This window comes from Haematobia irritans, chromosome 4, assembly GCF_050003625.1.
Source record: "Haematobia irritans isolate KBUSLIRL chromosome 4, ASM5000362v1, whole genome shotgun sequence".
NCBI classification, from domain to species: domain Eukaryota; kingdom Metazoa; phylum Arthropoda; class Insecta; order Diptera; family Muscidae; genus Haematobia; species Haematobia irritans.
Genome location: NC_134400.1, coordinates 195,971,497 through 196,043,585, shown reverse-complemented (window position 1 = coordinate 196,043,585; position 72,089 = coordinate 195,971,497). Strand labels below are relative to the sequence as shown.

The 72,089-nt window shown below is 31.5% G+C and overlaps 2 protein-coding genes and 2 long non-coding RNA genes across 5 annotated transcripts in view; 2 read left to right on the top strand and 2 right to left on the bottom strand.

Moving 5' to 3' along the window:
* Positions 1-9,997, top strand: part of LOC142237012 (uncharacterized) — a 12,093-nt gene extending 2,096 nt beyond the window's left edge. For both annotated transcript variants that reach the window (XM_075308326.1, XM_075308325.1), the window contains exons 3-10: positions 993-4,253; positions 4,320-4,437; positions 6,596-6,708; positions 6,774-6,996; positions 7,068-7,260; positions 7,332-7,810; positions 7,872-8,629; positions 9,065-9,997. In XM_075308326.1, coding sequence (XP_075164441.1) covers positions 993-4,253; positions 4,320-4,437; positions 6,596-6,708; positions 6,774-6,996; positions 7,068-7,260; positions 7,332-7,810; positions 7,872-8,629; positions 9,065-9,376 — 5,457 coding nt within the window. In that variant the 3' untranslated portion in view covers positions 9,377-9,997. The remainder of the gene's footprint in view (positions 1-992; positions 4,254-4,319; positions 4,438-6,595; positions 6,709-6,773; positions 6,997-7,067; positions 7,261-7,331; positions 7,811-7,871; positions 8,630-9,064) is intronic.
* Positions 9,998-27,097: 17,100 nt separating this feature from the next.
* Positions 27,098-28,129, bottom strand: Sbds (SBDS ribosome maturation factor). Its single transcript, XM_075306244.1, has 2 exons — positions 27,911-28,129; positions 27,098-27,843 (listed from the first exon to the last, which is right to left on the bottom strand). The coding sequence occupies exons 1-2, from the start codon at positions 28,039-28,041 to the stop codon at positions 27,213-27,215; spliced, it is 762 nt and encodes a 253-aa protein (XP_075162359.1). The 5' UTR covers positions 28,042-28,129; the 3' UTR covers positions 27,098-27,212.
* Positions 28,130-29,737: 1,608 nt separating this feature from the next.
* Positions 29,738-30,088, top strand: LOC142237290 (uncharacterized). Its single transcript, XR_012722431.1, has 2 exons — positions 29,738-29,811; positions 29,879-30,088. It is a non-coding gene; the product is annotated as an uncharacterized LOC142237290 (long non-coding RNA).
* Positions 30,089-47,124: 17,036 nt separating this feature from the next.
* Positions 47,125-48,273, bottom strand: LOC142234904 (uncharacterized). Its single transcript, XR_012721743.1, has 3 exons — positions 48,054-48,273; positions 47,342-47,415; positions 47,125-47,274 (listed from the first exon to the last, which is right to left on the bottom strand). It is a non-coding gene; the product is annotated as an uncharacterized LOC142234904 (long non-coding RNA).
* Between the last annotated feature and the right edge of the window lie 23,816 nt (positions 48,274-72,089).

Here is a 72,089-nt window from a genome sequence, read left to right as displayed (position 1 = left end):
GAAGAAATAGTGTAACCGTAGAATGCCGAAACGAAATTCCCTTTAATTTCTCCCTATGCCAACCTAGTAATAAACCTCTGAAAGTGTGGGGTAGGTTAGGTCTATGTAAGAAACAAATTGATTTAATTCTAGTAGGGCTATTTGTTATGTCAAAGTAATGAATATAAAAAAGTTCATATTACTATTGAAATTTCAGCTTAAAACCATTTGTCGTATTAATGTATTTGGTGAATTTTGGATTATTAGTAAAATTTGTCCCACATCAGCCTGTACAAATTTTTCATTTTTTCCTTTGCCAAACCCAAATCACAAATTTGAATGCACTGGGTTTCTTTTTGTTATGAGAGACTAAATGAAAATTTTGTTCAAATAACTGAGTAGTCAAATTTATGTTCCCTTAGGTTTGGTTAGGTGGCAGCCCTATGTTTCAGGTCACTTAGCCTACTCAGTCCATAGTGATACCACAGTGGTGAACTTCTCTCTTATCACTGAGTGCTGCCCGATTCCATGTTAAGCTCAATGACAAGGGACCTCCTTTTTATAGCCTATTGGCAAATTCTCTCGAAGTTAGATTTCTCTCCAGATTTTCTCAAAAGTTTGTCAATTAATCCCAAAAAAATTGTAGCAGATTAATCAATCGCAGTATTGTCCATCTCTATCATCTACTTTTCCAATCTTTCCGGCAATATAGGGATACCACGACGAAAGCACAACTCGTTGTTTCACTCAATTCGCGAAAAGTCCCAATTATTAACTTCCGCATAGGAACGAAAATTGTGATCATCCTGGTCAAGTGCAATATTTGGGTCATATGGCGGGTGGGTTTAGGGCTTCCCATATATATTCTTGTTTACTGTTTAGATATCCAAATATGTATATATCTGTATTTTGTGATGTAGTTATTTTTTTGCTTTCTTAGTTACTTTCGGTCACAAACTAGCATTGATTTTAATATCCTATATATAATTTTGGGTTTCTTTAAAACTTTACAGCAAATCGTTATGGACGATAGCTCACAAATTCTATTACAAAACGAGGGTGGACCCCAACAAGTTGTCTATCAAAATCAAGCGACACCAACACAATATCAACCTCCGCAACCCGGTCAGACCTACACAATACTGGGTGATGATATCAATCAGACTCAGCAAGTTCATCAGCAACCTTCGCAGACCCAACAACAACAACAAGTTCATATGGGTCAACAACAACAACAGACCCAACAACAGGTTCACATGAGCCAACAACAACAGACTCAACAACAAGTCCATATGAACCAGCAGCAGCAACAGCAGCAACAACAGGTTATAGATCATCAACAACATCAAATGCAGACGACATATCAATTACAGTCGCAGGACCAGATGCAACAGCATGTCCAAACTACGGCACCGCAACAACAACCCCAGCAAATCTATTACACCACAGATCAATATCAACAACAACAAAAGAAGGTGTACATACAACAGACCCCACCACCACCTCCACCAACGATCCAACAACAATATGAACAGCAAATTATGCATCAACAGCCACCACCTCCACCGCCCCCACAGCAACAACAGCAGCAGCAGCACATATTACAAAGTACCCAACATCAACAGGTGCAAGTTCAACATCAAGTATCGCATGGACAACAACAGACGCAACAACCTCAAATCATTTACCGCATGCAACCACATCAATCGCAGCAATTGCCACAGCAAACACTGATTGTACAACAACAACCATCGGGTCAAGTATTGATACAACAGCCACAGCAGCCACGTGTTGTCTATGGCAATCGCATAGTGAATTTCAATCCTCAACAACCCCCACCAGGCCAACAACAACAGACTATAATGCAAACGCAAACCCATCAACAACAACCACACATACAATTGCAAACGAATGCAATGCATCATAATCCTGGTGCGCATATGGTCCAACAGACAGCGACTCGTGTGCAACAGCATCCAGCGACTCAGCAACATGCCCAGACGCAGCAAATGCAACAAAATGTTGTCTACCATCAAATACAATTGCAGAATAACCAGCAGATACCTAAACAGACCATACAAACTAATTCGCATCCTCAGCAGCAGCACATGCAGCTACAACAACAACATGTCCAGCAACAGCAGCCCCAGCAAACGCAAATGATTGGACAAATAACAAATCCCAATGGAACTACCATCATACGTGCCACTGGTGTCAGAGGTGGTAAAATTAATCGGGGAGGTCATACACTCATAACTCGCATGCCAGCCATGGCAACTGGTGGAGTAAGGCCAGTTTTTAACAGTGCTGGTGCTATTGGCGGAGGAGGCCAAATACTACGTACACCTCGACCACGGTGTAGCACTACGGCGGGTACTACGACCAGAGGTCGTGGCCGAGGGGCTCGAGGTGCAGCTGCTGCTCTAGCCGCTGGCCGAGGAGTTCAGATAGCTGGTATGGCAAATAGTCAACAAGTGCCGACATTACAACAGGGCAAACTGATCACACAAAATTCTGGTATGCGTCCCGTTTATAGAGCTCAACTGGGCGATGGCGGTGTTCCACAACAAGTGCATTTAGTTCAAGCTCAGCCTCGGACACCAGGAACTGTAGCTCGTTTCCGATCGCCTGGAGGTCAACAAGGCCAACAGCAGGCTGCACAGTCCCCACAATCACAACAAAATACCCCGCAATCATCTCCGCCACAATCGTCCACTTCGAATACGAGTGGTGCTACTGGGGGAGGAAACTTCGATTTGGACTTGGAGGATAGCATACAAGCTGTGTTCGTAAAGAAGGATGGTCAAAAGCAAGCAGTTCCTGTCGGTGTAGCCAATCAAAATCCAAATTCTGCTGCAGGTACACCTACAAATATTGGTGGAACCACTACCCTCACCACTTACTACACAGCCAAGGACGATGATGATAATCGTATCATTAGGACACAAAGTGGTGCCTGCATGACTCTAGCCGAATATAAGAAACGCAATGCTGCTGCCGGAAATCCTACGCAAATAGTGCAAAATACAAATTCATCGGCCACCACCCCTAAACCACCAGTCGGGGCTAAAATCACCCTACCTTCTGCTGGTCAGCCTTTGCATTCGGTCCCCGTTGCTCGGGTGGCTCCCCAAAAGCATGTTTTAGCAAAAGATCAAGCGGGTGTTGCTGCAGCAACGGCCAGTCCTACCCCGAACCGACCGCCGGCTGGATCGTCGGTATATCAGACGTCACACAACAACTACGAAATACAGACACAGCATGTCTTACAAAACAGACAAGGCCAGCAAATGGCCGAAAAAGATCGTAACAGTGCTAAAATGTTGGTCATATTGGTATCAGGAGAACAACGTCTGATTACATTCACCCTGCCGAGAGAATCTTGCACGGTGCAAGACTTGCTCGAACAAGTGGGCGTACCATTTGATGACAACACCACCATACAATGTGTGGAAAATCCAGGCGCCAACATTGATTTTGTAGTCACTGTTGGTTTCTCCGTACAGGAGTCTGCCAGTGAATTGATCTCTCGTGCTGAACAAAGCCTTCAGATAAGTCGTCAACAGGAAAGTTTGCAGCAAAACTCTTCCCAATCCAATACACATAGCTCGGAGAGTACTCCTACTCCGCAGAGCGCAGCACATGCTTCATCTGCAGCATCAGCAACAGGTGGTGTCGTTTCGGCTGCTCCATCGGCATCTTCAAGTCCGGCTCATTCGGAACATTCTAATAAGGAACAGGCTGCGGCGGCTGCGACCCCATCATCCGCTTCTAAAATGGTAGCAGCTTTAGGTTCTTCTAAATCTTCCGAAGAGGGAGGTCAACGTAAACTCATTCAAGGATTTTATGCAATTTGTCAAAGTTGCGGTTTCAGCGGCTATGATCATTCAAAATGTGAACGCTGTAAACGAGTTTTCCTCGAACCACCAAAGAAGATTCCGATTAAACAAGCCAATACAACGGCGGCATCAACAGGAAACTTTAGCAATTTGAGCACTTCGGGGCCAATGGACCAATCAACAACGCCCAATACAATTTCCATAGAAAAGAAGCGTCATCATAGCGAAGCCACGACACCGACTGCTGGTTCGCAAAGAGGCAATAAATCAGTTCCTTATAATCCCAATGGACCTCCTTCCCGGGGTCGTGGCGGATCTCAGGGCGGAAGAGGCCGTGGTACTCGTTCGCGACGAGCTGCTGAAATTGAACCTGTTATTTTGACACTCAGTAGTGACGAGGAAGATGATGAATCTTCAAATAAAGGAAGTTCAAGTGTAAGTATAAATAAACAACAAAAAAACGCATATAGGATGATGCTAAAACAATTTTTGCTTTTACAGTACGGTCACTTTGCCAAATCTCTGAGTAATTCTACACCTGCCTCTACAATACCCGTATATAAACCTCTGTCATTCGAGCCAACTATTCCTGAAAATGATGAAACTATAATATATAGCGGTAAGTTTTTAATCAATGTTATCATTATCACTAGAGTCTATTGCCCCCATATGCAAAACAATTTATTGACAGTTTATCGATTGAATTTATATAGTAAAAGTAGGCTTGACTTTTTCTTTAACTTGTGTTTTGTATATGGGGGTATATATTTTATAAGAGAATTTTCCGACGACCTGTAAGTAGTGATCAAAAAACAATATTTTTGAAAATCGGGGTTTAACTGATTAAATTGAATAAGTTGCCAAATAGGAAAGAGACCTCCCACGGCAGACTAGGGTAATTTTAGCCCAGTTAAGATCAGGCAAGTGCAGCCGCCTCAATTCCTATTTATCAGTAATTGATAGCAGCGTAGCTGACGTATGTACACTTTGCAACCAAGGGCCACACGACACGCGTCATCTTACCGCCAACCCGACTTACCGCCAGGTCACTCTGGACGCATCCCACCTTAGTCGCAGAGTTCCTCGATCTGGCCACAAGCTGAAGTACCAAAGCGTATAACATAAAAATGGATGAAATCACAATAAACTGTTACAACAACAACAAATAGCTTCCATGACGACATTTTTCGGATCTGAGGCAATTACCGACAGCAGGCGGTCTTTCGCTTAACAATCACGCTGCCCAATACTAATGAATCAAAATGTGGAGAAAATTGCAAACAAAAATCTTTTTTTGTCAAAATTTTATTTCTATAGAAAATTTTTGCAAAATTTTATTTCTATAGAAAATTATGTCGAAATTTTATTTCTATAGAAAATTTTGTTAAAGTTTTATTTCTATAGAAAATTTTGTCAAAATTTGGTTTCTGTAGAAAAATTTTATCAACAATTTATTTCCTAAGAAAATTTTATCAAAATTTTATTTTTATAGAAAATTTTGTCCACATTTTATTTCTAAGAAAATTTTTGCAAAATTTTATTTCTATAGAAAATTTTGTCAAAATTTTATTTCTATAGAAAATTTTGTCACAATTTTATTTCTATATAAAATTTTGTCAAAATTTTATTTCTATATAAAATTTTGTCAAAATTTTATTTCTATAACAAATTTTGTCAAAATTTTATTTCTATAGAAAATATGTCAAAATTTTATTTCTATAGAAAATTTTGTCAAAATTTTATTTCTATAGAAAATTTTGTCAAAATTTTATTTCTATAGAAAATTTTGTCAAAATTTTATTTCTGTAGAAAAATTTGTCAAAATTTTATTTCTATAGAAAAATTTTGTCCAAATTTTATTTCTATAAAAAATTTTGTCAAATTTTTTTTTTTATAGAAAATTTTGTCAAAATTTTATTTCTATAGAAAAATTTGTCAAAATTTTATTTCTATAACAAATTTTGTCAAAATTTTATTTCTATTGCAAATTTTATCAAAACTTTATTTCTATAGAAAATTTTGTCAAAATTTTATAACAAATTTTGTCAAAATTTTATTTCTATAAAAAATTTTGTCAAAATAATGTCAAAAAAATATAGAAAATTTTGTCAAAATGTGATTTCTATGGAAAATTTTATCAAAATTTTATTTCTATGGAAAACTTTGTCAAAATTTTATTTCTATGGCAAATTTTGTCAAAATTTTATTTCCAAAGAAAAATTTGTCAAAATTTTATTTCTATAGAAAAATTTGTCCAAATTTTATTTCTATAGAAAAATTTGTCAAAATTTTATTTCTATTGCAAATTTTGTCAAAATTTTATTTCTATAACAAATTGTGTCAAAATTTTATTTCTATAGAAAATTTTGTCAAAAAAAAAATTTTTATAGAAAATTTTGTCAAAATGTGATTTATATAGAAAATTTTTGCAAAATTTTATTTCTATGGAAAACTTTGTCAAAATTTTATTTCTATGGAAAACTTTGTCAAAATTTTATTTCTGTAGAAAAATTTTATCAAAAATTTATTTCCTAAGAAAATTTTGTCAAAATTTTATTTTTATAGAAAAATTGTTTAAGCTGTTTCCGTGGCTATTGCCTCTCTTAATCTTTGGTAGTTCCTATTAGGTCCTTATGAACTAGTATCTTTCGGAGTAAAATAGTTGTACAAGTAGAGCGATTTTCCCCGAACTTCTATATAGATCCCAATTTTTCCTTTTATGATTTATTTCCTTGTATTTTTTTTATTTATCACCAATTTTTTTTTTTTACTTTTAGATTTTAAACGTGGAGATGTTGCTGATCTCGCCAATATTGCAGAGAAGTTAAATTGCAGTTTATCTTGTAAATATATACGGATAGGCACATATTGTTTTGAACCTCCAGCACCGGTAAGTGTTAAATCATTGCTAAATCAAAAATGAAACTTACAACTAATGTTGGATTTTTTGTCTAGGTGCTTCTAACACCGAAGGGCATACGCATAGTGGCTCCATTGGAAACGGATACATCTGAAACATATACTTTACACATACACAAGCAAGAGGTTGTTAAGATGATTGCGCATTTTTCTGCAAAACAATCCGAGTCCCTATTGTGTTTCTATACACTTCGTAATTGTGCCCAATATATAAGAAACTCTTTGAAAATGCCTGAGATTACACAGCCCTTAGAAGGAGGTGAGTTTAAAGAGTTCATATACAATATGAACCATTTCATATAATTTTCTGTTGTTTTGTTTGTCTTGCAGTAACATATTTTACACCTAATGGTCCTTATCAAATGCGTAAAATAATTATTGAGTTCCAATCAACTGAGCACGTTAAAAGTATTATACGCTCCCTATGGGACCCTCTTGATGAGATCTCTGATACGCATGCCCAAGAGTTATTACAAAGTGCAGCAGAATCAGATCGAAAAGTGGCCAACACAAAAAATTCAAGGTTAGTAATTCGAGTTTATTTTTTTTTTACAATTTTCCATGATTTCAAATTCTTTTTTTTTTCATTTACAGTGAAACTGTTACCACCACTACGCAACTACAACCCAATGAAATTCGCCAACTTTTAATTTATCCACCTGGCAAAGGAGGCATTTCCATTAACACAGAAGATTATATGTGCTTGGCCACAGATCAATATTTGAATGACATTATTATTGATTTCTATTTAAAATGGGTCCATGATAATATCATACCAGAGGCACAAAAGGAACGAACTCATATTTTCAGTACATTCTTTTACAAACGTTTAACAACTTTAACACGTCATGTAAATCATGACAAAGATGTCAAACAGTCGGCAGCACAAAAACGTCATGCCCGAGTTCAGAACTGGACTAAGAATGTAAATCTGTTCGAAAAAGACTTTGTCATCATTCCCATAAATGAGCAATCTCATTGGTTTTTGGCCATCATATGTTTCCCACGTCTTAAGGGTCCTGTTACATTTGATACAAATCAACCGGTGGAATTGCAACCAATTAAGAAAACAAGTAAGTTGTTAAAACAATCCAATAATAGAGAAAACTAATTTCTATTTCGTTTTTTGTTTAGAAGGTAAAAAGGTATCTCTACAAATTGGTAATACCACCATTACCCCACTCTCCAAAAGGGATAGTGCAAATGTTCTTAGCGAAATCTGTGGTGTGGGAGATGATGACAGTGAGCGTGATGAAGCTGAGGGTGATGAAAGTGATTTAGCTTCTGAGGATAGTGATTTTGATAATTCCAATTCGAATACGCCCAGTAATTCTCAGTCAAGTGCTCCAGCCACAACGAGTTCTACAACCACCACCACCAGCAACACCACTACCAATTCTTCAGGACAGCAAGCCATTAAACAGCCACTTATCTTGATATTTGATTCATTGGCTGGGGCTTCAAGAAGTCGGGTGGTGGCAACACTTCGTGATTATTTGACTTGTGAATATAAAGCTAAAATGCCAGAAGCATCACTCCATACATTCAACAAAGACAATATGCCTGGTCATTGTGTTAAAGTTCCTCAACAAAATAATTTCACCGATTGTGGTTTATATTTGCTGCAATATGTGGAGCAGTTCTTCAAAGATCCCATACGTGATTATCGTGTTCCAATTAAACAGTTGGCCAATTGGTTTGATACCCTTACCGTAACGAAAAAACGTGAAGATATTTCCAATCTTTTGCAAGAATTAATGAATGAACGTAATGGACCCAATAATAAGGTGATTTTACCCGAGATACCATTCCCTACGCTAAATGGTCAGTTGGTCGAAACGGATGGCTATAATATTGAATTCGAAGAGGACGAAATGGATGACGACGATGATGTAAGTTAAATTGCATGGAATTGGGTCGTAGATATTAGGCCTGCTTGAGCATATGTATTTATTAATTTTTAAGTCAGATTTTTTTATATGCCATGAACAAAATTTAGAAAGTATAGAAATAAAATTTTGACAAAATTTTCTATAGAAATAAAAATTTGAAAAAAAAAATTTATAGAACTAAAAATGTGACTAAATTTTCTATGGAAATAAAATTTTGACAAAAAATTTTCTGTAGAACTAAAATTTAGACAAACTTTTCTAGAAGAAGATTCTTTTTTGTTTGGTAGAATTTTCTCAAAATTTTGGTAGATTATTTTTGGCCGTGTTAACTAAGCATTAATTATTTGTGGCAGCGCCTCTAGTGGGGAATAGTGACAAAATTCAACTCGAAAAGTGATTTAGCAATACTAAAAAATTTCTTTTTTTATTTTATAGGATGATAATCAAACTGGTGACATGGATGATATTTCTACAGATGATACCAGTAAAAGTAAAACACCTATAAAAATGAATTCATCAGCCGCCGGGGCAAATACGACAGGGTCTTCCACAACGACAATGCCATCATTGGTGCCAACTCAGGGCCGCAAAATCGTATTGAAACGACGAATGCAAGTTGCAGCGCCAGGTGAAACAAATGCATCAACACCCACAACCTTAAGTGGTACAACTAATCAGCCCACAGCCGTAATAGGCTCCCAACAGAGAGTGCCAAATATGACGAAAATACGTAAAATTGAACCATAATTTGTTTTTACATAAGCCCACCTCCCGCATTCATTACACTATGCTCAGCAAGTCCAATCGTTTATTACCTTTTTTACAGAATATAAAATAAGCTTGTTTGTTTTAATTTTACATATAATTCATAAATTATAAAAAGTCGTATAGATTTTTTGTTTTAAAATACTCTACGCCTATTCTTACATTTAAGGATGTGTTTTATATATCGAATTTTCAATCACTGAATATCTTCATTTCCAAACACACATACCACACGCATACACCTCAAATCTATAACCATATATTATATTATCGTATAATTAAAGGAAAACAGGAAATGTCAAGTTTTCGATATAACAAAAAGTTTCCTATATTCAGCTTATTTAAGAATATCATTAATGATAGATAATATGGATATTCAATTTGCTTGGTTTTTATTCCAGGCATACAATGTATATAGCTAAACATTAATACATTTATAATTTATATAAAAAAAATATTAATTTTACTATTGTTTATGAATCCACTTAAAAAAACAAAAAGAACTGTGTTAAGATAAAAAAACAAACTATAATGTCTAAATTATTGATAGTGGTTTATAACCCTTCATACATATGAACAAAATAAAATATTATTTACAATATATCTCTGGTTTCGTCGTGTTATTTGCTTGATGGGGGTTTCCAAGGATTTACCCAGGTATGTACGATAGAGCTCGAGCGAAGCGAGTTTTATTGGGCACGTAGTCATGTTTCCCCATATGAAGGACTTTGAGCTTTCTGTTTTATCTGTACTGGGGGCTAATCACGGCATTCGATATCGAGAACTTTTGATCGAAATCTAAATTTTTCGGATCACGGGAGTCTAGTGTTTTTGATCGACAATTTTTTCGATTGGTAAATTGCAATCGTAAAACATTTCTCACTTGTTTTTATACCCTCCACCATAGGATGGGGTGTATATTAACTTTGTCATTCCGTTTGTAACACATCGAAATATTGCTCTAAGACCCCATAAAGTATATATTCTGGGTCGTGGTGAAATTCTGAGTCGATCTAAGCATGTCCGTCCGTCCGTCCGTCTGTTGAAATCACGCTAACTTCCGAACGAAACAAGCTATCGACTTGAAACTTGGCACAAGAAGTTGTTATTGATGTAGGTCGGATGGTATTGCAAATGGGCCATATCGGTCCACTTTTACGTATAGCCCCCATATAAACGGACCCCCGAATTTGGCTTGCAGATCCTCTAAGAAAAGCAAATTTCATCCGATCCGGCTCAAATTTGGTACATGGTGTTAGTATATGGTCTCTAACAACCATGCAAAAATTGGTCCACATCGGTCCATAATTATATATAGCCCCCATATAAACCGATCCCCCGATTTGGCTTGCGAGGCTTCTAAGAGAAGCAAATTTCATCCGATCCGGCTGAAATTTGGTACATGGTGTTAGTATATGGTCTCTAACAACCATGCAAAAATTGGTTCACATCGGTCCATAATTATATATAGCCCCCATATAAACCGATCACCAGATTTGACCTCCGGAGCCCCTTGGAAGACCAAATTTCATCTGATTCAGTTGAAATTTCGTACGTGGTGTTAATATATGGACTCAAACACACACGCAATTATAGGTCGAAATCGGTCCATAATTATATATAGGCCCCATTTAAACCGATCCCCAGATTTGACCTCCGGAGCCCCTTGGAAGAGCAAAATTCATCCGATTCAGTTGAAACTTGGTACGTGGTGTTAGTATATGGTATCCAATAACCATGGGGGAATTGGTTCATATCAGTCCATAATTATATATAGCCCCCATATAAACCGATCCCCAGATGTGACCTCCGGTGCCTTTTGGAGAAGCAAAATTCATCCGATCTGGTTGAAATTTGGTACGTGGTGGTAGTATATGATATTTAACAACCATGCCAAAAGTGGTCCATATCAGTCCATAATCATATATAGCCCCCATATAAACCGATCCCGAGATTTGGTTTTGGAGCCTCTTGGAGGATCAAATTTCATCCGAGTCAGCCTAACTAGGTCCATATCGGTCTATAGTTATATATAGCCTTCAAATAAATCGATCCCCAATTACACAAAAATTGGTTTGTATCAAGTTCATAATTGTATATAGCCCCCATATAAGCGACCCCCATATTTCAATTCTGGCTCTCTACGTATCGTGCAAAAAGTCCATATCGATTCATAATTATTTGTAGGCTTACCTATACATAACTTTTTTGTCTAATATATACCACGTATGGACTAACTCACAATATAGAAAACGAAGTTTTAAGATACCACAAACCAAGTAATTCGATTATGGATGACAGTCATTCGTAGAAGTTTCTACGCAATCCATGGTGGAGGGCACATAAGATTCGGCCTGGCCGAACTTACGGCCGTATATACTTGTTTTACATTGTTTTCGCCATATAGGAATAGTAAATATATTAGTTCTAGTTCGAATTGTTGCTAATTTGTATTAAATTTACATATAATGAACATATTTTGAATATTTAGAACTAATGCAACTCCAATAAAAGTTAAACAAAAATTGGTCATAGTCGAGTTCGGGAGCGAGCATCCTAACTTGGCAAAGAACCATATATAAAGTGCATATGCTAGATCGATATCCAAGAGATTGCGATCAACCAATTACCGTACCATTCCCTGACAACATAACGCTTCTGGACCACCTTGTAAGAATAGTGAATGATGAAGGCTTCCACTGGCAAAAAGTTTTAAGACGGCAGACAATTGTAAAGCGATTTAATTGACGTTGACATGCCACCAAAAATTATTTTCCATTTGAACGCCTCCTTCGTCAGCCGAAATCGTCCATTGAGCCTGCAAAAAGGTGACTTTCTGCAAACCATTTCAAACCCATGTACTTACACCAACAACAATGTGCAAATTGTCCCTGGATGACTGGGACAATTTGATAAGAAAATAATAATTAAATTTAATGTTGATAAAACTCTATAGAAATAAAATTTTGACAAAATTTTCTATAGAAATAAAATTTTGACAAAATGTTCTATAGAAATAAAATTTTACTACAAATTATTACAAAATTTATTCGAGCTTATTGGACAGGAAGATTAAGGGAATTGACATTATTATTTATTTTTTTATTTATTAATTTATTTATTTTCTTGGCGAATCCAAGCCGCAAAGCCATATACGGATTCCAAAACTACACAAATATAGCAATAATTACAAATTATAAAAATTATGAGCTTAAAAACTAGAAATTAATAACAAAAATATTATCAATAAGTGACTAAACAGAATTTGAAACAAACAGATACACAATAATTAAAACAATTAACAAAACAATTATGAAAATTAAGAAAAAAAAAACTATTAAAAAATATAAATTAAATGATCAATTTAAAAAATTAAAAAATAATAACAATAAAAAAAATAAAAAAGTAAAAAAAAAACATGAATAAGTGAGTAACCCCCATTTTCATGAAACTCCGTTAGTGCTATGTTAGCTAACGAACTTTTAAACCGTGATATGTACATATCTGTCATCTTGCGTATATATTCCATATGCCAGTTAGAAACTTAACTGCCCAAAATTGTTCAGTTAAAGTTAACCGGAGAAAAGATATTTCCATTTTTCTTTCTGTTAACTAGAAGTTAAAGCCTAACGGAGCTACAAGAAAATGGCCGTAAGACAACAATACTAACATAAAAAACTAGTAAAGAGACTCAATAAAATAAATAAAAAAATGATATAACATAATACAAACTAAATAAAAAAATATATTTATAAATAAATAAATAAAAATTAAACAAATTAATTAAGGAATTTAGAATATTAACCCCCATTTTCATAAAGCTCCGTTAGTGTTCCGTTAACTAACCAACTTTTAAACCATAGTATGGTCGAAGCTGTCATCTTGTTAAAGTTAACCGAACAGAAGATATTTGCAATTTACTTTCTGTTAACTGGCAGTTAAAGCCTAACGGAGCTACATGAAAATGGCCGTAAGTCGAATAAATATTGTAATAATTTCTAGTTGAAATGAATTGGACATTGAACCAGCATGCATTGATATCAGGCTAACATAAAAATAGAAATACAAATTTGACAAAATTTTCTATAGAAATGAAAATTTGACAAAAATGTTCTATAGAAATAAAATTTTTATAAAAATGTTCTATAGAAATAAAATTTTGAGAAATTTTTTATAGAAATAAAATGTTGACAAAAATTTCTATAGAAAAAAAATTGAAAAAATCTAGTAAGTAAGTAAGTATAAATTTTGACAACATTTTCTATTCAATTCAATATCTTTACAAATTTTAATTTTCATTTTAGATCATACCATCAAATTCCATTGTAAGTTCTTAAAAGTGTATTTGAAGTCCCTTTTTATAAGGCAAATGACAGCTGGAATCTATTTAAAGTGGATTTTGGAAGTGTAATGTGTATGAGGTATTAGGTTCGAAATCTACTAAAAAGTGGCAAGATGCCAAATCCGGCCAAAACAGTACGGAACAACCGTGTTTTTTCAGGAAAGGCAGCAGACGTTTATTCAAACACTCTTTCACGTAAATTTCTTGGTTGACAGTCCCGGAAGTTATGAAAATGCTGCTTTTCAAGCCACAGGTACAGATGGCTTGCCAAACCAGATATTTCTTTGCGAACTTTGACAGTTTTATGTGCTTGAAAATATCTGCTACCTTTCCCCTTCCTTTTGCCGTATGAAACTCCTGTCCCGGAAGCTGCTTGTAGTCGGCTTTGACGTAGGTTTCGTCGTCCATTACCACGCAGTCAAACTTCGTCAGCATCGGTACAGCCTCCGGGATCGCGCTTTGGCCGTCGTATTTTGTTTATCATCGCGATTTGGAGATTTTGTTTATCATTAGCGATTTTGCCAGCTTTGCGTGCGAGTAGCTCGGATTTTCGCGATGCGCGAGCAAAATTTTGATACACAGCTCTTCTTGCTTGGACGGCATTTTGACAACTGAAGAGTGAATTCCAAAATCAAAATAGGAGCAACATTCTACACACACACCTTCAAAATGAGGGGTGTTCTGGTTTTTTAAATGCAAAATTGAAAGAAATACGTCAAGTTTATATTGACCAAATTTTGACCGTATCGCCCTTTAAAATGCGACACATTTACAATTCAAGCGATATTTATAGACCCACTAGTAGGAGAGATCAAAATATATAATAAACTTCTAAAATAAAATAATAAAACATTTCTTTCGAAGAAAATTTTTTTTTTTTATACTAATCACAAAAATTTGATCAAACACTACAAAGTAAGATTATTTAAATATGGTAGACTTTTCGTAAAATTATCTTTAAATTTTGGTATATTATTTTTGGCACGAGTGGCAACCGTGCATTGACGCCGCAATTTTCATCCAATTTACTTAAAATTTTCCATATTTTGATATGGCCCCCGTATAAATTTTTTGAAACTAGGAGTAAAATTTCCCGAATTTTCTTCTCGTACACATTTGAGTTTTTCGGTAAAAATCTACAGTATTTATAAAGGTATTATTTCATTCGATTTTCTTGAACGCTTAAACGAAAAATTTAAGATTTCTCCAGGACTCATACAAACAGAATCTGATGTAACCTACTTACGAGAAAATTTTTAATTTAGCTTCACCTTGGAATTTGAATCGATCTTTTTGAGCGACTATGTTTCATCATATTCTATGTTCTCATCCACTACCAGGTAAATGTCAATCAATTCCAAGATCTTGATGTTCACCGAAATGTTCATGAAATTAATTCACAGGCCGTCGAACACCAAATTTTCTTGAGAACTATGTTTCATCATCCTATGTTCGCATATCCATTAAGATAATGGTCACCGAAATTTTTATGAAATTAATTCACAAGCCGTCGAACACCAAATTTTCATGTTAGTGGAAAATAATAATAAATTAATGATTTTTTTTTGTAGTGGATATACAAAAATTGTAGTGGATATACAAATATTATTTCTGATATACATATATCAGAAATGTATATCAGAAATAAGACCGAACGTGTCTTCGAACGTGTCTGTATGCAGAAAAAGAACGCATCGGTATGAAATATCAGAACAATTTCTCCATTATTGAAGTCTACCTCGTGATTAAAGATGGCAGGCAGATGGACAGCAGGAACATGTTAGAATTTTCCTTATGAAGATTATATATACTTTATGTGGTAGGAAATCGATATTTCGATGTGATGCAAAAGGAAAGGTCAACTTGTTCGATTCTTAATGACAATGGACGTCCCTATTGTAGCTGTATTCCAAAAGCATATCACAACAATAAGTGAGAAACTTCTCGGAGAATTACAGTAAACTATTGCTGTAAAACTTACTGCTTTTAGCCGAAATTAGAATAGACCCCATTATAATCTCTATGGAAAGCGGGCATCTCGGACAAACAATCAATGTGCACCAATATGTAAGGCGGTCATGCATTCAAAAAATGCGTTTATGGTCCATCAACTCACAAAGCTTGCTATTTTAGTAAACATTCTCAAATGTCCTTCTTATTAAGCTTTTAACTATGTCTAATAACATACAGTATGTCAAGAAAGTGTTTTGACAATAGGATAAAACTTATGTTTTGTTCCAAAATTAAATATAATTTAATTTTAAAAAATATTTTATTATATATTTTATTTTTCTCAAAACGAATTAACAACTCGATTTTTACTTCAATTATTTCTGGAATTTGAAATATTTGGCAATGTCAAAAGACTTTCTTGACATACTGTACATACCTTTGTGGCGGATCAGATTTTGGATGTCCCAATCCCACTTTCCAGGCTTCAATGAAACAAGTTACATAAAGCCACTTTTCCAAATAAAGACCAATGTGTGTTCTTGCCAAACAATAATGGGAATATTGGTATCACTTATAAAATATCGAATTTCTTTAAATGATTCAAATTTAGACACCATAGATTTAATTGTATTCTAATTCTGCCATGTCACAACTGACGCCATTTAATTGCACACATTGATAGCTCAATCACTGTTAAAATCTGCCACCAACTATGACATTGTCCCATGAGATCCATTTTGAAGATATTCATACATATATGTATGTATATTAATTGATTTTATTTAACTATTTAAATGTACATTCTTAAACTTTCTAAATTAACCGGCAAAAGTGCTTGAATTTAGTGGCAACGCATATAAATACAAATACAACAAGCAAACAACAAGTATGAGAGAGAGAGAGAGAGCGAGAGTAATTCAGAAACGAAGAGATACATGCAAATACAACAATAACAAACAACCTAACCTCACTTTCAAATTTCTTTGACATGGCAAAATTTATTTAAATAATAAAATCTTTAATATTATTTTTACACATGCAATACCATGAAACACCAACTCTAGATATTACTTATATTTTAAACATTTCAAAATGAAAGCATTTCCCTATAGCAAACTCTTAAAAATTCCATATAACCATGGTTAATGCATACCATGTATGTTCTGTGAATGACAACACATACATGATGCAATGCAAATGGTGGAATGAAGGAAAACAAAAGTTATGTTTTGAATGGCCTATTAGTAATAATGATCTAAGGGGTAGAGTGAGGTGGGTCTAGTTTGAAAAACAGCTGTTGTCATTCCATGTAATAGAGAGCCCATTAATAACAAGAATCACTTATGGAATAACGAATAGCAGACAAAAACAAAGACAGTGAAAATGCAGCATGTAAGTTGCAAAATCTCTTTTGTTTTGAATAACCTTGGGTTGTGGCATTCTGAGGGGGTGGGGTGTGAGGGATATCAATGCATGAATTATGAGAAAAAATAATTTGAGTAAGTCTACTCGTATAAAAACTTCCGTTATGAACAGAATAAAATATGAGTAATCGTAATTGAGTCTGACCAGCAGATTTAAGACATAAAGCAGGCAACGGATATACGAATATCTCATATAAGAAAAATGCATATAAGAAGTTTACCGAAACAATGGTGTATGGTAGACCAAATAACAATCCTATTAAAATATAACTCCTATAGGAAAATTTGATTATGCCGTGGCAACTATTAAGTGAACTTTTTTAACTATAAGAAATCTTTACAAAATTTTATTGTCGTGGCAACCAATACTAAAATAAATTTGGTTATATGTGAAATCCAAATAACCAAAAGCACTAGTAGCTAAGGCTATCGGCCTGCAATAAAATTTATAGCGCCTTGAAATTGACCGTAGTGGAAATGATGAAGGATGACATTAATGTACAAAAAAAAGGATGACTTTCACGAGACTTAATAACGAATAATTAACGAAACTAAAAACTTTATAAAAATTACAACGAAATCTTTTAACCCCATTTATGTTTTAGTTATTTTTTTATGGCTAAATGAATAAATAACGAAATTTTTCTTAAATTATTCTAAACCGAATTTTTATAAAATATATTTCGATAACAAAGAAATTTCTTATATCCATAAGTATGCTTAAAAAAATTTTTCCTTATAAAGAATAAAAAACAATTGTTATTTTAAGACGTTTAATTTACAAAAAATTGTAAATGTCAGAAATTGAGCTTTTTTTAATTTAAATGTGTAATAATTTCGTTCTATCACTGCAAAATAGCCATGTTTGCATGGTAACTTTCTTCAATAATTCATTTCAAAGAATATAAACTTTGTGAAACCTTGCTTTGGGTCATTCCACATTAAGTTATAATAAATTTGAAACAAAAATATAAAATTATGTATGTTATTTTCTGATTTCTTTTTGATTTTAGCGGATAAATTTGAACTTAGATTCTACCTTTACATTTAATTTTATATCTCGACATGACTCGTTTGGTAAATGTATATAGATTTTTATTGTAAAACAATAAAATAATAATTTATTTTAAACACATTTAACTTATTGATGTTTTCCTTCCAAAATATTTTTGAATTTGAACAATAATATGTAAAATTTTCACCCATTTAATTTTGATTTCCAACTATAAGTCTACCGGCTTTTGATTTGAAGTTGAAATATATGTATATGTCGTGTGGCAACACTTAATATTTTTCAATAATAGAAAAAAACTAGAGACAGAGAGAGAGAGCGTGGAAACAATTAGAGAGAGAGTAGATATGCAAGAACAACAAATATGAACATAACCCTACTTTCATTTACTACATGGTAAAACTTGCAAACATTATTATAGATAAATTAAAGTTCTTAACAATGTACTGATAAGATATATCAAAATATAGGGTATTGAATCTAAAACACTGAAAAACCCAGCAAAAATTATTGTCATAATTTGTTTTAAAGATTTTAAAATGTCATTTAAACATTTCATGTATTTTCATGGTAACGAAACATACATGATACAATTCAATTGGATAAACATATGAAGGCAATCCAAATGGTTTGAAAGCACGTTAACAATGATCCATGGGAATGTGCAAGGGGAGGTTTTGTGGACGAGCAGCTGTTCGTCCCCTCTTTCCATAACAGCGGAAATCGAGTGAATGTTAATTTAAAATGAATAGTGATGTCATTTGAGATTTTGAATTGTAAAGCACAGAATATAGGATTTTTAGACATTTGTCCTTTTTGCTTTACCGATGAATAAACAGCATTTAATTTGTTATTAATTCATTCCCATTGCCTTTCTAAATAAAAAGTGATGTCGATTTGGATGTTTCACAAAATTGTTTGTTTTATTTATTTGGCACTATCAAAGGTAAGTATGTTTTGGAAATTAAATTAATACAAAACATATGTTTAATGGTGGGGGTGTTTATTCACTACAAAATATACAAAATGTTCACATGTTAAATCACAAGGTATAGTACTGTAATGAATAATTATAAAAAGAAAATTTAATAAATTGACAATAATTGTTGTTTTGGTTATAAGCAAAAAGGGGCGATTGTTTGCCGGATGGACCTATTTATATGATTGGTAAGTACTAAATAATGCATTATATGAATATATATAAAACAACAATAACAATTTAATACATATACAATATAAAAAACAATACGGCTGCGCTCTTCTCAGCTTGGGATATTTTCTTCAACTTTTGTTACCGACATTGAGGTGACCATCTGCAACAACATTTCATCTGGTGATCGAGGTTCTAGTTAATGGTGGGTATAAAGTTCGAGTTTAGCCGCTAAAATCGTAATTTTTCACGATTACTTTTCTTTAATAATCTATTTTAGGGAATACAAACTTTGTGAAAATTTGCCTTGGGGTATTCCCCATCAAGTTATAATAAAATTTGCAACAGATATGTATAATTTTATGCCTATTTTAACTGATTTAGTTTTCACTTTAGTTGTTTTAGCGTCTAAACTCGAAATTAATTAAATTAAAATTATACATATTTGTTGCAAATTTGATTATAACTTGAGGGGGAATAGCCTAAAGCAAATTTTCACAAAGTTTGTAATGCTTTTAATGTTATTTAATAGAGACATGAGCCTTAACATAGTCAAAAAACAAGTAAGCAAAGTCTAAAGTCGGGCGTGGCAGACTATATTATACCCTGCACCACTTTGTAGATTTAAATTTTCAAAACCATATCACATCCGTCAAATGTGTTGGTGGTCATATATAAAAGATTGTCCCAAATACATACATATAAATATCACTCGATCTGGACAGAATTTGATAGACTTCTACAAAATCTATAGACTCAAAATTTAAGTCGGCTAATGCACTAGGGTGGAACACAATGTTAGTAAAAAAAATATGGGAAACATTTAAATCTGAAGCAATTTTAAGGAAACTTCGCAAAAGTTTATTTATAAATTATCGCTCGATATATATGAAAATTAGAGTAATTTTTCCAACTTTTCGACTAAGCAGTGGCGATTTTACAAGGAAACTGTTGGTATTTTGACCATTTTTGTCGAAATCAGAAAAACATGTATATGCGAGCTATATCTAAATCTGAACCGATTTCAACCAAATTTGGCACACATAGCTACAATGCTAATTCTACGCCTGTATAAAATTTCAACTAAATCGGAGAGAAAAATTGGCCTCTGTGGTCATATGAGTGTAAATCGGGCGAAAGCTATATATGGGAGCTATATCTAGATCTGAACCGATTTCAACCAAATTTGGCACACTTGACTACACTACTAATTGTACTCCTAGTCCAAAATTTCAACTAAATTGGGGTAAAACTCTGGCTTCTAGGACCATATTAGTCTATATCGGCGAAAGATATATATGGGAGCTATATCTAAATCTGAATCGATTTCAACCAAATTTGACACGCATAGCTACAATGCTAAATCTACTCCCTGTGCAAAATTTTAAGCAAATTGGGCCAAAACTCTGGCTTTTAGGACCATATTAGTCCACATCGGGCGAAAGACATATATGGGAGCTATATCTAAATCTGAATCGATTTCAACCAAATTTGGCACGCATAGCTACAATGCTAAATCTACTCCCTGTGCAAAATTTCAACTAAATCGGAGTTAAAAATTGGCCTCTGTGGTCATGTGAGTGTAAATCGGCCCAAAGCTATTTATGGGAGCTATATCTAAATCTGAATCGATTTCAACTAAATTTGGCACGCATAGCTACAATGCTAAATCTACTCCCTGTGCAAAATTTCAACCAAATTGGGCCAAAAAGCTGGCTTTTAGGACCATATTAGTCCATATCGGGCGAAAGATATATATGGGAGCTATATCTAAATCTGAACCGATTTCAATCAAATTTTGCACACTCGACTATACGACTAAGTGTTATGTTTGTACAAAATTTCAAGCAAATCGGTATAAAACTCTGGCTGCTGGGTCCATATTAGTGCATATCGGGCGAAAGATATATATGGGAGCTATATCTAAATCTGAACCGATTTCTTCCAAAATCAATAGGGTTCTATTCTGACCCAAATTAGGAACATGTGCCAAATTTGAAGGCGAATGGACTTAAATTGCGACCTAGACTTTGATCACAAAAATGTGTTCACAGACAGACGGACGGACAGACGGACATGGTTATATCGACTCAGGGACCCACCCTGAGCATTATTGCCAAAGACACCATGTGTCTATCTCGTCTCCTTCTGGGTGTTACAAACATATGCACTAACTTATAATACCCTGTTCCACAGTGTGGCGCAGGGTATAAAAAAAAGTCTAAAGGCGTTACAACGCACTAATAGTCTCGACCGTGAAATAAAAACTCCAACGTTACGCGTGCTGTTGGGCGTTTTGTCAAAACCAGATGCCATGCAGGTCTAGCTTTTGCATTTTGGGTAAAAAAGTTGGATGTCATCTCACGGTAGCGCTCACAATTCATAGTTACTTTACGCACCATCGTTGAAGAAGTGGGGGCTAATGATGCCACCAGGCCATAAACCGCACAATTCTGTTTATATATGTACTCATTGAGCTAAAAAAGAGCTTTGTCGCCGAATACAAGAGCGCGATGGACTTTCCTTACAGAGCACACATTTTGATAATAAAATGCAATTATTTGCAAAAGTTGTTCGTTGGCAAGGCGATCCATGGTTAAATTATAAACCAAACTAAAGATGTTTGACAGTCAAACAAAACAAGAAACGTGCGTCAGCAGTTTAAACCAATGTTGCCAAAAAGATAATTACGAAAAAAATCACCCTTTAGTGATTTTTCGCAATTATGGAGGTTTGTCGCCCTTTAATTTGGCGACACACCTCCATAAGAAATGCACAATTGTTCGTCTTTCACTATGTTTACACACTTAAGCTCCCTAAATAGCTTACTACCTTAACACAGGTTATAATAATCATAATTATTGTATAATTATATGTCACATGACGGCATCCCTAAATTACCTATAACTGAAATCGATAGAAGACAAATGGGCGTTACTGGACAATGAAAAAAACTAGGACTATTGAATGGAATCATCATAAAATGAGAAATATAGTGATAAGACCCCGAGGACAAAACGTTTGTTTTAAAACACAAACAATTTCAACTTGTGGTTATAACGAAAGTGTTAATGTTTTTGTTTATTACAAAATGACAAAACACATCAATTGCCATTACCTTGTATAGCCACTTTTTTAACCGCTTAATTCATGAAAACCTGTGCATCTGAAAGTGACCTAATATGAAATGAGATTGATGAAATTTTAAATTTTAAACTCGTTGTTGACCAATTAATTTTGATCTCTGGCAATAGGGTCGCACAGAATGAGTTCTTCGAATGATATGGCAATATTTTTTCCATACAAAATAACAACGAAAGAAAAGAAGAGAGAATGAGAGCAAACCAAGAGAGATAGAAAGAGAGAGAGTGAGTAAATAAACAAGTACAAGAAAAATAAACATAACCTTACATGGATTACATGGTAAATGTTTTAAAAAACATTAAATAAAATAATTTAATTTTAAACCAGTTATTGATATGAAATTGACAAATATGCCATACCGAATAGAAACACGGTTGAAATAACCTATACGCATATCCTTATTTTCATCTATATTTAAGTATTTACTATATGCATTTCATGTATTTTAGACTATCGAAACATACATGATACGGTTAATAAGTAGCAACATGCAAACCAAACAGATGGTTTGCATGTTGGCCTGAAAGGTCTATTACCAATGATCTGTGGGGAGGGTATGGGGGGTTTGTTTACAAACAACTTTCTCCCTTTACGCCTTGTGTCGTATATACGGATAAAAGATAATAGAAATGTGCTAATAAAGCATAAACAGCATCACCGCTGTTATATAATTTTTTAGTTAGTTATATAAAAATTTAAAACTAATAAAGTTAATCACATAGAAAATTTAAATTTATGACAAGATACTTGTAATAAATTTAAAGCAAATTGAAAATTTCAAAATTTTAGGTATAAAATAATTTTATTTTGAATTTTTATTTTTATTTGTCACAATTGTCAATTAAACATTGGCGTAGCTAGCAACATTTTTGTAAGGGGTAAAAGCTACAATGTGTGCTCATTGTGAAGGTACCTCAAAAAGAGAAAAAATAAATTCTTGTAGATGGGAAGAAATAAGAATATTTATTTCAATGATATATAATCATAGCTTGAAGAAATACTGCATGGTATTTCTTAGGGGGAGATGACAAACCCATAAAACCACTTTAGCTACGCCTATGTCATTAAGCAAATACCGACAACTGAAGTTCTGCTCAAATGAAAAAATTTTAATCACCTGATAGCTTGAAACTACCTTCCTAAATATATTTTGGCTTCATCTATATCGAACGGAAAGTCACTTTATATTTTGTAGTCTAGTAGGAAACGAATATTTTCAATATGTGTCAAGAAAACAATTTTAAATTTGAGTGAATTCTCAGGTCAAAAATTGAAAAATAATCGGTGTATTCTCATACAAAGAAACGAACTTTCGTTCGATGTAAAAGAACAGGACATTGATTTGCTTTTATTGCGTTGAACTATATTCGATTACCTTTGGTTTATTTTGGCCAAATTAAAAAAAAAATAGATTTTAAAAATTTCCTTAGGTTAGGTTAGGTTAGGTGGCAGCCCGATGTATCAGGCTCACTTAGACTATTCAGTCCATTGTGATACCACATTGGCGAACTTCTCTCTTATCACTGAGTGCTGCCCGATTCCATGTTAAGCTCAATGACAAGGGACCTCCTTTTTATAGCCGAGTCCGAACGGCGTTCCACATTGCAGTGAAACCACTTAGAGAAGCTTTGAAATGTCACCAGCATTACTGAGGTGGGATAATCCACCGCTGAAAAACTTTTTGGTGTTCGGTCGAAGCAGCAATCGAACCCACGATCTTGTGTATGCAAGGCGGGCATGCTAACCATTGCACCACGATGGCTCACCAAAATTTCCTTAATAATACTGGTGATCTTTTTGCTTTAAAACTTCGTCGTTTTGTCGTTCGACTTCCTCTATAAGAAAAACTGGTTAGAATCTATGACTCCCTTGAAACATAGCGAATATGTCAACCATTGCATCATGGTGGGATAACATACAGACTTATCAGAATGATGCCCTGAAATTCGTATCTTTTTATGTTAATATTCCTGGATGATCTACAGTGCTGTTCAAAACATTTGCAACCACATTCCCTGTTAAAAATAATCCTTAATTATAATGAAAATAAAAATATTAAAACCAAAATGTTAATGCAATGTTGTTGGCTGCTATGTCAATTTTAAAGTTTCAAGGAAATAATGGAACTAACGATAACATTTTTTTGATAACTTATATTTTTTTGTGCAACTTTTTGCCATTGGTTAGGATTAAATGATCAATGATATCCTATGGTTCAGGTTCAAACAGATTTCGTAAGTCTGCTGCAAACATTTGAACAAATTTTTCATTTTACAGCTTGTTTTATGACTTTTACATAAAGCGACTGAACAGTCTAGTCAAGCACCTGCAATTTTTCATCGGAAATCAATTGTTTTACCACGTTACACGCGTCATGAGCGCGCTGAATAATCCATGCAGACGGCATTTCCCGTAATGCTTACATGGGACAAAATGTTTGTCTGGACTTCCGACAGCATAATACCCTTGACTCTACAAATCAGGCCAATAACTTGTCCAGAAAAATACCCCCAGACCCTAATATTGGCCCCACCATGATTGACGTAACGTTTTGTATTTTTTGGATTAAGGCTTTCCTTACAGCCTTCGTACTAAATTACCATCCGATCTATGCAAGTTAAATTTTGAGTCGTAGGAAAATATAGCACATATCCACTGCTCCTGAGGCCATTTAAGGTATTTTTGTGAAAATTGAAGGCGCGCTAATCGAGGTTTCTTTGAAATCGGTGATTTTTGACATTCTTGTAGAATGACACACCGACTTCTAATGCTCTACCTCTTTACCGTTATGGTAGATATACCCAGTTGAATTTAATTTTTGACTTCTTTAGATGATATTTGATTGAATTGTTGCATAGATATTGTGATTATATGATCTTCTTTTGATGTAATCTTAGGCTTTCTTCTACCCCAGTGTACAGTTTTGGTGCATCCACTGTTTATAACTCGAGTTTGGTTTGGACATTGTACTCTTCCGAAATTCATTTTTGTGATATCCCAACTTTAAAATCATCGATATTTTGCTTTTTATTATGTTCATTATGCTTATTGCCGGTAATTTTATCGAATTCTTAAAAAAGGCATTAAGGCCTATGGGGATCAGTTTATGGCCAAATTAAGCAAATTAAGAAATTAACGATATTCCTACAATGCCATTTAGGTACATTTAATCCATCTTCTTATAGGACCTTATAATTATTTCAGGTACAAAATACAAAAAATAATGCCCTTAAAGAAAACAAGTAAGGAAAGTCTAAAGTCGGGCGGGGCCGACTATATTATACCCTGCACCACTTTGTAGATCTAAATTTTCGATACCATATCCGTCAAATGTGTTGGGGCTATGTATAAAGATTTGTCCCAAGTACATATATTTAAATATCACTCGATCTGGACAGAATTTGATAGACTTATACAAAATCTATAGACTCAAAATTTAAGTTGGCTAATGCACTAGGGTGGAACACAATGTTAGTAAAAAAATATGGGAAACATTTAAATCTGAAGCAATTTTAAGGGAACTTCGCAAAAGTTTATTTATGAATTATCGCTCGATATATATGTATTAGAAGTTTAGGAAAATTAGAGTCATTTTTACAACTTTTGGACTAAGCAGTGGCAATTTTACAAATGAAAATGTTGGTATTTTGACCATTTTTGCCGAAATCAGAAAAACATATATATGGGAGCTATATCTAAATCTGAACCGATATCAACCAAATTTGGCACGCATACCTACAATGCTAATTCTACTCCCTGTGCAAAATTTCAACTAAATCGGAGTTAAAAATTGGCCTCTGTGGTCATGTGAGTGTAAATCGGCCGAAAGCTATTTATGGCAGCTATATCTAAATCTGAACCGATTTCAACCAAATTTGGCACGCATAGCTACAATGCTAATTCTACTACCCTGTGCAAAATTTCAACCAAATTGGGGCAAAACTCCTGCTTCTGGGACCGTATTAGTCCATATCGGACGAAAGATATGTATGGGAGCTATATCTAAATCTGAACCGATTTCAATAAAATTTGGCACACTTGACTATAGTACTAATTGTTCTTCTTGTGCAAAATTTTAAGCAAATTAGGGTAAAACTCTTGCTTCTGGGGCCATATAAGTCCATATCGGGCGAAATATATATGGGAGCTATATCTAAATCTGAACCGATTTCTTCCAAAATCAATAGGGACCTATTCTGAGCCGCTATATCGACTCAAGAGCCCACCCTGAGCATTTTTGCCAAAGACACCATGTGCCTATCTCGTCTCCTTCTGGGTGTTGCAAACATATATAATACCCTGTTCCACAGTGTGGCGAAGGGTATACAAATATTACAGGGTGCTAGGTAGTTGCAAATGTTTTGAACAGGTCGAATCATACGATTCTTAACCTTTCGTGAAATATCAATTTGTAATAACAGCCCATTCATTTTCCCAATTAGAATTTGGAAATACTACTCCATAACGATTATTTTTTAAGCGGAAGCGAAACAATAAAGTTATTATTATGGGAGATATACCTAAATTAAGTTCATGGTAGGGCTAGTTGCAAATGTTTTGAACAGCACTGTACACCATTCCAAGATCCTTTCTGTGGATCGCCTCCAAATAATGCAATTGTAGACCTTCAACATATAGAGCGCTATTGAGGCGTATGTAAATCGGTGAACTCATAACATGTGTTTCATTTGTAACAATATTCTTTCAACTTGAAATGATATTGCACAATATGAATTATTTCTTTTATTTTTTTTTTTTATAAAAAAACGTTTTTTATCTCTAACAAAACACGATTAAAAAATTTCTTCAGTTTCAACAACTTCTTTGAGTTCGAGTAATTCCACTAAACCTTTACCTTTGGTATCGTTTCGTACCAATTCGTCTATTACTCGATAATTGCCAGGATCTATCAACAGCGTCATGTGTAGGGTAGATTCGTCCCATTCCTCGCTTTCAACTGTATTGGTCAATTTCAAAATGGCTTCTTTTAGTTTTGGTCCATTATCTTTTTTGGCCGCAAATGATACACGCAATTTCATGCGAGATCTTTCTATTGGCATGTGCTCTTTTAACAACTTAATGGCGTCCAATGTCTGTTGTTTGTTATTGCGATTTGGTTTGATTGAGAAATGGGCCTCCTTAAGTGATTTCTCAATAATCGTTGAGGGATAGGGTCGGCGGGTCTCAGGGTTTACACATAAGGCAGCAACACTATTTATTATACTGTTCAGTTGGGTGTCATGAACTGATTGCCTTTCCTTTTCGGATACCTGCAGTTCTCCCTTCATTAGAATTTCCTTGCATATCTCGGTTTCTTCACTTTTACCAAATGCTTTCATAAGTTCTTCCTTTTTGGCAGCCTGGCCTTTTGAGACATTGGTAAATACTGTGTGCGTTTGTAATACCTCATCGATATCTTTTTCCCTGTAGGTGAAATAAAACAAATTAGTTATTGCCCAGACCATATGGACCCAAAATTTTCAATACTCACACGTTGCTTCTCCAACTTAGGACTTTGTTTTTGTAGCAAGCGATTTCAAAACGTTTGCCTCCTTTCTTTAAACGAACTACCGCTACATTGGTTAAGCGAATTTGATTTGTAGGCGTGAATATTTTCGACATATTTGTAAAATAACTTAACTTTCAACTCCTATTTGAAACATTTATTTTAAAACAACAACAATTTCACAATTTCACCATATGGTCTTGTAGCAACAACAATAACAGCATTTGCATTTGTCAAACCATAAGGTTGCCAGATGTGTAAATTCAATGTCGTTATTTTAAAAGAGTAAAAGGGGGGTTAACACAGAAAATGATACGAATTTTCTTGAGTTATTTTGTTTCTTAAGGTGTGTACTATGTTCCTTTTTCGAGTTGAAAACCACTTTATTTTCGCGATAACTTTTCCTTAAATAATCAAAATTATAAATTAAAACAAACTTATTCCTGTAAAGTCTTGCCGAAATCTAGAGGAACAAGAAACTGTGCATAAATTGAGTTAATTTATCTGATTTATATTGAACTGTTTTAATAAAGTAACCGCGAAAATTTCAACGCGAAAAGCGAACATAGTACTTACCTTTATTCGATCTTATTTTGGCTTAACTGCACGTTAGGCGCTTTACAGACTATCAGTTGTTCCGGACGACAGTGCTCGTGTCGTACATATCCCATATATTGTGCACATTATGCGCTTTGCAGACTATCAGTTATTCCGGACGGAATGTCGGTGTTTGTAAAGAATCTTACAGTGTGTCGGATCGATACGACTTGTCGGCGATGACTAAATAATCGGTAAATGTGTTATCGATCCCATAAACATGCAGCAGTATCGGTTATGCCGTCGGACTTAACTTATAATGTGCACAATATATGGGATATGTTCGACACGAGCACTGTCGTCCGGAATAACTGATAGTCTGTAAAGCGCATTATAAGTTAAGTCCGAAGGCATAATCGATACTGCTGTATATGTATGGAATCGATAACACATTTACCGATTATTTAGTCATAGCCGACAAGTCGTACCGATCCGACACACTGTAAGATTCTTTACAAACACCGACATCCCGTCCGGAATAACTGATAGTCTGTAAAGCGCATTACTGGCACCAAAGATTAAAGAAGAGGAAGATGGGAGATTGGCTACTGAGCACATCAAACCATTTACCATATTAGTTTAATACTCGAACCAAACGCGTATGCGACAAGTATTGACATAGCATTAAAATGCAAATAAAAAGAAATTAAGAGCACAAAAAAAATTTCCATAAAGGGGAAAATGTAATTTTTTTGTTGTTGCTTGAAATTTAACATTGTTTCATTAAGAAAATTAAATTTTTCATTTAAAAAATAAAAACGAAAAACAACTAAAAGATTACAAACATGTATTAAACTAATTTGGTAAATGCAACATATGGTATGATGCAAGCCAATCTCCCATCTTCCTCAAATATATAATCTTTGACTGCCACCTCGCCAAATCGCTTGAATTTCAAGTATGTTACGTAATTTGGTGTTCTGATTCTAAAAAAGTAAAAATTTTGGCCCGGAAGTACCCGAATCTTGAGAAATAACCTCGTAAAAGTCATTTATAATTTTGCTATATCTCAGTTATTTGTGTCATTGTAAAGCTGATTGCAAGTGCTATTACCCTGCCAGCATTTCAAAGTTCCATTTCATCCTCATCGCTACCATAGACTCGTAAATTTCACCACAACCATCGCGAACTGTGATGGGGGAAGCATATCAAAAAGTAGAAAATGTACATGAAAGTATTTTGCCATCACTACTGTTAGAAGAGCCATTTTATTTTTTGTTATATTTTATTTAAATAAAAACGAAAATAAAGTTCTGAAAACATAGATATTACGCTTAAAATTGTGAAAGGTATATGGTGAACAATTTTCGACTTTCCAAATAGAATAAAGTGATCGTTTTTCAAATATTTTTCAAGGCACGCTGTCTCCATCGAAAATAAACAAACTGGCTGATAGACGCTGCAATATGTAACTTGCTACTTAAAACTCAACATCATTCTTTTATTAATGCAACAAATTATGTTAAATGTGATGAGATAAACCGAAAATTGTTATATTTATAAGAAATTATAAATGTTTAATCAAATCAATAAACATCTACACAATCGTGTTTTACTTGACCACAATGATTCTTCTACAATTACCTTAAAATTCACTTTTTCTGATAGTTTGCAGGTGTGCTTATTGGCGTCCTTCGAAATTGATCTAAATAGGCACCTAATAATTGCACTGATGAGAAACTTTTTCGTAGTAACTTGGCGTGGTACAACTTCTCAATAGTGACGGCGCTTTTCCGATGAGTTTTTGATGTCGTATATGATTGTTTTCGACGTAGTGGGGATTCTCAGAAGCGCCCCCAAATTCAAAAAATGTTGGCAGGGTAACCACAAAAAAACTTTACGTAGATATCTACTAAAGTTTATGAGATATAACAACAAATTTAAAATTTTGACGCTAATTTTGTGAAAAATTTTATGTATCTCAAAAGTCCTTCGATTATGACCTATATTTTTTCTTGCATATTTAAGACCACCTTGTGCTCTTTCATTTGAGGTATAATTCGTAACTATAGCTAAAGAAAGAAAAGTTATCAAGGTTTTATTCCAAATATATACACAAAAATATAGACCCCCGGTCGAAGGCCGTCCATGTCTCTACTTTCGCGATAGCCCACTTTGTATTCTGTCCATAGGAGAAAGTCTCAAACCCCGGCCGAAGGCCTACCACCGATTTCACTTTACCTGTGCGTTAGCCCACTTTGGGATTCTGTCCAACATTGACATATACGGTTGCATCAAAATAAGTTAAACTACGGGCCTGAAATCAATATTTTGTTGTATGTATGCATAATAAATTTGTTCGAATTGAAACATAAACAAGTGAGTAAAGTAGAAAGTCGAGCAGGGCCGACTATATCATACCCTAAACCACCCTTACTGAATGAGTAATCATAAGCATTTGTGGGATAACATTGATATAGGTCTGGAAGATAAACCGTTGCATATTTAAGAAAATTAAGGGGTACATGTTTATGGTAGAGGTGTGCACGTGACACGAAATTGTCCTGACTCACGAAAATTTTCGTGATTCGTGCGTGAGTCACGCTCATGACAACAGCGTGAGTGTGCCAAAATATCGTGAGTGAGCGTGAGTCACGAAAATAATATCTTCGTGAGAGTGCGTGAGTAACGAATTTAACTCACGAAAATATTCCTGCTCACCAACATAAAACGCTTACACTGGTAGGAAAAAGGCGGTATGTGGCCATTACCGTTTGGTATTAATAAATTGATTCGCGTTACCTTTTAATTTTGATACCACTTTGTATCAAATCATTTCCATCCGTTATTAGTATGCTATTAACTATTACACCGCCGTAACACATGATATGTAAACGTTGCGACCAATTGTAATTGGTCGCCTTGGTAGTTTAGTTTTTTCATGCGGCTTGTAAATAACAATAGTTTGGGGGATAAGATGACGAAAAAATGAATTCTGTGAATATAGCGAAGTATAGGTAAGTATAATATTTTTTAGCATTATTTATGTTTTCTATTTCGATCATTCTTTAGTTAGATGTGCAACTGCCATACAAAAACTTTCCAAATACAACTACAGACGACTTGAGAGATGCAGTGCCTGAACTGCGACATGGAGCTGAATTGGGAGAAAAACTTTACATGGAGAAATGATTAGGCTTTTGTATGTATGTTATGTATTAAATGAAGTACGTAACAAAGACATTTTACGTGTGTTTTATTAAACTAAATATTATTAAATCAATACCATTTAGGTATTATTTGGTAATACCGAACTGTTTATACATCTATATACATCTATATATATTGGTACTTTCATAATACCGAATGGTTCTTTCATGCTTTGCGTACCGCCTGTACCATTCGGTATTGATATTGTACCATACGAGGTTGGCTAACTATCAATAACGTACGGTATCGATTTGAGCCCGTATGGTAATAATTTTTCTATGGATGTAAGAGTTAAATTCAGTTACATTTTTAGTGACACCTGAGATGTTAAGAGTTTAATAACACTCTCGATTTTAATAATGCTCATGTTTTCAGAAACTTCGGTAAGGTAAATTAATCATAAAATTATTCGTGAGTCACGATATCTTTCGTGAGTCACGACGTTTTCGTGCGTGAGTGTGCGTGAGTATGATTTTTCAGTCGTGAGTGTGCGTGAGCGTGAGTAAACTATTACTCACGTGCACACTTCTAGTTTATGGGTGCTTTGTCGCAATCTGACTATAGCTCATAGTCAGTGTTGCCAGCGAAATGTTCGGTTTACCCTACAAGGACAAAAATAGTCCCTACTTTCCCATACATTCCCAAACAATTTTCCATACAATATTTTTCGTTAAATTTAAACAAATTTTATAAAACAAAAATGGTTCTAAGTACTTTATTATCTTAAAACATCAACCACGGTTGCCACAGTTGGTAGAAGTCTACCAAAAATAGTATTTTTTTTCGTTAAATCTCTACAGATATAAAATTTTGGAAAAAGTTTCTATAAATACATTTTTTTGAGAAATTTTTCTATAGAAATAAAATTTTGAGAAAAAATTCCATAGAAATAACATTTTGACAAAATTTTTTATAGAAATAATATTTTGAAAAAAAAATCTATAGAAATACAATTTTGACAAAATTTTCTATAGAAATAAAATGATGACAAAATTTTCTACAGGAATAAAGTTTTGACAAAAATTTCTATAGAAATATTTGTTTGGTAGATTTGTGGTAATCTTAAAATTTTGTTAGATTTTTTTTTTGGCACGGGTGGTAACTGTTGTTACCACACATTGTTAAAGATCAAGCCTTGTCGGCTTCTAATTTCCTCCTCTAGAGCCACCAAAATGTAAAACTTATTACAAATTGTGTTGAGTTAAAATGTCCCTACATTGTGGCCCTTGTAGGGACGTACAAGACGCTAAATATTAGAAAAAACCTACATATAGGGAATTTCCCCTACTTCTAGCAACACTGGCTGTAGTTGATATTGCACCTACACCCTCACAAAAAATCGCTTCTGTAACATATACTCCCAAACATATTTTGCTTCAAGCATATACATTTTTGGGTATTGCCCAAACATTTATATGTTTGATCTCTACCAATATATAATATGTTTGAAAGCATATTGGTCTAAACAATATATTTCAAGATTGAGACTTTTGTGAATGGCATTCGAGACCCTGAGATAAAATGTGCAACATATGCCGCACAAAAAGCTACATTCACAGAAACAGTAACATTTGCACTTGTACAAGAGACTGCGAGATTGCTGGCACGGCCTCAAATTCACAAAGTACGCAGAGTAGAGACCGAGTGTGAAGAATCGAAATCGGTCATTGAATTGGTAAAAGAGGCTCTAAAGCAGATAATGCAAGAAATGAAGCAGCAAGCAAATAAATCTAGAATGAAATGCTATAACTGTGATAAGGCTGGACATCTTTCCCGGGAATGTAAAGCGTGGCGTAAAACGTCGGGGTCAATCTCGCCATCTCCATTAAACAATAATCAGAAGAAGGCGACCACAAAGCCAAGCGACTCAAATTCAAATTTTGCGGATAATAGAAAAGGTGGCAAACAAGTTATTGATCAAGCCTTGACACGACGGCATTGCAATGTAGAAAACAGACGCTACTCGAAGGCTGAACCAAAGGAGACAGTTGTAAATGTCAGGCAGTTACACATCGAATCTGGCACAGACTGGTCAACAGAACAGCGTAAAGATCCCATTTTGAACAAAATTATTTCGGCAAAGGAAGAGAACAAGAAGCCCAGTAAGAAAGACAATCCACTTATGAAATCATATTGGGCTCAATGGGATAGTTTAGTTCTAGTCAATGGATCCCTGCAACGTAAATGGGAAAGCGAAGATGGCAAGAGCAGCCGAAATTTGATCATCGTTCCAGATTCCAAAATAAGAGACGTTTTGGCGGAGTTCCATAATGGTCCCAGTGGAGGTCATCTGGGAATAACCAAAACCGCCGAGAAAGTGAAGCAACGATTCTACTGGGTTGGATGCCAGAAATCAATTGCTGAATGGGTAGCCAATTGCGAGAAGTGCATGAAGGCGAAAGGTCCAACAAGGAAAAGTCGATGTCCTATGCAAGAGTATAGACCAGGAGCCCCGTTTGAAAGAATAGCAATGGACGTGGCAGGCCCTTTCCCAGTAAGTGATTCTGGAAACCGTTATGTCCTTGTGGTCATGGATTACTTCAGCAAATGCAATTCCAAACCAAGAAGCAAAAACGATTGTGGATGTTGTCAACAAAAACTGGATATGTCGCTACGGTGTGCCGTCCAAGATTCACTCAGACCAGGGAAGAAATTTTGAATCGGCCATATTCAAAGAGATGTGTGAATCCCTTGGTATCAAGAAAACGAGGACTACACCATTACATCCGCAATCCGATGGCATGGTAGAAAGGTTTAATCGCACTCTGGAGGAACATCTTCGAAAAGTAGTGGACAACGGCCAGAGGGACTGGGACGAGCATATACCAAAGTTTTTGCTGTCGTATAGATCTGCCATTCATGATTCCACCTCTCGAACACCGGCCAATGTTCTATTCGGAACTGAGTTGAAGTTGCCTGGAGATCTGATATTCGGCGCTAAACCTAATGAGCTCGCCATGGAAGAAAACAGAAACGACATCCCAAACACTTTCGGTGAAGTTCACGAATCAGTGCGCAACAAAATAAAAATGGTCAGCAACAGAATGAAGGCGAGATACGATCGTGCTGTAAATACTGAGGGCTTCCAAGAAGAAGAATTGGTTCTGCTATTTAACCCGCAACGAAAGAAAGGATTGTGTCCTAAACTGCAAACACAGTGGGAAGGCCCATACAAAATCATCAAGAAGATCAATGATGTTGTATACCGGATTCAGAAGGACGACAGCCCTAGATCAAAGATGAAAGTTGTACATCTGGAACGATTGGCTCCTTACGGAACAGGTTCTGTGCCTGTTCGGGACGAACAGGCTTAAGCGGGAGGCAGTGTTACGAATTTGATAATTATAGATATAAGTTTATTTAAATTAGTTTCCGTTAATTTAAAATTTAAAATTGTAACGATAAAATTTCGCTATCACTTGTTGGAATCATCTATTCATTTTCTAGTATTTTCCTGAATTTCTTTTATGTTCTTTTGTTTGCTTACCGAAATGTTAGTTCTTACTCTCTCATAGAATAACAACCCCTTTGCTTTGTTATTTTGCTTTCTCATTTCATCTCATTGTCTATTGTCATTGTTGTTGTAGTAATGCGAGCATATATCTATGTGAGTGTGTATGTGTTTGGCAGCCACCAGACGAATTACTTAATGGTCGTAGATCCTTCTAGCATTGTCTAAGAAGGTTCTGGCGTTGCCAGAATATTGTAGTGATACCAGAATGTTCTCGTATTGCCACACCGTCATATATAAAAGCGCTCGCATGCTGCTAACGAGTCAGTCTTAATTAAAGCGTCCAACGAATAACTTCAGTGTGAACGAATTGTAAAGTGTGAAGTCATAGTAAATAAATTGTAGATTGTCGTTATTTAAAAGAACTGTGTTTTAATTGTCGGGTAATTGAAAACGAATAAATATAAAAACGTAACAATATGTTTGGGTAGTCTAAGTTCCAAACATTTTGTATTTTTGCATCCAAATTCAATAATGTTGTCTTCCAAAAAACAATATGTTATTATGTGACCATATAATATGTTTGGAAGCATTTTGCATCCAAAAATATTATATGCTTAAAAAAATTCTCCCAAACAATATTGTGCTCAAAATTTTATTTATTTATTTTTATATTTACAATCATAATGAATTATGAAAATAAACAGGTAATATAGGTAACAACATAGGTTTTCGACCTGAATGCTCAAAATTTTGTTTTTCCCCAATTGTATATTCCCCGACATCTTTCTCACTTCCACGAGATTTTTTAGTTCTTAGCACCTTTTTCTGTAATACAAACATTGTAGAAGAAATTATTCAATTTTATGATTTTTTTTATTTTAATTTTACCTTTTGCCGGACGGGGATTCGAACAGCGGACCACACAGTTTGTAAGGATCAAAGAAGTAGCTGATCAATTGCCCAAGGAAAAATAAAATGTTAATTTTGTAATAACAAGCAACAACCACCAACTTAATTCAATATCGCTCCCTGTTAAATAGCGCTCCAAGCTACTAAACACATATATGTTTATAGGCTATTTCTAAATTAATATATGTTTCCATCCAAGCATATTATATTTACAAACATTTTATGTCCCAAACATAATATGTTCTAACATATTAACATATATGTCCCAAACATGTTATGCTAGTTTATGAACATTATATGCTTGCACTCAAAAATATTGTGTTAAAAAAATTGTGTTCCAAACATATAATGTTTATAGCCAAACATATGAAAAACAGTCTTTTTCAACCGTGTAGGGGGTTAGTATGCCACTAATATTGAGCCCATTATTTACAAAGAGAAAATCGCTCAATTAGTGTGGGTAATACATCCAAATTTGTAAAAATCGAGCAATATTCTTATGTAAGAGCTACAAGCATGTATAAATACGATCGGCTAGTACATCAAAATTTGAAATTTGAGTAGTAGCATTGGTCAATAAATAAGAGTATTATGGTAAAATTTGGGAAAATCGAGCGATGCATATAAAGGGTGATACGGTCAAAATTTGGTCAAGGGAAAACGCGTGTAAATCGGTGAAATCGTTTATTTAAAAAATCAAATTAAATTTCTTTTTCAAGTTCAATTAGTATAAAATTCAGGAAAAATATTCAGTTAGGCTTTCGATTTTCCAAATCCGAATTGCCGGGCCTCACGCTTGACACCTGCCATCAGATTTTGTACAGCCACCTTGTCCACCTTCTTCGCCGCAGAAAGCCAGTTTGCCTTGAACTGCTGCTCGTCCTTAGCAGTTTTTTTGGTCTTCTTTAGGTTCCGCTTGACAATAGCCCAGTATTTCTCAATTGGGCGGAGCTCTGGCGTGTTGGGAGGGTTCTTGTCCTTGGGAACCACCTGCACGTTGTTGGCGGCGTACCACTCCATGGCCTTTTTACCGGTCAAAACAGTACGGAACAACCGTGTTTCTTCAGGAAAGGCAGCAGACGTTTATTCAAACACTCTTTCACGTAAATTTCTTGGTTGACAGTCCCGGAAGCTATGAAAATGCCGCTTTTCAAGCCACAGGTACAGATGGCTTGCCAAACCAGATATTTCTTTGCGAACTTTGACAGTTTTATGTGCTTGAAAATATCTGCTACCTTTCTCCTTCCTTTTGTCGTATAAAACTCCTGTCCCGGAAGCTGCTTGTAGTCTGCTTTGACGTAGGTTTCGTCGTCCATTACCACGCAGTCAAACTTCGTCAGCATCGTCGGGGATCGCGCTTTGGCCGTCGTATTTTGTTTATCATCGCGATTTGGAGTCACTACCTTATTTTAAGTCGATAGTCCGGCTCGTTTTTTGGCTCAATGCACGGTTGTAGACGATACACCCAGTTTATTTGCGGCATCTCGGAGAGAGAGGTTAGGGTTTCGCTTGAAACTACCGGCAACTCTCTTTGTCGTCTCAGCGGCTTCCGGTTTTCGATTTCCCCCCGATCCAGACTTCCTGGCTGTCGACAAACGTTCCCCAAACATTTTAATTACATTTGTAACGGTTGATTTGGCAACTTTTAGCGATTTTGCCAGCTTTGCGTGCGAGTAGCTCGGATTTTCGCGATGCGCGAGCAAAATTTTGATACGCTGCTCTTCTTGCTTGAACGGCATTTTGACAACTGAAGAGTGAATTCCAAAATTAAAATAGGAACAACATTCTACACACACACACCTTCAAAATGAAGGGTGTTCAGGTTTTTTAAATGCAAAATTGAAAGAAATACGTCAAGTTTATATTGACCAAATTTTGACCGTACCACCCTTTATATGGAAGCTATATGTAAATCTGAACCAATTTGCATAATATTTTGTGGGTTTGATTAATACAACAAAAGGTTACCTTGTGCAAAATTTGAGTAAGTTCAGTTAAGAAATGAAGCCTCTGTGGTCAAACATAAGGTTATTAGGGGAAAATTTTTCAAAATGGGGCGATACATATATGGGAGCTATATCTAAATCTGAACCGATTTCGACGAAATTTTGCACATATATTTAGTGCTATAGAAGATTAGATTTAGCCAACTTTGAGTAAGATCGGTTGATAAATAAGGGTTCTGTGGCCAAATTTGGGGAAATCGGGCGATACATATATATGAGAGCTATATCTAAATCTGAACCGATTTGGATGAAATTTTGCAGACTTACAGGACGATGAAAAAGATTATTTTTTGCCAAATTTGGTGACGATCTGTTTGAAAAAAAGCGCAACGTAAGCCCATTTGTCGAAATCGGGCGATACATATATATGGGAGCTATATCTAAATTTGATCCGATTTCTTCCAAATTCAATAGCATTCGTCCTTGTGCCAAAAAAACTCCCTGTACCAAATTTCATCAAAATCGGTAAATAATTACGACCGGAATCCTGCGAACAACAAATACACGGACGGACGGACGGACACCAAGGGCTAGATCGACTCAGGAGGTGATTCTGATTTTGCGCTAGATCGACTCAGGAGGCGATTCTGATTCTGGCCATAAAACCCTTATTTATCAACCGATCTTACTCAAAGTTGGCGAAATCTAATTTTCTATAGTAACTAATATATGTGCAAAAACTCATGGAAATCGGTTCAGATTTAAATATATCTCCCATATATATGTATTGCCCGATTTTTCAAAATTTGGTCATAATAGCTTTATTTATTAACCGATCTTACTCAAATTTAGCACAAACCACCAAATTAGCACAAACAACCAAACCTGCAAAATATCATACAAATCGTTTCAGATTCAGATATGAGAGCTATAGCTAAATCTGAACCGATTTCGAAGATTTTTTGCACATATGGCAAGTGCTACAGAAAATAAGATTTGGCCAACTTTGACCAGGATCGGGTGATAAATAAAGGATGTATGGCCAAATTTGGAAAATTGGGCGATACATATACCGGAATCCTGCGAAACACAAATACATGGACGGACGGACGTACACCAAGGGCTAGATCGATTCAGGAGGTGATTTTGAGTCGATCGGTATATATTTTATGGGGAGGTCTAAAATCAATATTTCTGGTAGGCAGTTTTGTGCCACTATGTGGTTTAGGGTACACAAATTTAAAACACTATTATAGAAAATGTTTTGGGTCCGTATTTTTATACCCTCCACCATAGAATGGGGTTATATTAACTTTGTCATTCCGTTTGTAACACATCGAAATATTGCTCTAAGACCCCATAAAGTATATATATATTCTGGGTCGTGGTGAAATTCTGAGTCGATCTGAGCATGTCCGTCCGTCCATCCGTCCGTCTGTTGAAGTCACGCTAACTTCCGAACGAAACAAGCTATCGACTTGAAACTTGGCACAAGTAGTTGTTATTGATGTAGGTCGGATGGTATTGAAAATGGGCCATATCGGTCGACTTTTACGTATAGCCCCCATATAAACGGACCCCCAAATTTGGCTTGCGATTGCTCTAAAAGAAGCAAATTTCATCCGATCAGGCTGAAATTTGGTACATGGTGTTAGTATATGGTCTCTAACAACCATGCAAAAATTGGTCCATATCGGTCCATAATTATATATAGGGCCCATATAAACCGACCCCCCGATTTGGCTTGCGGAGCCCCTAAGGGAAGCAAATTTCATCCGATCCGGCTGAACCATGAAAAAATTGGTCCACATCGACCCATAATTATATATAGCCCCCATATAAGCCGATCCCCAGATTTGACCTCCGAAGCCTGTTAGAGGAGTAGAATTCATCCGATCCGGTTGAAATTTGGAACATTGTGTTAGAATGTGGTCTCTAACAAACACGCAAGAATTGGTCCATATCGGTCCATAATTATATATAGCCCCCAAATATAAACCGTTCCCCAGGTTTGATCTCCGGAGCCTCTTGGAGGAGCAAAATTCATCCGATCCGGTTGAAATTTGCAAAGTGGTGTTAGTATAAGGCCGCTAATAACCATGCCAAAATTGGTCCATATCGGTCTATAGTTATAAAGGGTGATTTGTTAAGAGCTTGATAACTTTTTAAAAAAAAAAAACGCATAAAATTTGCAAAATCTCATCGGTTCTTTATTTGAAACGTTAGATTGGTCCATGACATTTACTTTTTGAAGATAATTTCATTTAAATGTTGACCGCGGCTGCGTCTTAGGTGGTCCATTCGGAAGGTCCAATTTTGGGCAACTTTTTCGAGCATTTCGGCCGGAATAGCCCGAATTTCTTCGGAAATGTTGTCTTCCAAAGCTGGAATAGTTGCTGGCTTATTTCTGTAGACTTTAGACTTGACGTAGCCCTACAAAAAATAGTCTAAAGGCGTCAAATCGCATGATCTTGGTGGCCAACTTACCGGTCCATTTCTTGAGATGAATTGTTCTCCGAAGTTTTCCCTCAAAATGGCCATAGAATCGCGAGCTGTGTGGCATGTAGCGCCATCTTGTTGAAACCACATGTCAACCAAGTTCAGTTCTTCCATTTTTGGCAACAAAAAGTTTGTTAGCATCGAACGATAGCGATCGCCATTCACCGTAACGTTGCGTCCAACAGCATCTTTGAAAAAATACGGTCCAATGATTCCACCAGCGTACAAACCACACCAAACAGTGCATTTTTCGGGATGCATGGGCAGTTCTTGAACGGCTTCTGGTTGCTCTTCACTCCAAATGCGGCAATTTTGCTTATTTACGTAGCCATTCAACCAGAAATGAGCCTCGGACGTAAAGCGCGAAACACATTTCGAACCGAACACTGATTTTGGTAATAAAATTCAATGATTTGCAAGCGTTGCTCGTTAGTAAGTCTATTCATGATGAAATGTCAAAGCATACTGAGCATCTTTCTCTTTGACACCATGTCTGAAATCCCACGTGATCTGTCAAATACTAATGCATGAAAATCCTAACCTCAAAAGAATCACCCTTTATATAGCCGATCCCCAATCACACAAAAATTGGTCCATATCGGTTCATAATCATGGTTGCGACTCGAGCCAAAAATCATCTACCAAAATTTTATTTTTATAGAAAACATTGTCAAAATGTTATTTCTATAAAAAATTTTGTCAAAATTTTATTTCTATAGAAAATTTTGACAAAATTTTATTTCTATAGAAAATTTTGTCAAAATTTTATTTCTATAGAAATTTTTTTCCAAATTTTATTTCTATACAAAATTTTGTCAAAATTTTACTTCTATAGAAAATGTTGTCAACATTTTATTTTGTCAAAATGTTATTTCTATAGAAACTTTAAACTTAATTATATACCTATTTAATCGGCCTTTTTTAGTTTAATATATACCACGTATGGACTTTGTGGTATATATTACGGTGTTAGGAAGTTTTAAGATACCTTGCCATCGGCTTCAGTAGAAGTTTCTACGCAATCCATGGTAGAGGGTACATAAGCTTCGGCCTGGCCGAACTTACGACCGTATATACTTGTTTATTTTCAAAAACATAGTTATGTTATGATAAAAAAATTAACATTTTGTTACCTATATTTTCTTATTTGCAAATTATACAAATTATAATCGCAAATGTACATGCCTTAAATTCAAATATTTCAATTTTACTAACCGCAACGATCTTCGTTCACTTACCTTTGCTGTAAATTTGATACAATGCATTACAATTGTGTTGCATACTTTCAGGCCGATGGTAAAATACAAATTAGGTTTAAATCATTCAATAAACCTTCAAATTACAGAAATGTTTGAGTATAAAGTAATAATAAAACTTCAAATTAGAGATTTTAAAGTGACGATTCTATCTGACTCATATCTTATTAATTTGAATTTAGATTTTAATTTTACGAATTTTATAAAATCCAAATAATCGATGAGATTTTCCCTAGACCGCTCCAAAGTCGAGAATGAATTATATTATTGACAAGGATGATATTAATGTTCTTTGGGGAAAATTTCCTATAGAAATAAAATTTTGAGAAAATTTTCTATAGAAATAAAATTTTGAGAAAATTTTCTATATAGATATAAAATTTTTATAGAAATAAAATTTTGAGAAAATTTTTTATAGAAATAAAATTTTGAGAAAATTTTCTATAGAAATAAAATTTTGAGAAAATTTTCTATAGAAATAAAATTTTGACAAAATTTTCTATAGAAATAAAATTTTGACAAAATTTTCTATAGAAATAAAATTTTGGTTAATTTTTGAAAATTTAGACATAATTATTTTTTGCACTTGTTAAAGAAAATTTTGTAGTTAAAAAAAAAAATGGTTCAAAATTGGAAAAAAAATCAGTACCATACGAAGTTCAAGATAGGCGCATTATTGGTAAAATGTACCAATTTTAAGAAATTCTAAAGACACGAATTTAGTTCATTTTTATGTTTCATTTGCGTAAAACTGACTCATATCTTATTAATTTGAATTTAGATTTTAATTTTACGAAAGTTAAGAATGAATTATATTATTGACAAGGATTCTATTAATGAGATTAATGTTCTTTGGGGAAAATTTCCTATAGAAATAAAATGTTGAGAAAATTTTCTATAGAAATAAAATGTTGAGAAAATTTCCTATAGAAATAAAATGTTGAGAAAATTTTCTATAGAAATAAAATGTTGAGAAAATTTTCTATAGAAATAACATTTTGAGAAAATTTTCTATAGAAATAAAATGTTGAGAAAATTTTCTATAGAAATAAAATTTTGGTTAATTTTTGAAAATTTAGACATAATTATTTTTTGCACTTGTTAAAGAAAATTTTGTAGTTAAAAAAAATGGTTCAAAATTGGAAATAAAAATTCAGTACCATACGAAATTCAAGATAGGCGCATTATTGGTAAAATGTACCAATTTTAAGAAATTCTCAGGACACGAATTTAGTTCATTTTTATGCTTCATGTGCGTACAATTTTTTTGATTAGTTATCCTTATTTGTAAGCCATTGGTTCTCAAAATTTGCCCACAAACTATTTCTTAAGGATTAAAGATCTAAACATGATAAGTTTTCAATAATGTTTCAGTGTAACAGTGTATATATTTTCCCTTTGTAATATAACAAAAGACTTAAGGCACAAACTCACCAAAAAAAAAAAAAGTCCGTTGACCATGAATTCTAATGACATTCATGGTATTGGCAAGGACAAAACCTACCCCACATTGGGCACATGCAATCGGAGTGTTATTAATTGGCCCATAAACAATAACCTCTGATGACCTTTAAAAATAAGAATTGCTTTATACCTTTTACTGTACTTGCTAAATAAAATGGCCAATGGCTAAAATATGAATGAATCACATGTCTGTCTGCCTGCAACAATACCATTTGAAAGATTGACATGCCACTTTTTGCTGTTATTTCCAATCAACTTAATTCAAATACCATTTAGATATTTATAAAGAAAAAAAAACGGTTAATTTGTTCCATTTCTTAACACAGAATATGGCAAATATACTCGTAATAGTTCAAAGACAAAGAAAAAAAAAAAAAACAAAACTAATGTACATTATGAATTTAAAGTGTAAAATACAAAATTTTTATATTTGCTAAACACGAAGGCCAATTAAAAAATAATTTTTTGTTTACTAATTATTTTTTTTTTTGCAGGTTTATTTTATTAGGTATTGTCATTGCTGGTACTTATTATTAGGAATGCTATTTTATGATTTTTTTTGTTTCTAATATTATTAGGTGTAGTAAAGAAAAAAATAAATTCCTTATTTTTACATGAAATTGAAAGCTTAGAATGATCCGATTTAGGTTTATTATGCGTTGTTTTGTTCAATAACTTGTTGCCATTTTAAAGGTAATTTCATTACGCCTCATTCATAGAAGATCCCTTAATTTTGGAAATATTTTCTATAGAAACAAAATTTTAACAATACACGCACAGAAAAAAAAATGATTGGACATGGTTGCCGCATACATATAATGCTTATCTATAGTATGTAATTGTCGCGAAAACCATGTATTTTGTCTTTGTAAAAATAATTTTCGAGCGTAAAAAAATATATGTTGGCAATAAGCATTTAAATGGTTCTCAAATGCCGCAAACATGTTCTATTATTTAAATGACAGAATTTGAGACTATTACATGGTCGGGAAAATCATATACCTGACCATTCAATTTGTTTACTTTTTTGCAGAGAAAAAAGTATTTTTATAGGTTAGGAATAGACATGTCTACAACCATTACATGGCCATAAAGACCATGTCTATTTTTTTTGGGACCATTAAATTTTTTAACTTTTTTGCAGCGAAAAGAATTTTATAAAAACATTGAGTAGGTACACACGATTTTCATTTTGCGCATCAGTGGCGTGTTGATTGTTGCTTCGAATGGACGGAGAATACGGAATTAATGTGATTTGTGTTAATTTATTTTTTCAGAAAAGGCACGTGGTTTTATGTGAACACAAAAGAGGAGAGTGTCATTGAAAAAAAAAAAATACCTGGTTTTTGTTCTGCATTTTGCTTATGGTACAATTTATTTTTATATGCAGTTACATGATGCCTGCATCATGTAAGTAAATATGGAATGATTAAAAATATGTGATGTTTGCTTGCACGACATTATAAATACAAATAAACAATGAATTAATTTATAAATAAATAAAAACAAACAAATAAAATTAATTGTGGGTTTTCTTTTCTCTAGTGGCGTCCTTTTTTCGACGACGAAAAAAGGTTTTTCATAAAGATCAAAACATTTTAGGTTGTGACCACGTTCTTTTAACTGGAAGAAAAACATTTTTGACGAATACCATAACATTTTAGATCGTGACCATTGTATTTTTGATTCAAACAAAATTCTTTTTATCAATATAATAACATTTTAGATGAGGACAATTTTATTTTTCTTTGAACCATGTTCACTGAGCTAACATGATTGCAGGTGAAAATGTTACATGGTCGCCGCAAAACTAGCTCCTATCATATTATTTTGTTCTTCGAATATGATTGTGACAATCATGTTTCTTCTCTGCGTTTATTTTCTATAAAAAGAAAAGTGTGAAAAAAATTTTCTTTAGAAATAAAATTTTGACAAAATTTTCTATAGAAATAAAAATTTGATAAAAATGTTCTATAGAAGTTTTGACAAAATTTTCTATAGAAATAAAATTTTGACAAAATTTTCTTTGAAAATAAAATTTTGAAAAAGAAAAAATCTATAGAAATACAATTTTGACAAAATTTTCTATAGAAATAAAATTTTGACAAAATCATCTAAAGCAAAATCAATTTGACAACATTTTCTGAAGCAAATTTGCATAAAATTTTCTATAGATTTTTTGACAATTTTGACAATATTTTCAATAGAAATAAAATTCTGACAAAATTGTCTAAAAAATAAATTTTTGACCAATGAAATGAAATTTGGACAAAATTATCTATAGAAATAAAATGATGACAAAAATTTCTATAGAAATAAAATTTTGACAAAATTTTCTAAAGAAATAAACTTTTGACCAAACTTTCTTTAGACAAAAATTTTTATAGAAATAAAAGTTTGATAAAAATTTTCTATGGAAATAAAATTTTGATAAAAATTTTCTATAGAATTAAAATTTTAACAAAAATATCTACAGAATAAAATTTTAAAATTTTCTATTTTTTTATAGAAATAAAATTTTGACAATATTTTCTATAGAACTAAAATTCTGAGAAAATTGTCTAAAAATAAATTTTTGACCAAATTTCCTATAGAAATAAAATATTGACAAAATTGAAATGTATGCTAATGTTTATGCTTATGAGTATGTTTCTTTTTTCCAGATGTTTCTTTTTTCCAGATTTTCTTCTTTAACATTTTCTTTTCTTATTCTGTCGTCTGAAAAGCTCTTTCTACTGAAGAGATTCTTAGATCGTATTTTTTCCTTCTTATCCTAGTTTCTATTTGGATTTAATTCTTTCTCTCTTTTTCTAAGTGGAATTAATGATAATGTAAATAATATAACCAAATAGATAATTGGTTTTCTTGTGGCTAACGGTTGGTTAGCTCAATGAATGCCAAAGGATATATTTGCTTATTGATCTCAATGGAATATGTTTATTGGTGATTAGATAACATTCAATTGTTGTAGGCTGTTTATTCTAAGAAATTTGTTTATAAACTTAATCTAAGAAATTTAGTAATCCATATGCTCAATTTGATACTTGTACATTGAATATGTTTCTTTTTAAATTATTTGGAATTTTTTCGCCTAGCTCTTATGATGTCCCGTAGGATCAACATGGGCCCTACCATTGGAGATGATATTAGTGTGAGAGACATTTTTACAGGTAATAGTTCGACATTGAATATAGCACATGCAAATTGTCAAAGTATTTGTCCCTCGGTTGGGACGTACAAGATACACCGAAAAAAAAGTTTACTATTGTTTACGAAAAATGAACTAACCCATAGTAAGAATGACCATGATTTGGCGCCAAAGATTTTTTTCATCTAGATAAGTTCATGATTTTCTTATAAATAAGTTTATGTATTGCATCGTATTTTAGTTCATTCTTACTACGCTGAGGGAAGAATGTACTTACACTCATTCAAAATATTCCTGCTATCCGGAAAAATGAACAAGTTTTTGGGAATCCTATATTTAGAAATTGGTTTCAAATAAACTATTTATCAGTATAATTTTCAAAGAAGTAAATAAATTGAGGAATTAAAGGTACAACAAGCCTATATACAACTAAGAAATTTTTCGTACAATATAAGACAATTTTTCATAACTACCAGTATTTTATTTCAAAAAATTATTATTATATTACATAAAACTATGGCTTATGATATACAATAAAAGAAATGTTTTTATTTGTACGCTGTATGTTGTTACTTTTCGATAGTTAGTAATTGCTTTTTCAAAAGAGTAATATTCTATGTTAGTAGAATGAAACTAATTAATATCAATTTCCATTTTCTATCCATATGAAAGATATATGCCATAAGTTGCTATTTTCATTTCATTTTTGTCCAATTTCACCGATTTCGCTAGTTTTTGTTGTGTGGATTTGCGTCATAAGTCTCTGAAGTTGAAAAGGTATATGAAATATAAAAATATTATCAAATTCTATGGTATTTTGATCTTTAACTTACAAGAGAATTTTCTTAGAGCCAATAGGGATATCAGCTTAGTTAGCATTAAACAGTAAGAAGATTCCAAAAAATACCATTAGATTTGCTGTCATCCTGCAAATGAAAATTATTTTTAATAAATAGAAATTTTGGCTTTATTACAAATGGACGAAAAACTTACCACATTGAAAAAAATCATCCAATTACTACATTAGTGGAATCATATCCATGCACAAATGGGACATTTTTGAAATCCTTCTCAGAATATAAATGAAATAAAAATATTATAAAATTAGATATAATTTCCACTTGTCAATATAGCATTTAGTATTTATGGTGGATATTAAGTTCGAGTTTAGTGGCTAAAATCCCAATTTTTCATGATTAGTTTTCTTTAGAAATACATGGGAACAAAATTGAACCGTTTTTGTGTTCATTTAAAATTTATATCAAATTTTTAGTAATTTGAGGTTGCTGAATCCAAATTTACACTTGTTTTTTTAAGAGCTCGACTTTTTGAGATATACGGTTATGTTCAAAATTAAGGCACTTCCGCTATATATATTGGAATAACTTGAAAACAATTCATCATCTTAAATTAAAAAACAGCGTTCTACATAAGCTTAAAAACGATTTTCTGTTCTTAATCGTGTAATCCATTTAAAGAATATAAACTTTATAAAAAACTTGTTTCGAGCTATTCTCCATCAAGTTATATTTAAATTTGCATCGAAGGCGTATAATTGTATACTTTTCTTACTGATTTATTTCTGATTTTAGCACCTAAACTCGAACTTAGTACACACCTTAAGGACTCGCTATAACATAAAAATATAGACTCAAAAAATTGTACTGTGATCCAGATGTAGAGTAAATATAGATCATTTTATTACCACTCATTATGAATATTTTTATGTAAACCAATTTAAAACCGCACTAATTTTAAATTATTAATAGAAATATACAGTTTCTTAATATGTGATTTATTTTAGAGTTATTTATTTTTTATCAATATAAAGTGTTTTTGTTTTCTCTAACATCACACCATTCACTTATCAGTTTCTAAAATGTTACGAAATAAATGTATTTTTATTAATAAACACAAATACCGCACGCAAGCGCACCACGTGTGCGCTTCATAAATGCATCAACAGAACTGAATGCACCAATAAACTCAAAGACACAAATAGTCATAAAGGACACATATGTAAAGAAAAACAACTCCACACACACATGATCCCTTTCTGATCTCGCTATTGCAACAAAACAACTATCACCACAAAAGATACCAACAACACACATTCCATAACATCATCGCAATAACAAACACAAACAAAAAAAAAAAGATGATGCAATAATTTCATAATTTCTTCTCACTTCAATTTCCAGTATCACGTTTATTGATTAGTTGGTATTCTATCTATAGGATAAGGTAAAATATATTCAAAATTTACGAGGAATCCATAAAAAATTATATACACCCGTCAAGGATTAAATTAACTACTTTTTATTCTACTTTATCTAAAATTTTCAATGTGAGGAAATATACTCCAACTTATAGTAAAAACCGAAATAAGCTGTAGGAAGCCGCCATACGAATCGGTACTGTGGTTAAGTTAGTTTTTACTACAAAAATTTTTTTCCATACAAAAATTTTTCTTAGTAAATTATCCACATTTCGTAGTAAGATTTTTATATTTCCTATGTCTTTTTATAATACAATCAACGATGCATTAACTATTGTATTGGAAATTTTTTTTAAGGAAAAATTCGTCCCATTTCGTAGTTAGTGAACTAAAAAACATTTACTGAATTTTTATAAGTTTTCCTTTAGCTAAGTTAATTTTCGCAGTGGTTACGAAAAATGAACTATATTACAGTAAATTTTTTGAACTATGTGGAAGTTAAACTGGTCCTAAAATTAACAAGACACCTTTTTTTCTGTGTAGATGAGTTAAGGGATATGCTATTGGATTCGAATGTGCACGTAATGGGACTTTCGGAAACATGGCTTAAGCCATACATTTCAGATAATAGTGTTTCTGTACCGAATTACACCTTTTGTAGGAATGACAGGCCATCCATGCGAGGAGGTGGTGTTGGCCTTTTGATTTCACGTGGTATTAAGTTTAGGAAAGTTTTTCAGACGACTGCATATGGTACATGCGAGTAATTGTTTGTGTAGATATTTTGTGGGCGAATTTCAGTACTAGTTGGAGTGGTATATCTTCCACATGGAGATTGGGAGACGGTACAGCATCAACTAGGCGATGTTATTGTGAGATATAGGCATGTGGTATTGTTAGGTGATTTTAATGTGAATCTCTTCAATTGTCGTAATTCGGCCTTGGTAAGGGATACATGCCACAGTTTGGGACTTTCTCCGTTGCACAATTCGCTTCCCACGCATTGGGATAGTTTTCATAATTCCACTTCACTGATTGACTTTTTTCTGGTTAGTGACATTAATCAAGTGAAATTTTCAGGCCAATTGTCGGCACCTTCTTTATCGCATCATGCGTTAATCTACGCATCTTTTTCATTTATCGTTCATAGACAGGATATGTATATTGAATACAGGAATTATGACAGAATTGATATGGATGGAATTGTTTCTTATATTGGAAATTTTGACTTTTCCTATTTTTATTTTACGGACGATGTGAATGAGAAGGTTGAGGTTTTGAACACTTTAGTATCCACGTTGTTTGAATATGTCCCGATAGTAAGGTTCAGAACGGGTCGGAAGAAGTATCCTTGGATGAATAGGACTGAGGTGGTTGAAGCTAGGCGGCTTAGAAACCTGTCGTGTGTTCTATAGAAATAAAATTTTTATAAAAATGTTCTATAGAAATAACATTTTGAGAAATAAAATTTTGGCAAAATTTTCTATAGAAATAAAATTGTGACAAAATTTTCTATAGAAATAAAATTTTGACAAAATTTTCTATAGAAATAAAATTTTGACAAAATTTTCTATAGAAATAAAATTTTGACAAATTTTTTATAGAAATAAAATTTTTATAAAATTTTTGTATAGAAATAAAATTTTGAGAAAATTTATTATAGATATAAAATTTTAAGAAAATTTATTATAGATATAAGATTTAAAAAAAAATTTTTTTAGAAATAAAATTTTGAGAAAATTTTCTATAGAAATAAAATTTGGAAAAATTTATTATAGAAATAAATTTTGGCAAAATTTTCTATAGAAATAAAATTTTGAGAAATTTTATTATAAAAATAAAATTTTGAGAAAATTAAATTTTTAAAATTTATTTTCAATTCATCCGTCCTAATATGAATTGAAATAATAAAAACAAATAGATATCAAGCTTGGCAAAATAAAGAATTTTATTTATTTTGTCAAAATTTTTTTTTAAACTGAAAAAGATCGAATAAGAAACAAAATAAATCAAATTTTGACAAAATTTTCTATAGAAATCAAATTTTGACAAAATTTTCTATAGAAATCAAATTTTGACAAAACTTTCTATAGAAATCAAATTTTGATTTCTGTAGAAATAAAATTGTGACAAAATTTTTCTATAGAAATAAAATTTTGACAAAATTTCTATAGAAATAAAATTTTGAGAACATTTATTATAGATATAAAATTTTAAAAAAATTTATTATAGATATAAGATTTTAAAAAAAATTTTTATGGAAATTAAATTTTGAGAAAATTTATTATAGAAATACAATTTTTGCAAAATTTTCTATAGAAATAAAATTTTGATAAAAATGTTTTAAGAAATAAAATTTTTATAAAAATTTTCTATAGAAATAAAATTTTGAGAAAATTTATTATAGATATAAAATTTTAAGAAAATTTATTATAGATATAAGATTTTAAAAAAATTTTCTATAGAAATAAAATTTTGAGAAAATTTTCTATAGAAATAAAATTTGGAAAATTTATTATAGAAATAAAATTTTGGCAAAATTTTCTATAGAAATAAAATTGTCACAAAATTTTTTATAGAAATAAAATTTAGAGAAATTTTTTTATTAAAATAAAATTTTGAGAAAATTTATTATAGAAATAAAATTTTGACAAAATTTCTATAGAAATAAAATTTTGAGAAAATTTATTATAGAAATAAAATTTTGGCAAAATTTTCTATAGAAATAAAATTGTGACAAAATTTTCTATAGAAATAAAATTTTGATAAAAATGTTCTATAGAAATAAAATTTTTATAAAAATGTTCTATAGAAATAAAATTTTGAGAAAATTTATTATAGAAATAAAATTTTGACAAAATTTATTATAGAAATAAAATGTTGACAACATTTTTTATAGAAACCAAATATAGACAAAATTTTCTATAAACAAAATTTGTGACAAAATTTTGACAGAAATAAAATTTGTGACAAAATTTTGACAGAAATAAAATTTTTACAAAATTTCTACAGAAATACAATTTTGACATATTCTCTCTGTTGGGTAAGCTACTGTTGTAATTAGTCAACGCATAGGTTCCAGAAAAATGCTATTTACATCCTTAAGCATGAATCAATTCCAGATAATGGGCGAATGTATTAAACTTGTATTGTTTCCGTAAACAATTCTGCAAAATGACACTGTTAATACATGTCTAACATAATCTCTATATCATGAATCTATGGCCTAAGCTACTACTGTCACATTCATTATATTCCATATGCAATAACATAATCGATTTGAATTGGTTTTCTGTCGGTATCGGGTAATTTTTCCTTTTGAATTCCATTATACTACGGTGATATTACACAATCCACACTATTAACGGATTAATTGTCTTAGAATAAATTACCATAAAAAAAGCGATTATTGTAAATTGAAAACGCATAGAAATGGCTTTATGGCAATACGCGTTTCTAGCAAATCACAAAAGAAATCAATGGAGTGCCAATAACAAAAAAAAAACAAAAATTCTTACATCTGTCCAGATAGACATTTCTATTTTAGCCGAGCAGTCTCGTTAAGTGATTGTGTTGACGTATTTGTTTTGTTGTTATTGTGCATTCTAGTTCTAAAAAGATTTGAAGAAACATTGCTCGTTAAGTGTTAAATGATTTAAATACCTGTCCACCTCTTTGTAAAGGTATTTGCACTAGTTGTTGATCAAGGAGTGCCAGTTTAAAAAAGAGGGGAAGCGGGTGAAAATTGGAACACAGTGTGGTTCTTATTATACGCCCTGAGTCAGCTTCAAATGGTATATGAATGCGGATTTCCTTTTAGCAGAAGGAGAAATGATCAACATTTAATAGAAATTTCATTCAATTTGTTCGCGTCTTTGTTTCCTAGGTCTTTTGTTTGTAATGGTGCAAATAGGATTTCGGGTAGGCAGAAAGAAAAGTAAACCGTTTTTGTATAATCTATAGGGTTTTATTTTGACCCAAAACACATATTTTTGTTGCCAAATTTTAAGTCGATTAGAGTAAACCTGAGACCTAGCCTTTGATCACATAAATGTGTTCACAGGTAGACGGTGGCCGGTCCTGAGTATTTCTACCTATCTCGTCTCATATAATAATTATGAAAATTGTACTCACATTTAGTTCAAATTGATCATGCGTTTGTGTCTTAAGTCTTTTGATATCATTCATGGAAATATGTTTTGAGGTACACAGAAAGAAAAGTAAACTGGGAAAAAATTAACTAGCATGTACTCCATATTATGATATTTCCTAGTGCGCTACTTAATTACCAAAAAGTTACTGTAATTTTTTGATATTTTATCCGAAGAAAAAAATGATGTAAATTTAATTGAAATTCAGTTCAATGTGTTCGTGTGTTCTTTTCTTAAGTCTTTTGTTTTTGTATCTATAGAAACAGGATTTAAGGAAAACAAAAAAACAGTTTTATGGGGAAAAAGTGAATAACTTCGTCACAAAATTAAACTAAATTGTATTCCATTTTTTTACATATTCAGTAAATTTTGAACATTTTGAAATTAACTAAAAGTAAAGAAAAAATCATTGGCTCCAAATTATTACAATATCAACCAGGCCGTAGTTCATTTTTACTATTTTTGAGAATTATTTTCCTTTCTGCTATAGTTTCCATTGAACTTATTTGTACGGTCAAGTGAAATTCGAATTCTTTCAAAAAAATCGGACTACTTGTTTTTTCGTTTATAGGTACAAATACGGCGGATATGCATATATAAAACGGTTCGTCTTAAAAAATGTCGAGGAGAGGGTGTACCCTTTCCACCAAATTTTTTAAAAAATGCTCTGTATTCAAGTACACAAAAAAAATTTTCTTTCTGATTCAATCACGAAATTAATTGATCCAATTAATTTTTTAATTGAAATGTCTTCAATCACGAAAATGATAGTATCAATCACAGTTTTAATTGGGCATAGAAAAAAATCTTGATTAAAAAATTAATTGATTTCATTACCAAATTTCAATTAATTTTTTAATTGATTCAATTAAAAATTTAATTGATGTTGATTGCAAAACTCAATTAATTTATTAATTTAAAAAAGGTAACTATTTTCAATTACCTTTTGAATTGGCTTAGAATTTTTATTTGGATTAACAATTGATTGTTTGAAAAAAATTTTAATTAAAAATTTAAAAAAAATGTTAATTACTTTTTTAACTGACTTAGTCTTCCGAATATGATTAAAAGTTTATTGTATCAATTAACTTTTTAAATCATTTTTTTCAATCATTGACTTAATTAACTTAATGTTTCTATCTTGATTAAAAAGTTAATTGTACCAATTAATTTATTAATTGAAAAAAAAAAATTCAACTTCAATTAACTTTTTAATTGGAAATATTTTGGTGATATTTTTTTCTGTGTAGTTGGACGATCTTCTATATTTCTTGTGAATTTTAGGTGTATTTTATTGAGGAAAGGTAGGATACCTTCATTTGCTCTTAAAAGATGTTTGAGGTGATCATATTCCTTCTCTGGGTGCGGAAAAGTGACGTCCCTTTAAAACAATAGAGCAAAATTTAAACTTCTGCGATCTAATTGAAATTAACAGGGAACAAGCACCGCAGTGAATAACCTTCCCTGAAAATTCTTGAAATTTTCATTCAAGTGTGGGGCAAGGAAGGTTGCCTCCACGTTCATAACCTTCCCCCACTGCCTTTGTAAATTTCAAAAAAACTTAAGATTTTTTTTCAGTTCTAGAGAAGGTCCTCCTCCCCGACCAAATATCGAAAAGTGATGTAGCGTATCTTTTGTAAATGTCCCAGAAAATGTCAAGCAAATTATATGCCCAAATTTCAAAAAGCAGGACAAGGAGCGGCCCTTCTTCCGTCCAAATATCACAAAATCAGGTATCAACTATTAATATCGTAATCTCTCCCCAGTCCTCTGTAAATTTCAAGTAACTTGGTCAAGTTTAATTGTTTCTCTGTATGTACTTAAGAGAAACGGATGTCTTCCTATGCCCTTTTATTTTTCCCTGACCAAATATTAAAAAAATCAGGAACATGATATAAATTTCATAACCTCATCCATTTTTGCCGTAAAATTTCAGTCGGAGGAGTTTAGTTTTGTTTTCACTGTACTTAAAAAAAATGTCGGGCAAAGGGGAGGTCTCCCTCTGCGATCAAATATCGAAAAATAATGTAGCGGATCTTTGTCTAGATGCCAACCCCGACCTTCAATGAAAGTTACAAGCATAATTTTGTTCCAAGTTTCAAAAAGTAGGGCAAGGGGGAGGCCTCCCCTCCCCGTCCACATATGAACCCATCAGGTACCCCATATTAATTTCATAACCTCACCGCATGTTCTCTGTAAATCTCAGATAATTTAGAAAATTTTAGTTTTTTCACTGGACCTTAAAAAAAGTCGAACAAAGGTGAGGTCCCCCTCCGCCACCAAATATTGAAATATAAAGTAGCGGATCTTTGTCTAGATGCCAACCCCAACCTTCAATGAAAATTTCAAGCAAATCGGTCAACTTTGGTCCAATTTTCAAAAAGTCCGACAAAGGGGAAGTCCACCTCCTTGACCAGGTATCAAACAATGAGCTACCCTATTTTCACCACATGAGCGCCCCCTACGAAAACATAAAATTTTGACAAAATTGTCTATAGAAATAAAATTTTGATAAAATTTTCTATAAAAATAAAATTTTGGCAAAATTTTCTATAGAAATAAAATTTTGACAAAATTTTCTATAGAAATAAAAATTTGACAAAATTTTCTGTAGAAATAAAATTTTTCTATAGCAATAAAATTTTGACCGAATTTTCTGTAGAAATAAAATTTTTCTATAAATATAAAATTTTGACAAAATTTTCTATAGAAATAACATTTTAACAAAATTGTCTATAGAAATAAAATTTTTGACAAAATTTTTTCATAGAAATACAAAATTTTGACATAATTTCTACAGAAATAAAATTTGGACAAAATTATCTATAGAAATAAATTCGAATTTATTTCGGCATAAGCCGGCTATCATACAAAACCATTTTTCGGAAGGTTCAAGTGTGGGTTTAATGAACTGCCTGAATTTATTCTGATAATTGGTTGATAGTTTTGCTGCAAGTAGAGGATGCTGATGAGGAATGTGGTAATTTCGAAACGTGCGTCCATCCAACCATCTTGCAGTCTATAGGGCTTTGCCCAAATAAATTTGACAAGCATACTTTTCCTCTGTAGTGAATGCATGGTTTTAAGCTGAGATCAAAAACAACTATAACGATTGAAGAGAAACCAACAATAACAAACAAAACGAAATAAAATGTTAACAAAATTTTCTATAGAAATAAAATTTTGACATAATTTCTACAGAAATAAAATTTGGACAAAATTATCTATAGAAATACATTTTGACAAAAATTTCTATAGAAGTGAAATTTTGACAAAATTTTCTATAGAAATAAAGTTTGAAAAAATTGTCTACTCGTATAAAAATAAAATTTTGATAAAATTTTTATAGAAATAAAATTTAGACAAAAATTTTTATAGAAATAAAATTTTGACAAAATTTTCTATAGAAATAAAATTTTGGACAAAATTTTTCTATAGAAATAAAATTTTGACATGATTTCTACAGAAATAAAATTTTGACAAAATTTTCTTTAGAAATTAAATTTTAACAAAATTTTTCTATAGAAATAAAATTTTCTATAGAAATAATTTTTGACAAAATTTTCTATAGAAATGAAATTTTGACAAAATTTTCTATAAAAATAAAATTTTGACAAACGTTTTTTATAGAAATAAAATTTTACCATTTGTTTTGTTTTGTTATTGTTGGTTTTGTTCTTTAAGCATTGTTGTTGTTTTTTATTGCAGCTTAAAACCATACATTGACTAAACTACAAGTGTAGCTTAACCAACAGAGGAAAAGAATGTTTGTCAAATTTATTTGGGCAAAGCCCTATAGACTGCAAGATGGTTGGATGGACGCACGTTTCGGAATTACCACATTCCTCATCAGCATCCTCTACTTGCAGCAAAACTATCAACCAATTATCAGAATAAATTCAGGCAGTTCATTAAACCCAACAATAAGCCACACTTGAACACTCCGAAAAAGGCTTTACATTGATAGCCGGCTTATGCCGAAATAAATTCAAAACAAACATATCTCTTTTCCTATGCCACTGTCAAATCATCGATTTGAATTCACATGGCTGGGTTTATTTTGAGCGTGCCTCCTCTTCTTTTTCCATTTGTTTTGTTTTGTTATTGTTGGTTTTGTTCTTTAAGCATTGTTGTTGTTTTTTATTGCAGCTTAAAACCATATATTGACTAAACTACAAGTGTAGCTTAACCAACAGAGGAAAAGAAACGTGCGTCCATCCAACCATCTTGCAGTCTATAGGGCTTTGCCAAAATAAATTTGACAAGCATACTTTTCCTCTGTTGGTTAAGCTACACTTGTAGTTTAGTCAATGCATGGCTTTAAGCTGAGATCAAAAAAACAACAATAACGATTGAAGAGAAGCCAACAATAACAAACAAAAGGAATGAAGATAGAGGAAGCACGCTCAAAAACAAACCCAGCCAAATACATTCAAATCGATGATTTGAGTTTGGCAAAGGAAAAGAGATATGCTGGCAAATTTGTTTAGGCAGTAGCCGACTATCAAACCCTTTTTCGGGAGGTTCAAGTGTAGTTCACTTTGGGTTGAGTGAATTACCCGAATTTATTCTGATAATTGGTTGATAGTTTTGCTGCAAGTAGAGGATGCTGATGAGGAATGTGGTAATTCCGAAACAGCTGTACATCCAACCATCTTGCAGTCTAAGGGCTTTGCCCAAATAAATTTGACAAGCATACTTTTCCTCTGTTGGTTAAGCTACACTTCTAGTTTAGTCAATGCATGGCTTTAAGCTGAGATCAAAAAAACAACAATAACGATTGAAGAGAAGCCAATAATAACAAACAAAACGAAATGAAATTTTGACAAAATTTTCTATAGTACTAAAATTTGGAAAAAAATTTCTATAGAAATAAAATTTTAACAAAATTTTCTATAGAAATAAAATTTTGACAAAATTTTTTATAGAAATAAAATTTTGACAAAATTTTCTATAGAAATAAAATTTTGACAAAATATAGAAATAAAATTTTGACAAAATTTTCTATAGAAATAAAATTTTGACAAAATTTTTTTATAGATATAAAATTTTGACAAATTTTTCTATAGAAATAAAATTTTTGATAAAATTTTTCTATAGAAATAAAATTTTTGAGAAAATTTTTCTAAGAAATAAAATTTGGACAAAATTATCTACAAAAATAAATTTTGACAAAATTTTCTATAGAAATAAAATTTGGACAAAATTATCTATAGAAATACATTTTAACAAAATTTTCTATAGAAATAAAATTTTGACAAAATTTTTTATAGAAATAAAATTTTGACAAAAAATTTTTATAGAAATAAAATTTTGACAAAATTTTCTATAGAACTAAAATTTTGACAAAGTTTTCTATAGAAATGAAATTTTGACAAAATTTTCTATAGAAATGAAATTTTAACAAAATTTTCTATAGAAATAAAATTTGGACAAAATTATCTATAGAACTACATTTTAACAAAATTTTCTATAGAAATGAAATTTTGACAAAATTTTTATAGAAATAAAATTTTGAAAAAAAATTTTTTTATAGAAATAAAATTTTGACAAAATTTTCTATAGAACTAAAATTTTGACAACATTTTCTATAGTAATAAAAGTTGGAAAAAAAAATGTTCTATAGAAATAAAATTTTGACAAAATTTTTTTATAGAAATAAAATTTTGACAAAATTTTCTATAGAAATAAAATTTTTGACAAAATTTTTCTATAGAAATAAAATTTGAACAAAATTATCCACAGAAATAAAATTTGGACAAAATTATCTATAGAAATAAAATTTGGACCAAATTATCTATAGAAATAAATTTTGACAAAATTTTCTATAGTAATAAAATTTGGAAAAAGAATCTATAGAAATAAAGTTTTAACAAAATTTTCTATAGTAATAAAGTTGGAAAAAAATGTTCTATAGAAATAAAATTTTCTATAGAAATAAAATTTTGACAAAATTTTTTTATAGAAATAACATTTTGACAAATTTTTTATATAAATAAAATTTTGACAAAATTTTCTATAGAAATAAAATTTTGACAAAATTTTCTATAGAAATAAAATTTTGACAAAATTTTTCTATAGAAATAAAATTTTTGAAAAAAATGTTCTATAAAAATAAAATTTTGACAAAATTTTCTATAGAAATAAAATTTTGACAAAATTTTTTTATAGAAATAAAATTTTGACAAATTTTTCTATAGAAATAAAATTTTTGACAAAATGTTTCTATAGAAATAAAATTTGAACAAAATTATCTACAGAAATAAATTTTGACAAAATTTTCTATAGAAATGCAATTTTGACAAAATTTTCTATAGAAATGAGATTTTGACAAAATTTTTTATAGAAATGAAATTTTTACAAAATTTTCTATAGAAATAAAATTTTGACAAAATTTTATGTAGAAATAAAGTTTTGACAAAATTTTCTATAGAAATAAAATTTTGACAAAATTTTCTATAGATCTAAAATTTTGACGAAATTTTCTATAGAACTAAAATTGTGACAAAAGTTCTATTGAAGTTTACTAAACTAAGATTTTTTTGCTTGGTAGTAAATTTTTTCCAAATTTTGGTAAAGTATTTTGGGCTCGAGTGGCAACCGTGATTGTATCTCACTTAGAGCTTCAAATGGACTTGTGATACAGAAACAGTGCACTTAGGAAAATTTTGGTTTATTGTAAGATATGTTAACTACAAATTACAAACACCGATGTCACTTCGATAATACAAAAACTAGTAAATATTTTTCGACAACTTTAAGAATATTTATTGAACATAATTAGTTTTTTTAATCGATAAAGAAAATTTTGTTGTTTGAAGGAAAAAATTGGAGTAATTGCAAGAATGTCTTTAGCGCCATACGAAGTTTAAGATAGGCACAGTTGTTGTAAAACGTACAAATTAACCCTTTCACTACCGAAATAAACCTAATGATGAAAACTTTTATTTTTCTTCTGTTTTTACTTGTACTAACAGCATTTAGAACAAAAACTGTCATTTTGAAAACCTACCCCAATTACTTCAAGAGCTATATGAGTTTGTTCTGAAAACTTGATTCTTGACCAAATAGCCTTACGAAAATAAGCGCTATTTGGCCTATAATATCTTTCAAAGTGTGAGAAAAAATACAAAAAACTACCCGTAAAAGTATCAGCTATAGTTTTTGTATACATGACCATTTACTAGAAACATACAGTACAAAAATTGTCTCAAATTTTCGCATTTTTCGTTTATTGTTAAAGAAGTTTATAAAAATGTATTTTAGACCTCACCAATATGGACAATATTTATAGCTTATTTAGATTAAAGCTCTACTTTAAAATAACATCGAGAAATAAATCGAAATTAAGTGGGAAAATAGGATTTGGTGTCTTTTTCGAATGTCCTTCTAAGTGGACATCGGTAGTGAAAGGGTTAAAAAAAAATCTGAACTATTTTGTTGGAAATACGAAATTAGTAAATCCTAATGCTTCATTTGTGTATAACTTTTGTCGTTTTTCTTAAATAACTCTTCTGAAAAAAAATCAATTCTACCACTAGAACCACTGTTCCACCTAATACATGTTTGTGTCTTAAGTCTTCAGTTTTGAAATATAAAATTCCTTTAATTGACGTCATCATCAAATCAAATGAAGGTTGTTGTAAAACAAACGTTTTGCAACGGTTTATTCTATGTTTATCCAGCTCTCCAGAAGCATTTGTGTAGCAAGTCGATCTGCATGGCTCATGTTCAGCTATGCAACATTGTTGTAAACACAAAGCAAACTATAACATTATCAATCAAACTATGAGCGCCATCTGGGATTTGCAAAATAAATTCTATTGTTTAATTTATATGACATTAGCCTGAAGGTGGTGGAAATTCGTGAGTTATGGAAGTTAACTTTACTTTCTTGTAAATGTTTCCTTCCAATGGAATTAGTCGCAAAACAGAAACAAAAAACAATACTTGAATTGCATGATATCAAATCACTTCATCTAGCTCATGAAATTATTTTAGTTTTATTTTTTTTCTCCAATTCAATCTAATGTAACCGTTTACCCGGCCGGCAACTTTGAGACTTCGAGACTTCATAAATTCTAAGGGAAGTTTGGGGAGGGTGTTTAGAACGCGTGGTGATTGTTGTTTGCCATCTGGGCGATTGTATTCTAAAACTCATGAATTTATTTTCCTTTGCGAATGTCATGTTCAAGTGGCGGGAACAAGTGTTTACTGTTTCAATTTTCATTGTTGTTTTTTTTTGTTCGTAGCAAACTTGTGGTTTCTGAGGTTGCACCCTAAGTTGTTAGTTCCGTTGAGGATTTGATTTTTTTTTTATATTTCTTCATAAAATATTCATTATTGTAGAGTGTGAGTTTTTATTGGAACCTTTCAAACTCTGGCCCGATTTGTAATGTTTGTTCTAACATATACGCTGACAAAAATATGACGGTAGAGAAAAAATTAATTTTAATTTTAATAATAATTTTAATTTGAATTTTAAAATTTAACTTTAATTTTTATTTTATTATACCCTCCACCATAGGATGGGGGTATATTAACTTTGTCATTCCGTTTGTAACAAATCGAAATATTGCTCTAAGACCCCATAAAGTATATATTCTGGGTTGTGGTGAAATTCTAAGTCGATCTGAGCATGTCCGTCCGTCCGTCTGTTGAAATCACGCTAACTTCCGAACGAAACAAGCTATCGACTTGAAACTTGGCACAAGTAGTTGTTATTGATGTAGGTCGGATGGTATTGCAAATGGGCCATATCGGTCCGCTTTTACGTATAGCCCCCATATAAACGGACTCCCAAATTTGGCTTGCGATTGCTCTAAGAGAAGCAAATTTCATCCGATCCGGCTGAAATTTGGTACATGGTGTTAGTATATGGTCTCTAACAACCATGCAAAAATTGGTCCACATCGGTCCATAATAATATATAGCCTCCATATAAACCGATCCCCCGATTTGGCTTGCGGAGCCTCTAAGAGAAGCAAATTTCATCCGATCCGGCTGAAATTTGGTATATGGTGTTAGTATATGTTCTCTAATGACCATGCAAAAATTGGTCCACATCGGCCCATATTTATATATAGCCCCCATATAAACCGATCCCCAGATTTGACCTCCGGAGCCTCTTAGAGGAGCAAAAGTCATCCGATCCGATTGAAATTTGGTACGTGGTGTTAGTATATTGTCTCTAACAACCATGCCAAAATTGGTCTATATCGTTCCATAATTATATATAGCCCCTATATAAGCCCATCCCCAGATTTGACCTCCGGAGCCTCTTAGAGGAGCAAAATTCATCCGATCCGGTTGAAATTTGGTACGTGGTGTTAGTATATGGTATCCAACAACCATGCAGGAATTGGTCCATATCGGTCCATAATTATATATAGCCCCCTTATAAATCGATCCCCAGATTTGGCTTGCGGAGCCTCTAAGAGAAGCAAATTTCATCCGATCCGATTGAAATTTGGTACGTGGTGTCAGTATATGATATAGGTTCTTAATCATGCTTGCCACTCGAGCAAAAAATAATCTACCAAAATTTTATTTCTATAGAAAATTTTGTTAAAATTTTATTTCTATAGAAAATTTTTGTTAAAATTTTATTTCTATAGAAAATCTTGTCAAAATTTTATTGCTATAGAAAATTTAGTCAAAATTTTATTTCTATAGAAAATTTTGTCAAAATTTTATTACTATAGAAAATTTTGTCGAAAATTTTTCCAAATTTTATTTCTATAGATTTTTTTTCCAAATTTTACTTCTATAGAAAATGTTGTCAAAACTTTATTTCTATAGAAAATTTTTGTTAAAATTTTATTTCTATAGAAAATCTTGTCAAAATTTTATTTCTATAGAAATTTTTGTCAAAATTTTATTTCTATGGAAAATTTTGTCAAAATTTTATTTCTATAGTAAAGTTTGTTAAAATTGTATTTCTGTAGAAGATTTTGTCAAAATTTTCTTTCTATAGAAAATTTTGTGAAAATTTTATTTCTATCGAAAATTTTGTCAAAATTTTATTTCTAAGGAAAATTTTGTTAAAATTTTATTTCTATAGAAAATTTTGTCAAACTGAACTATATACGGATTTAATCGATATTTTTTGGTTTAATATAACCACGTATGGACTTACATACAATTTAGAAGACGGTGTTAGGAGGTTTTAAGATACCTTGGCATCGGCAAGCGTTACCGCAACTTAAGTAATTCGATTTTGGATGGCAGTGTTTAGAAGAAGTTTCTACGCAATCCATGGTGGAGGGTACATAAGCTTCGGCCTGGCCGAACTTACGGCCGTACATACTTGTTTTTAATTAAATTAAATTTAAATTTTAAACTTTAAATTTTAATCAATTTTTAATTTAAGTGTATTCCCAAGTCAAAGATCTCATTAAATATTTAAAAGTTTTTTTGTTTTTTTTTTTACACTACAACTTTTCCTCATTGATTCTGTCGTGCTTATTGGCATTACTATTTTTTTGCCGAGTTTCTTTGCTTCATTCATTTATAGAATTTTTTCAACAGCATTAATTTCAGGCACAGACTTTGATTTGATTTTATTTAAATTATCATTATATGTTAATGAAATAACTCCATGTTGGAGGCCAAGACTTATAAGCGAACAAATGCAAATACGAAAAAAAACACAAATTAAGATTCTATATGCACGTAACTCAATATTCCCGATTTATTGCATAATCGAAAGTCGTGTTTCGTCCCATTTTAAATAATGACTTTGTTTACTGGCAATATTGAAAGGTAGGCTGATCAATTGCTTATTGAGACAAAGTCCTTTGATCTCCACAAATACAACGTAACTGTTGGTAATGAATTTTGTTTTTACCCAGATTACCCAAGTGCCCTCCCTTTAAAAGATATAGTGTGGGGTATTTGTAATCGATTTAGAATTGCAAGTGGATATATTTGAAATTCTCACGACATTATTTAATATTGAAATGTAGTTAGTTCGAGATGGAAGTGATGTTTGTAGCAAAATAAGTCATTCATTTAATTACTTTCACTTTGGCGCATTAGAGAGCGACAGTACACGATTTAGTTGCAAAATATTGTGAAATTATATTAAACCTCGGGACACAACATGTGATTTGCAAGCGAAAGTTTTCAAATTGAATGGAAATTTTGTAATGATCAAGATCAAGATTAAGATTAAATATTATATTCATTCAGTTTTTTAGTTGCCAACTATTGCGGGGCTGAGCCAGGGCAAGATGTGGGGGTTATGCACCCGCATAGAAGGAATACGATAATCTTAAACATGTTTAAAGAGCAAATTGTTATGTTTGGATGGTGACTATGTAACATGTTTGTCGCAAAAATGTTGTTTTCTCGTCAAACATAACTACCCGGGTTATGCACCCGCATAGAAGGAATATGATAATCTTAAACATGTTTACAGAGCAAATTGTTATGTTTGGATGGTGACTATGTAACACGTTTGTCGCAAAAATGTAGTTTTCTCGTCAAACATAACTACCCGATAGGGTAGCACTTTATAGCCGAGTTTGAACGGCATTCACATTGCAGAAGCTTTGAAACACTCTGAAATGTTATCAGCATTACTGAGAGGAGATAATCCGCCGTTGAAAAACTGTTTGGTGTTCGGTCAAAGCTGAGATTGAACCCACGATCTTTTGTAGTCAAGGTGGGCATGCTAACCATTGTCCCACGCTGATTCAACCCTACGTCTTACCCTGTTATATTTTCTCGTGGTGTTTACATAGTTACGTCTGCATTTATCGATAACGATATTTCCACTAGTATACTGGCATGGTTCGCAACATGTTGGCTATGGTGAAACACTCTGAGAAGATTAGCAAAGTATATGCTTTGAACTCACGGTTATCACAGTTAGTACAATTCTACCAAAACTGGTATATTTTGTACTGTTTGGGTAGATTGATAGAATTCCTGAAGTTTTGGTAGACTTTGCAAAATATTCCTCTCCAACTAAGAAGTGCTTCACAAATTTTCTATAGACAATTTTGACAACATTTTTTATAGAAATAAAATTTTGAGATAATTTTTTATTGAAAAAACAAATTGAGAACATTTTCTATTGAAATACAATTTTGAGAAATTTTTCTGTAGAATTAAAAATTTGGAGAAAACTTTTAAAGGAAATAAAAGTTTTAGAAAATTTTCTGTAGCAATTAAATTTTGAGAAAAATTTCTATAGAAATAAAATTTTGACAAAAATTTCTATAGAAATAAAATTTTGAAAAAATTTTCTATAGGAATAAAATTTTGAGAATATTTTCTATAGAAATAAAATTTTGAGAAAATTTTCTATTGAAAACAAAAATTTGAGAAAATTTTCTATAGAAATAAAATTTTGAGAAAATTTTCTATTTGAAATAAAATTTTGAGAAAATTTTCTATAGAAGTAGAATTTTGAGAAATAAAATTTTGAGAAAATTTTCTAATGAAATAAAATTTTGAGAAAATCTTCTATAGAAATAAAATTTTGAGAAAATTTTCTATAGAAGTAAAATTTTGAGAAATAACATTTTGAGAAAATTTTCTATTGAAATAAAATTTTGAGAAAATTTTCTTTAGAAGTAAAATTTTGAGAAATGTTTCTGTAAAAATATAATTTTTAGAAAATTTTCTATAGAAATAAAATTTTGAGAAAAATTTCTATAGAAATACAATTTTGAGGAAAATTTTCTATTGAAATAAAATTTTGACAAAAATTTCTATAGAAGTAAACATTTTGAAAAAACTTTCAATAAAAATAAAATGTTCAGAAAATTTTCTACAAAAATAAAATTTTGATAAAATTTTCTTTAGAAATATTTTTTTTTTTATAGAAATAAGATTTTCTATAGAAAAAAAATTTTGAGAAAATAAAAATAGAAATAAAATTTTGAGAAAATATTCTTTAAAAGTAAAATTTTGGAAAATTTTCTATAGAAATAAAATTTTGGAAAAATATTCCAAAGAAATAAAGTTTTGAAGAAATTTTCTATAGAAATAAAATTTTATAAAATTTTTCTATAGAAATAAAACTATAGAACCTAAATTTTATCAGAATTTTCTATATAGGTAAAAATTTTGAGAAAATATTCTATAAAAAGAAAATTTTGAGAACATTTTCAACAAAAACAAAATGTTGAGAAAATTTTCTAAAAAAATAAAATTCTGTTAAAATTTTCTATAGAAATAAAATTTTGAGAAAACTATCTATAGAAATACAATTTTAAGAACATTTTCTATAGAAACACAATTTAAAGAAAACTTTGTAAAAAAATAAAAGTTTTAGAAAATTTTCTGTAGCAATAAAATTTTGAGAAAATTTTCTACAAAAATAAAATGTTGAGAAAATTTTCTACAAAAATAAAGTTCTGATAAAATTTTCTATAGAAATAAAATTTTGAGAAAATTTTTAATAGAAATAAAATTTTGGGAAAATTTTTAATAGAAATAAAATTTTAAGAACATTTTCTATAGAAAAACAATTTTAAGAAAATTTTGTAAAGAAATAAAAGTTTTAGAAAATTTTCTATAGAAATAAAATTTTGATAACATTTTCTATAGAAATAGAATTTTGAGAAAATTTTCTATTGATATAAAGTTTTGAGAAAATTTTATATAGAAATAAAATTTGAACTAAATTCTTTTTCGTGAATTTCCCTATCAAATCCCATCTCAAAAATTTTGTTAACAAACTTTATTGCTATAGAAAATTTTGTCAACATTTTATTTCTATAGATAGTTTTGGCAAAAATTTTTTTTTATAGAAAATTTTGGTAAAAACTTATTTGTATAGAAAAGTTGGTCAAAAGTTCATCTCCATAAAAATTTGTGTCAAAATTTTATCTCTATAGGATATTTTATTTCTATAGAAAATGTTGTCAAAACTTCATTTCTATAAGAAATTTTGTCAAAATTTCAATTTAAGAAAATTTTGTTAAGAAATAAAAGTTTTAGAAAATTTTCTGTAGCAATAAAATTTAGAAAAAATTTTCTACAAAAATAAAATTATGATAAAATTTTCTATAGAAATAAAATTTTGATAACATTTTATATAGAAATAGAATTTTGAGAAAATTTTCTATAGAAGTAAAATTTTGAGAAATTTTTCTGTAGAAATATAATTTTGAGAAATTTTTCTGTAGAAATATAATTTTTAGAAAATTTTCTATAGAAAGAAAATTTTGAGACAAATTTTCTATAGAAATAAAATTTTGACAAAGATTTCTATAAAAATAAAATATTGACAAAATTTTCTATTGAATAAAATTTTGAGAAAATTTTCTATAGAAGTAAAATTTTGCGAAAATTTTCTATTGAAATAAAATTTTGAGAAAATTTTCTATAGAAGTAAAATTTTGAGAAATTTTTCTGTAGAAATATAATTTTTAGAAAATTTTCTATAGAAATAAAATTAAAAAAAAATTCTATAGAAATAAAATTTTGAGAAAAATTTTCTATAGAAATAAAATGTTGACAAAAATTTCTATAGAAATAAAATATTGACAAAATTTTCTATAAAAGTAAACATTTTGAAAAAACTTTTAATAAAATGTTCAGAAAATTTTCTACAAAAATAAAATTTTGATAAAATTTTCTTTAGAAATAAAAGTTTTTATAGAAATAAGATTTTCTATAGAAATAAAAATTTGAGAAAATAAAAATAGAAATAAAATTTTGAGAAAATATTAGTTATAAGTAAAATTTTGGAAAAATTTTCTATAGAAATAAAATTTTGGAAAAATTTTCCATAGAAATAAAGTTTTGAAGAAATTTTCCATAGAAATAAAATTTTGGAAAATTTTCTATAGAAATAAAACTATAGAACCTAAATTTTAACAAAATTTTCTATATAGGTAAAAATTTTGAGAAAAATGCTATAAAAATAAAATTTTGAGAACATTTTCCACAAAAATAAAATGTTGAGAAAATTTTCTACAAAAATAAAATTCTGATATAAAGTTTTGAGAAAATTTTCTATAGAAATAAAATTTTAAGAAAATTTTCTATAGAAATAAAATTTTAAGAAAATTTTCTATAGAAATAACATTTTAAGAAAATTTTCTATAGAAAAACAATTTTAAGAAAATTTTGTAAAGAAATAAAAGTTTTAGAAAATTTTCTGTATTAATAAAATTTTGAAAAAAAATTTAATAGAAATAAAATTTTAAGAAAATTTTCTATAGAAAAACAATTTTAAGAAAAGTTTGTAAAGAAATAAAAATTTTAGAAAATTTTCTGTAGCAATAAAATTTTGAGAAATTTTTTAATAGAAATAAAATTTTAAGAAAAATTTCTATAGAAAAACAATTTTAAGAAAATTTTGTAAAGAAATAAAATTTTGATAACATTTTCTATAGAAATATAATTTTGAGAAAATTTTTTATTTAAATAAAATTTTGAGAAAAGTTTATAGAGAAATTAAATTTTGAGAACATTTTCTATACTAGTAAAATTTTGAGATTTTTTTTTGTAGAAATATAATTTTTAGAAATTTATCTATAGAAATAAAATTTGGAGAAAATTTCTAGAGAAATAATATATTGACAAAATTTTCTATAGAAGTAAAAATTAAAAAAAAGAAAAACTTTCAATAAAAATAAAATGTTCAGAAAATTTTCTACAAAAATAAAGTTTTGATAAAATTTTCTATAGAAATAAAATGTTGATAACATTTTCTATAGAAATAAATTTTTTCATAGAAATAAGATTTTCTACAGAAATAAAATTTTGAGAAAATAAAAATAGAAATAAAATTTTGAAAAAAATGTGAAGAAATAAAATGTTGATAAAATTTTCTTTAGAAGTAAAATTTTGGAAAAATTATCTATAGAAATATAATTTAGACAAAATTTTCTGTAGCAATAAAATTTTGACAAAATTTTCTATAGAAATATAATTTTGACAAAATTTTCTGTAGAAATAAAATTTTGTGAAAAATTTTGGAAAATTTTTCTATAGAAATATAATTTAGACAAAATTTTCTATAGCAATAAAATTTTGACAAAATTTTCTATAGAAATATAATTTTGACAAAATTTTCTGTAGAAATAAAATTTTGTGAAAAATTTCTATGGAAGTAAAAATTTCGACCAAATTTTCCATGGAAGTTGAAATTTTATAACATTTTCTATAAAAGTAAACATTTTAATGTTTTCTATAGATGTAAAAATGTTAACAAAATTTTTTATAGAAATAAAATTTTCAGAAAATTTTCCAAACCGTCCTCGTATTGTGCACATTATAAGTTAAGTCCGAAGACATAATCGATACTGCTGCATGTTTATGGGATCGATAACACATTTACCGATTATTTAGTCGTCGCCGACAAGTCATATCGATCCGACACACTGTAACATTCTTTACAAACACCGACATTCCGTCCGGAATAACTGATAGTCTGTAAAGCGCATAAGCTACACTTGTAATTTAGTCAATGCATGGTTTTAATCTGAAATCGAAAATAATAAAATAAAATATTTTCTTCAAAAATAAAATGTTGACAAAATTTTCTACGGATGTTAAAATTTTTTAGAAAATCTTCTATACAAGTAAAAATTAAGACAACATTTTCTATAGAAGTTAAATTTTGACAACATTTTCTATACAAGTAAAAAATTTGACATTTTCTATAGAAGTAAAAATTTTCCATAAAAATAAAATTTTGACAATTTTTATACCCACCACCATAAAATGGTGACGGGGGTATAATAAGTTTGTCATTCCGTTTGTAACACATCGAAATATCGATTTCCGACTATATAAAGTATATATATTCTTGATCAGGGAGAAATTCTAAGACGATATAACGATGTCCGTCTGTCCGTCTGTCTGTCAGTTGTAATCACGCTACAGTCTTCAATAATGAAGCAATCGTGCTGAAATTTTGCACAAACTCATCTTTTGTCTGCAGGCAGGTCAAGTTCGAAGATGGGCTATATCGGTCCAGGTTTTGATATAGTCCCCATATAAACCGACCTCCCGATTTGGGGTCTTGGGCTTATAGAAATCGTAGTTTTTATCCAATTTGCCTGAAATTTGAAATCTAGAGGTATTTTATGACCATAAAGAGGTGTGTCAAAAATGGTAAGTATCGGTCCATGTTTTGGTACAGTCCCCATATAGACCAATCTCCCGATTTTACTTCTTGGGCTTATAGAAACCGCAGTTTTTATTCAATTTACCTGAAATTTGAAATCTAGAGGTATTTTATGACCATAAAGAGGAGTGCCAAAAATGGTGAGTATCGGTCCATGTTTTGGTATAGACCGATCTCCCGATTTTACTTCTTGGGCTTATAGAAACCGCAGTTTTTATCCAATTTGCCTGAAATTGGAAATCTAGAGGTATTGTAGGACCACAAATACGTGTGCCAAAAATTGTGAGTATCCGTCCATATTTTGGTATAGCCCCCATATAGAGCGATCTCTCGATTTGGGGTCGTGGGCTTATAGAAACCGTAGTTTTTATCCAATTTGTCTGAAATTGGAAATCTAGAGGTATTTTAGGACCATAAAGAGGTGTGCCAAAAATGGTGAGTATCGGTCCATGTTTTGGTATAGACCGATCTCTCGATTTTATTTCTTGGGCTTATAGAAACCGCAGTTTTTATTCAATTTACCTGAAATTGGAAATCTAGAGGTATTGTAGGACCACAAATACGTGTGCCAAAAATTGTGAGTATCCGTCCATATTTTGGTATAGCCCCCATATAGAGCGATCTCCCGATTTGGGGTCGTGGGCTTATAGAAACCGTAGTTTTTATCCAATTTGTCTGAAATTGGAAATCTAGAGGTATTTTAGGGCCATAAAGAGGTGTGCCGAAAATGGTGAGTATCGGTCCATGTTTTGGTATAGACCGATCTCCCGATTTTACTTCTTGGGCTTATAGAAACCGCAGTTTTTATTCAATTTACCTGAAATTGGAAATCTAGAGGTATTGTAGGACCACAAATACGTGTGCCAAAAATTGTGAGTATCGGTCCATATTTTGGTGTAGCCCCCATATAGACCGATTTCCCGATTTTACTTCTTGGGCTTCTAGAATCCGAAGTTTTTATCCTATTTGCCTGAAATTGGAAATCTAGAGGTATTTTCGGGTCATAAAGAGGTGTGCCAAAAACGGTGAGTATCGGTCCATATTTTAGTATAGCCCCCATAAGAACGATCTCCCGATTTAACTTCTTGGGTTTCTAGAAACCGTAGTTTTTATCTGATTTGCCTGAAATTGTAAATATTCTGGTATTTTATCGGATTAAGTTTTTATCGGCCTATTTGGTAATGCCTCCATATAGACCGACTTCACTTCTTGAGGGTGTAGAAGGCGCACTGATCATGAAAATTGCTTGAAACTCAATGTAAAATTTCCAGATTTTACTTCTCGGGTGAAAATCTACAGATTTAAGATTTCAAATCAAGACATTATTTTATAATTTTCTTGCACACTCACAAGAGATGTTGATGATTCCTCTAAAACTCAAACAAAAATGGTTCTTATAAATCCAGATCCTGATATAGTCCTCATAGGTGAAATCTTTAAATTTATCTTCGGGAAGTGTCCTCAAGTCCTCAAGCCCTCCTGAAATTTCAAAAGAACCCCTAATATTTGGTTCATGGTGGTGGGTATTTAAGATTCGACCCGGCCGAACTTAGAGCTGTATATACTTGTTTTTTATAGAAATATAATTCTGACAAATGGGGTTTTTGAGAAAAATTTTCTACAAAAATAAAATTGTGACAAAATATTCTATAGAAGTTAAATTTTGACAACATTTTCCTTCTAAGTAAAAATTTTGACATTTTCTATAGTAGTAAAAAATTTTCCTTAAAAATAAAATTTTGACAAATTTTTTTACAGAAATACAATTCTGACAAATTTGTTTTTTGAGAAATTTTTCTACAAAAATAAAATTTTGACAAAATTTTCTGTAGAAGTTAAATTTTGACAAAATTTTTTTTCGAAGTAAAAATTTTGACATTTTCTATAGAAGTAAAAATTTTCCATAAAAATAAAATTTTGACAAATTTTTTTATAAATGTATAATTCTGACAAATTTGTTTTTTGAGAAATTGTTCTACAAAAAGAAAATTTTTACAAAATTTTCTATAGAAGTTAAATTTTGACAACATTTTCTTTCGAAGTAAAAATGTTGACAAAATTTTCTTTAAAAGTAAAAATTTTGACAACATTGTTTTTAGTAGTTAATTGTTTACGAAATTTTCTTTAGAAGTTGAATTTGAAAAAAATTTTTCGAACTACGAAGTAATAGGTAGTTTTAGTTAGTGTGGTTTCCTAGCGATCAGAATGTCTAGGTGGGTTGTTGTTTGTTACAGAAGATTAAGTAAATCGAATTTCTCAGTACGTTCTTTTGTT

Excerpts from the sequence above, each read along its gene's own strand:
- Sbds (XM_075306244.1), bottom strand. The coding sequence starts at position 28,041 with ATGTCGAAAATATTCACGCCTACAAATCAAATTCGCTTAACCAATGTA. Across the intron at positions 27,844-27,910 it reads CTAAGTTGGAGAAGCAACGT|GGAAAAAGATATCGATGAGG; the intron begins GTGAGTATTGAA and ends TTTCACCTACAG.